The sequence below is a fragment of the Pongo pygmaeus genome, chromosome 19 (assembly GCF_028885625.2).
Source record: "Pongo pygmaeus isolate AG05252 chromosome 19, NHGRI_mPonPyg2-v2.0_pri, whole genome shotgun sequence".
Classification (NCBI taxonomy): Eukaryota; Metazoa; Chordata; class Mammalia; order Primates; family Hominidae; genus Pongo; species Pongo pygmaeus.
In genome coordinates this window covers 50,670,253-50,742,151 of record NC_072392.2, presented here as the reverse complement: position 1 = coordinate 50,742,151, position 71,899 = coordinate 50,670,253, and the positions used below count along the sequence as shown (strand labels likewise).

Sequence of the window (71,899 nt, the reverse complement as noted above, 5' to 3'; positions counted from 1 at the left end):
TTGCCACCCCTCTGAGTTCCTTCTCCTCAAAAAATGGCCCCACTGTCCAGCCAGTAGCCCCACAAGAAACCCAGGGGTCAGTTCTTCTGCTCAGTCTCCAGCATGCATGGCTACCAAGTCTTGTTGACTTGATTTCCTCCCCTCCTCTGTCCCTGCTAAGGCCACCAATCCCACCAGTGTTAGCCCCTCTAGCCTTGCTTCTCAGATGCACATCTGAGTCTATCACTTTCTCCTTTAAAATCCTTCTTCCCTATGTCTCCCTATGTTCCTCTAGGTCAAGTCCAGACCCTTTTAATGCAGGCTTATGTGTTTGTTCCACTCTGCAGCCTGGGCTTTCAAGACCCTGCCCCTCCTGACTCCTGACTCCAGCCCTTCCAAATGAGCTGCCTGCATTCTCAGGGATTTGCTGTCCACCTCCCCACTGCTGGACCTTAGCGTGTGCTATTCTCTACGTCTTACCTGGCTTACTTCTATTCAAACCTCAGGCAGGCCTCTGATTTCTGGAAGGTTTCTCTGGCTTCCTGAAGACCCCTACCCTCAAGGTTCTCCTTCTGTACAGTGATACAACACTACGTTCTTATGATGATCTCATCACATCTTAGGTCACCAGCATTTACTGTAATGTGTTGCTATGCCCCGTGTGTCTACCCCAACAAACTGTAGCTTCCTTGAAGGGACTGTGGCTGGTTCCTGTTTGTGTCCTCAGTGTCTAGCACAGATCCAGACACAGGTAGGTGGGAAGTAGCAGGGAACAGCAGTTAGGAATTCAGCTTCATCTCAGCATCCTCCAGTCCAGCAGCCATGTGCCACATGCAGCCATTGAGCAGATATTCTGTGAGTGTAAAATATTCACTGGATTTTAAAAATCTGAGACAGGGTCTTGCTGTGGTGCCCAGAATGAAGTGCAGTGGCCCAATCACAGCTCACGGCAGCCTCGAACTCCTGGGCTCAAGCAATCCTCCCACACCAGCCTCCCAAGTAACTGGGACCACAGGTGCCTGGCACCATGCTGGCCTAATTTTTGTATTTTCTGTAGAGACCAGGTTTCTCCATGTTGCCTAGGCTGATCTCAAACTCCTAGGCTCAAGTGATCCTCCTGCCTCAGCCTCTCAAAGTGCTGGGATTATAGGCATGAGCCACCATCACACCTGACATACACTAGACTTTGAAAGCTTAGTGTGGAAGCAAGAAAGTAAAAAATCTCATTAATACTTTTAAAAATGTTGATTATATGTTGAAATGAAAATATTTTGAATATATTGGGTTAAACAAAATATCTTATTGAAATTATTCTTATTTACTTTTACTTTTTAGAATGGGGTTGCTAGAAAATCTAGAATTACACATGTGGCTCACTCACACTTTACTTCCATTGGAGGGCACTGCCCTTGAGCTAGACTCTAGATTCAAATCCCTGCTCCATGAAGCATTAACTGTAGAGCCTTGGGTAAGTTGCTTAGATGCCTCAGTTTTCCCATCTGTAAAATGAGGATAGTGTTAGAATCCTTCTTACAGAGTTTTTATAAGTATTAAATGGGTTAACATGTGCTTTGCAGATAGTAAGCCGAATACAAATGTTAACCATCATTCTGATTAGTTATTCAATATTTGTTGAATAAAGCATTGAATTCCTGAATCTTAACCTCCTTATCCCCAGACCATCCTTGCATCTACCACTTATCTGTCATTCAACATTTATTCAGCAAATATTTATTGAGAATCTACAATGAGCCAGGCACTATGATTGACACTGCAGGCAGAGAGGAGCATTTAATCAATCAATCAATTAATTCAGTGACTCTCTGTTGAGCGTATCTTTTGTGCCAGGGGCTGACTGGACTCTGGGATACACACAGGCCCAATGCTGCTCTCTGGGATTCTTGGGCACATGGAAGAGACAGATCTCAGTAAGGTCATGGCACTGTGGGCTGTGTGCTGGGATGGTGGGCAAAAATGCTGGACAGAAACCAGGTGGGAAGAGGAGGACAGTGTCAGGAAATGCCCCCTGGAGGGGCTATGAAGCATGGGGAGAGTCTGGCCAGTCAGAGAAAGGCCACTCCCAGGAGAGGAAAGACATTTCCTCTATCATCCATCATACACTGAGCAGAGAGAGGCAGGGTCACGAAACTTAACCTGAAACGCACAGCCACATCAATATCAGTCGAGGCGGCTGTTTGTTTCTAAGTGGACAAGCCAGCTGGTTGATTGAATTTTTCACTCATCATTAGGGTGTTGAACAGAATCTGGAAAACAGCCCTCCAGCCAGGAGCCTCAGCATCCCTGGGCTTGGGCTTGGGGCCCCAGACAGTAGTGCCCCTCCGGCTAACCCCCCTCCAACTCCCCTCCCAAACCCTAAAGCCAGGCTCCTCCGACATTTAGTGCACAGCTGGTAAGTTAAAAGCAGTTTAGCGATAATTCCACCTCCGCACTGAAGACTTCCAGGGACTGTTAATGAATTTAAATGCTGGGGATTCTCTCAGATGCCTCATTACATATGTTCCTCACATTGAGATGCTAATGAGAGATCTGCTGGACGGGGTTGCTGGAGCCGGACCAGGGACGGTGGGGATAGGGTCACCGGCTGGTCCGGGCTTTTCTAATTTCTTATCAGCACGTGATCAGTGAACTCTCCCAACAGGTTAACCAGCCTCAGTCTCTGTGGAGATTGGAGATTCAGTCAGCTGGGCCTGGGCCACGCTGGCTTGTAGCAGCCTTCTCCTCAAACCCAAAGGCTGTTGGGTACAGGCCTTATCAAGGAGGCAGGAGAATCGCTGCAGGACTCGAAGGCCTGGGACCCCTTCAAGAAGCCATGCCTTACTCAGGGACCCAGATGGACTGTGCCAAGGCTTGGGACCCAAGTCCGTGCTCTCGGGAGGTTCCAATTTTGAAGGGAAGCACCGATTCTCGTGGGGCAGAAGAAGTGGCTGAAAGAGGGCAGGGCAGGTAGAAGATGGAGGTATTTACCAGGAATGGAGTGGCTCGGGCATTTGGAGGCTGGGGAACGGTCAGGATGACACTTGGGTCTGCCCTTAGGAAGAGCATGAGAGATAGTTGACCTAGCATCCCCATGGGGGTGGGAAGATGGGTCTCCTTTTGATAGAAGCCAAAAGCAAAAGAGAGAGGCAAGAGACTAAGGGTGTAGAAGGGTACAGAGGTTGAGAATGGTTGCCCTGGCTTGGATCCTGCCCCTGCCATTTATGAGCTGTGTGACCTTGGGCAATGAGTTACCTAGCCTTTCTGTGCCTCAGTTTTCCCATCTGTAAACAGTGACAATAACAGTACCTGCCTCATTCCTGATGATGAATTCATATATGTTCAGCATTGGCACACTGGAAGTGCTTACTCCGCATCTATAATTATTTCTGTCAGTGGCTGTTGTGGCTGAAGTCCTCCCAGACCAATTTTCAGGTTCTGTTTTTAGGGAAGAGACTGACAGAGGAGACATGTGGAGAAGCAGGGTCCCTGCCAGGAGGTGCTGGGGAAGGGGTTCTGAGGCATGAAGCCTCCCCATCCCTGCCCGCTCCCACACGGCAAGGCAAATCCCCCAGGCAGGACAGCAGCTGCCAGCTTCGGTTGAAGCCACTTCCCTCGGCTTCCTGCAAATCCACTGACAATTTTGTAAATTTGCTTAAGGATTAAATTAATAAGCTGCTCTTCCTTGGCTCCCACAGTGGTACAGACCTGCGCTCCTGTGCTCCAGAAAGCGCCTTCTGAGGCTGAGTTTGGAGGAAGTGAAGCCACCTCAGAACTGAACCCCTCCTCAGGGGAGCCCCCAAGGGTGACCCCAGCGCTTCCTTCTGCAGCCTGTGGCTTATGCATGAGTGTGACAGAAGGTCAGGGGACCTTCTCACTGGTGGGCATTTTCAAGTCCATCTTTGTGTGTTGTCTTCCTCTCTCAGACTGGAGTTCTTGAACTCAGAAATCATACTGGCAGATCTGCCAGGATAGGGTCTGTGTCTCCCCCATCAGACTGTACTTTCCCAGGGACTGTGTCTGCTCTCAGAGGGGAGCATTTCATACCTCCCAACATGTAGGTTTAGAGCCTGGAACCCCCTTTCCATGCCCATGTGCCCCTGAATGGGGAGGAATGTCTGAGGACAGAGGAAGGGGGACTGGCAGGACCCTGCTCTGGATATCTCCGTATATGGCAACAGTCCCAGTTCAATTCTGGAGGTGGGACAGATGCTGGGGGTTGATTGCAGGGAAATTGTTCCATCCATGCTGCCTTTTCTGGGCTCCTTAGGGCTGGTTGGTCCCAGAGGGAACACAGGGTGATGAGATTGGGTGGAAAGGGGGATAGCAGGAGTGCCCAGGGTTGACAGAGGCCTCCCCACAGTCTTCAGATGCCCCGTGTGCTGCTGGCAGCCTTTGAAATGAGAAGGCTGTGTGTGGGGAGCAGCATCTTTCAGGATTCTGTGGTCCGCTTTCCTGACACCAGAAGGGCCTGGACTGTCCCAAGGTCCCCAGCCTCTCCCCTCCCTCCCCTCAGCATAGGCCTTTCCAGGTGGCTGGAGCTCTGTGGGCCTGGGCCGGGCTGGAAGCTGCCCCAGCCCTGGGCTGAGGCCGCCCCAGCCCTGGGCTGAGGCCATGGCTGCGGTCTCCCCCAGGACTGTTCCATCTTCACTCTCTCCGTCTTCAGCTCCTTCTGCTTCTTGACACCAGATGAACTTCTTGCTGAGTAATTGGAGATGGAGAAATGGTGCATCCATCCAGCCGCTGTGCTTGGAGACTTTGATTAAGGGTCAGCAGGTTAATGTGTCGCCATTCAGCATGCAGGCGGGGTGGGGGCACCTCCTGATCCCTCCCCTCCCCCAGCCAGTAGCTTTGCCAGGAGAGCAGCAAATGAGAAGCCTGGAGGCTCTGGGAGGGCAGGGAAGGGAGAAGGCAGGGCCCAGAGCTCTTCCATTAGTCACAAACTCTCTCCTGGCTCAACTTTGCCTATGTCCATCAGGGTACCCCAGCCAAGGCACTCAGCCCCTCCCAGAGATCCCTGGAACCTTAGGGTCCAAGAGACTGCAGAGGTACCAGATCTAACCTTTCTACAGAAGTACTTGCTGGAGGGCATTGAGCCTGTGCTTACATGTGTCTGGGGATGGGGAGCTCCCCACCTCTCCATATGGCTCATTCCCAGAGTGGGATGATTCTGCCTGTTAAAAAGCTCTTTCTTGTACCAAACTGAAATCTGTCTTCTGATCACATCCACTTCCTGGCATGGTCCTGGCCTTTGGAGGTACACACCATAAGGCTCAACTCTCTTTTTCTTACTGGCTTTCAAGGACTTTAAGGCAGAGCCATTTGTCCCCTTCTAGAGAGTGTCCTCTCTTCTGTCTGCTGTGCAACACTTCACCTTGTTTGCTAGCTTCCTCTAGACACTCCTGTGGACTTTGGAGTCAAGAGGCCTGGGTCCCTGCTCTGCCACGTAGTGGCTTTATGTTCTTGGGGTTAGCACTTTCAGAACTGGAAAATGGGTACAGGTTGAATGAGAAGGGGTATAAAGTGCTTAGCATAGATCCTGACATGGAGTAGGTTTTTAAGACTCAATGTTCCCTTCCTCTCCCTTATCCATGAAAGAATCCCATCCCTGATTATCAGCCTCACTCAGACACAGAACACAACTAGATGGGCACATCTAACCTGTACCATGGCTCTGTCTAAACCAGGCCTCCCTCCGTCTGTCCTTACCATCCATGGGCAAAGGGGACAGCCCTTGCCATGGTCTAAAAATGAGCCCTGGTGATAAGAGAAGTTCTCCCCGACGTTGAACTCCCTCCTGCTGCTGCAGTTGGGCGTCCACTGAGTTCTCCCAGGATTGCAGGTCCTGACCACCTTCTCCTTCCCCACCCTCAGCTCCTCCTTCTGTCCTGAGGAGTCCCTGGCCACCACCCTGGGTTTGGCAGAAGCAGAGCACACCACTGTAGCACTATTTCAAGACTTCCTGTTCCAAGGAGAGATTTTAATTATCCCTGGAGACATGTCTGAATTACAAACCCCCACGGTCCCATGGCACACACTGTTTATGTTCTTCTGTAAGTAATTGTGTCTTGGTGAATTATGCAGTCTTGTGGAAAAACACAAGTTCAGCAGTGGAACTAGAGATGCTAAGAGGGTCTCGCCTTCCTCCCAGCCTGTGTGTCCAGGAGCTGCACATCCTGGTCAGCACCAGCAACTTGGGCCGTGCCTCTGTTTCCATAGTGCATTCACACATCCACATCTTCCCCTCTGTCATGCCTCCAGACATTGCCTCCCTCTGTCAGGCAAGACATGCCATTGCTTGATTCGGCTGATGTCTTAATTTGGGGTTATCTCTCCCCACAGCAGACCCCAAGTGGCAGATTGTTTAATGATCATACATTCCTCCCAACCCGCATGCACATGCCTTTGCTGCAACTCCCATCCTGAGACAAGATCTGTTTCTCTACCCGCCATGAACCCGGGCTGGTCTTGTGTCTTGCCTTGACCTATAGAATGTAACAGGAGGGGATGTTGTTTGTGATCTGGGGCGTGGGCTCAAGAGGCTTGCTGCTTTCTCATTTGCCATCTTGGGGCACTGTTGTGAGGCTGCCATGCAGGTCCAGCTACTGCAGAGTGAGAAGCCTCGAGGAGGAGGAGGGCAGAGCCTTCCCCGGCCAACAGCCTGCACCACCTGCCGAACAGTGGGTGAGGCCATCTTTGATCTTCCAGCTTAGGGGAGCTGGAAGATCCCCTACTCCAGCTGTGTTGGACCCAGTGAAACCTCAGAGGAACCGCCTAGCCAACAGCCGAATCAGGGGAAATCAGAAATCCTTGCTGTTTCAAGTGATTCTAGGGTGGTTTGTTGTGTAACAATAGTGCCTGAAACACACTGACACAAGAATCTGAGTGCAAGGAGTATATTTGGGAGGTGATCCCAGGAAGTGCTCTAAGGGAGTGGGGAAATGAGACAGGAAGGAAGGAGAGCCAGGTATGGGGTGTTCACGAGGGTTATCTCTGTGGGTCTGTGGGAAGCTGAGGCTCTCAGGATCATGGCGGATTCTCTGGAATACTACCCACTGTGCCTCATTTTGGTCCCATGGAGGGGCGAGGAAGTTGGGGAATTTATCGCCCAACCCCAGCCCTCCTTGGCAGAGGGTTCTCTGTGGGCTGTTAGCTCCCTGGCACTTTTGGTCTGATCAGTACATGGATTGGCACACTCCCAGGGCTGGAGGACACCCATCTGTCACCATTGGCAGGTCTTTCTGCAGGCAACCTCCAGGGCTGGCTGAGGGGATATGCATGGGGTATGATCCCATGTGTTACAGCCGATCAGAATTTCTTGAGTACCTGTCATGTACAAGTTCATCTGTCCTCTGGTAGCTCATAGGCAGGTGAAAGACACAAACTAGAAGAGAAATTCTCCATGAGGGCAGTGCCATCGTGGAGGGACAGTTTTGTAAATAAGCGGGGGGACATTTTCGATGTTCACAATCACTATAGGGGATGCTACTGGCATTTAGTGGGAGTGGCCAAGGATGTCAAACGCTCGTCGAAGCAGGGATGATCTTGCTCAGTGAAGCATCACTCCACATCCCACACGACTTGCAAATATCCTGGTCGACATTCAAGTAGGCAAGAAACCTGTTTATAATTATTTGAGCCTGGAACCTATGTTATACATATAAACATAAAGTATTTGTGTCATGAATTTAATATACACTGATTTTTCTGGGAATACAACTACCGTGTAAATTGAAGGAAGATTGTTCCGTTGGAAACATTACCAAGAGTTATTCATCATTTCTGGAAAATCACATTTCCAATGGCAAAGCTCTTTGTGGCAGTGGAGTCCCAGACACAACCTCCTGAGTGTCAGGCTGCATTTGAGGCTCTGGCCCTCAGGGTGAGCTAATGTGTAGACACAAGCCTCTGACAACTTCATTATGTCTTCTAGTGCCATCAAACCTGAGCATTTACATATTGAGATACATATTTTATTATAAATTATCTTTATTCTACTTTTTTATCTTACAGTTAGGGCATTATGTTGATTTATTTTCCAGTGATGTGTCTAGGTAGGTTATACTGTATATGAATTTCATTTCAGGATTGTAAAGGAACCATTACAAACTATTTGTTATAAAAGGGACAGAGTCTGATAGGGCTGAGAACTTATCAAGCATTTCAAGCCAATAGCATGGTTCACTACCACATAGGTGTGAACAAGGGGCTTTTGGAACCTGGAAAAGGAGAGACTTATTTGCCTCAGTGATGGTGGGTGGCTGAGGAAGGCAAGGATCAGGGAGTGCTTCACAGGGGAGGTGACATTTGAGCAAGTCTTAAAGGATGAATCCATGGACCTCCTGTAATCCCCAAAATGGTTCTAAAGAGTGGACAGGACAGGAACTCAGTGAGATCTTGGTAACTGTCGGTTTCATTAATGAATATTTATGCTATTTTACAAATAAGCAAATTGCAAATAGAAGCTCAGGAAAGTTAAGTGACTCACCAAGCTCACACAGCTATTAAGTCATAGGGCTTGGCACATATTCCCCAGCAAACAGTTTTAGACCACTTACCCCATGTGAAACATTATTGTAAGCACTGACAGTCAGCATATATGGATTAAGCATCTACAGGGTGTCAATATTGTGGATATGAGGGCGAACAAAACAGACCTTCTCATGGAGGAGAAAAAAAAATAAAAAGTAAACCAAGATTTCTTACTATCAACACTGTTGACATTTTGGGCCAGATACCTTTGTTGTAGGGCTTCCCTTTGGAAGCTTAGCAATATCCTGGCCTCTACTCGCTAGATGTAGTAGCACTCCCCCTGCCCAGTTGTGACAACCAAAAGTGTCTCCAGATATTGCCAAGTGTTCCCTGGGAAGCAAAAGCCACCGTTGGTTAAGAACCACTGATGTAAACAAACAAATAAGACAGTATCAGATACTGTTAAGTGTCATGAAGAAGATAAACCAGGGTTGGAAGGTGAACAGTGATTGGGAGTGTGCTGCCTGGCTTGGGTCAGGGAGAGATTCTCTGAGGAGGTGGCATTTGAGAAAATGCTTGAATGTTGAGAAGTGGTAGCCATGCAGTGATTTAAGAGAAGGGTGTTTCATTCTCCATCACCATCACCATCATCAACACCATCATCATCATCACCATCACCATCATCATTACCATCATTATTATCAACATCATCCTCACCATCATCATCATCATCACCATCATTACCATCACCATTATCATCTTAACCATTATTATCATCATCACTGTCATCACCATCGTTATCATCATCACCATCACTATCATCATCACTATCATTATTATTGCTTCTGATTATATAACACCTTCCAGGCCAAGCACTGCTCTTTACATGTATTGACTCATTTAATCCTCTTAACTACCCTATGAAGCAGATGTATGATTTTTCTCCATTTTACACATAAGAAGGATGAGACACAGAAGAATCAATAAGAGCAGAGTTCTTGAGCTTGTTTTGGAGGCCAAATGAAGGTCACTGTGGCTGGAGCATAGTAAATGTGGGGGAGGGCTGGGCTTGGTGGCTCACGGCTGTAATCCCGGCACTTTGGGAGGCAGGTGGATCACCTGAGGTCAGGAGTCCGAGACCAGCGTGGCTAATGTGGTGAAAACCCGTCCCTACTAAAAATACAAAAATTAGCTGGGCGTGGTGGCGGGAGCCTGTAATCCCAGATACTCAGCAGGCTGAGTCAGAAGAATCGCCTGAACCTGGGAGGCAGAGGTTGCAGTGAGCTGAATCATGCCATTGCACTCCAGCCGGGGCAACAAGAGCAAGACTCCGTCTTAAAAAAACAAAAAACAAAACAAAACAAAACAAAACAGGTGGTGGTGGGAGATGCATTGGTGAGAGAGTCAGATCATGCCAAGTCTTGTATGTCTTGTCTAGTAGATGCTGTGGTGGGTTGCCCTCCTCCTCGAGCAGCTGAAAGCACTCATCTGAGTTCTCTCTAGGAATTGCTGTCAGCTGAAGAGGGCTAACTGGTCCAATTGAGATCACATGCTATTCCTGGGTGAAGGCAGCCCATATCTATGATAGGTTGATGCAGGAGTGTAAGGCTTGACCTCCTATTCTGGGACAACTCTGAAAGGTCATCCCTGCTCTAGAGCTTCTATGGGATTGGCTGAGGCCTCTGTTGCTTCTGCATTGTAGCTCAACATTTCCCCTACCAGTTCTGCTTTCTTCCTTTCCCACAGGTGTAATCCTGAGAACACATCCCAATTAACTTCCTACATACCATTTTCCAGTCTTTCCAGGGAAACTGAGCTGTGACAGCACATTACAATATTTGGTTTTATTCTGGTTGTGATGAGAAGCCATTGGAGAGTGTAAGCAGGGGCATGGTGCTCTGGCTGCTATATAAAGCAGCTGTATAAGCAGCTGGCAGTGGAAGGCCAGCAGGGAACAGATGTGATGGTGCAGGTGAGAGGGTAGTGTGGGACCACAGCATGGGGTTGGTGATAAATGCTCAGACTCGGGATATGTTTAGGAGGTGGAGCCAATAGAGCTCACTGTACAGTGTGTAAAGAGGAAGCAAGGGTCACTCTGGATATGTGGGCCACTGGTGGATGGAGGTGCTACTTCCTGAGATGCGGAAGGCTTGTAGGGAGTGGGAGGAGTGGCTTTGTAGGTGAAATCAAAGGCTCTTTTTGGACTTAATGAGTTTCAGATGCCTCTGATATTGAAAGGGTAGTTGGATAAATGAGTCTGCAGGCCAAAGGCATGGCCAGAGCTGGAGATATAAATGTAGAGGTGATCAGCACACAGATGATATAGAAAGCAGTATGAATAAGCGAGGTCCCCTGGAGAGACAGGGTTCATTCAGAGGATAAGGGAGCTGGGACACCCCAAAATTCAGGCAAAGGAGAAGTCTTAGAAAGGAGATGGAGAAGTGGCCCTGAAGGAGGAAGAAAACTAGACGAACATGTTACCAAGGAAGCAAGAGAAGCAATCGTTTCAAGAGGGTGGGAGTGGCGACCATGCCGGACATTCCCAAGAGACTAAACAAGGGAAGGAGAGAGCAGAGACAGCTGACTTTTACTAAGTGTTGGTTCTTGGTGACCTTGATAGAAGTTGTTTCAGTGGGAAGGTGGTGAGGAAGGGGGTCTGGCTTGGACTGTTGCTGCTCTACCTACGTTCTCCTGTGTTCCTAACCCAGCCATGGTCTCGCTCCGCACCTCCCTCCCTCACCTCTCAATTAAGGGCTGAAAAGCCTGGGATCCTCTTCAACTGTTGGAATCCTGGGGCTCAGTCTCTTCGGTTTTAAGATGGAAGAGAAATGGGAGGGATTGTTTGGGAGCAGGTCTCTGGGTGCCAGGGGTCCAGAGTCAGGCCTGCTGGGGTTACCTTCTGCCCAGGCCTCAACCTACCTCCTATGTCACTAATCCCCAGGGCTGGGCTCAGTTCGACGGACTCTCTTTCCCTCCTGCATAGACAGGCCAGATGCAGATGGCTTGAGTTGCATATGATGGTGATGGGGGTCAGGGGCTCCAGCCTTCCACTTCTCAGATGGTCAGTTCCTCTCTGACCTCAAGCTCTCTCCTTATTTCATGGTGGAGGGTGAAGGCGTAGGTCATCCAGGGGGCGTGATGTGTGCCACAAGACACAGCTTCTTCCCTGGATTTGGAATTAGGGGCTGCTCTGTGCTCCAACCCTGCTTCCTGCTCAGTGGAGGAGGAGCAGGTGAGAGGAGGGGACACAGAGTCCTGGCCTGGGTTTGAGCCTTTCCTGCTGCCAGCCCCATCCACATCACCCTCACCTGATGGGACAGCAGTCAGATGAGGGTGACATAAATGCATGTCACCAGTATGTATTGTTTAATACTTCACTCCAGCTCCAGAGGCAAGCTTTATCGTGCCAATTTCATAACTGAGCAAACTGAGGCTCAGAGGGGTGACCTGACTTTCTTAGGGCCACGTACGTAATAAGTGTAAGAGGTGTGTTTGGAAATAAGCTCTCATGACACCAGGCTCAATGCTCTCGCTGCTGAATGGGGCCTTAATCCCCCCATCTGGACAGTGGAGGAGTCTGAACTGTTCATCTGGAAATTTCCTTCCAGCTCTGTGGTTTCAGGTATCTCCGGGAGAGTGGGCATGTTCAGGAGCAGAGATTTGTCACGGGGGAAGGGAGGTGGGGAGCCGGAAGGGACAGGAGAAGCTTTCAGCCTGGGTGCCGCAGTCTCAGGTTCAACTCTTGACATTATCTTCAAATGAGGTAATTTCTCATGTCTCAGTGCTGCCCAGCTGGGTAAAAGAAACGGTTCATCCTATAATGTTAAACTTGGTCCTATTAACAGACCTCACCATCTGTAGCATATTATGAATTAATTAAAAATAAACCTGCAATTATCTTGTTAACAGAGCAATTATATTACATTGTAATTTTTTTGTTAAAGCATTAAATTGTTAATATTCAAGACGTAATATATAGCACAATTTTTTGTAAGCTGATTTTGGCAAAATCTTCATTGTTTTAACATACTGGCAGCCTTGCACAGCAGAAGCGGCCTCTGAGGGACCCCGTGGTCGCAGGATCTTTCCTCGAGCCTGGTCAGAATGTTGGGCTGGAGAAGGAAGCAGAGTCCGCATTTATTTCCCAGGGTTCTGTTCAATTATTTTTTTCCTTGCAAAGAGCTGCCCTTTGCCTGAGCCTGAAAGTCCATGGGCAATCAAAGAACCTGCAAAATCAAAGCAGAAGGAAATTGGAAAAGAGGACAGAGCTCTGACTCTGCAGATTCTCCTGCAGGCCTTGGACCAGGGTCAGAGGCCGGCCTGGTGGGAACGTGTGGTCAGTCAGTGGAGGACATGGGCTTGCACGGTGGAGGTGCCTGTGTGTATGTGTGTGCGCACATGCACACACACTTGTGAGGGCAGAACCCGGACAGGAGAGGGCTGAGATGGGAGGAAGGGGAGAACATGCATTCAGACAGTCAGTACTGGGAACAATCACGAGGGCTTCCTGGAGAAGGTGGCATTTCTACCTCAAGTTGATGCACAGTTTGCATGAAGACATTAAAGCCCTTCCTTTATCCTGTACTCTGCAGCCACAGCACACCCATCTCCAGTCTTGTCTCCCTCTAGAGGATGCTCTACCCCAGGAAGAATTGAGTTAGCCTGCTCCCACCCTCTCCCAACTTCTATCCCTAAAGAAAGAGATAACCTAGTGGAAAACAGCTTCATTTGAATGCTAGAACCCTAGGCTGGTGGAGCTGGAAGAGAACCAAACCACCCCCTCCCCATAGTCACCCTGCTTTTCATTTTCAGGTGAGGAAACTGAGGGTGAGTACATCCATGACTTTAACTGGTGTCTCTCCTATGCTCATCCTCTTGGTACCTTTGGGAGTTGGTGGGGTGGGTACAAGCTGAATGGGGTGGAAACAGCATTTTCCTTTTCTTGGATTCTGGGTCTCCAGAAGCAAAACTTGTGGAGGGCTGGCTGTTGTACCATACCCCCACCCCAAATCTGTTTCCTGTATTCCACTGTGCTAAGGGCTAGCTCTCAGGTAAAGTGAAATAGTGCAGTGACATGGGACATGACCTTAGAGAGCATCTTCACACCACTCTTCACTGTCCCTACCTCTTTGCCTCACTTTATTTCCAAAGGAGAAAACCGGGACCAGAGAAGGGTAGTGACTTGTGCAAGGTAACACAGCAGGTTTCCTGAAATCCAGGCTTAGTCTGCTCTGAAGAAACTTCTGTTTGCCTCCACTCACCACTTTATCAGCACAGGCTACCGAGTTCTGATGGCACCTCCTGTCCAGCTGCCTCCCGAGTCTCTGCTTCTCTTGTCTCATACACCCAACTTGGCTTCCCATCCACCTGCATCAACTCCTCTCCTGTCTTTTGAATTAAAAAAAAAATGCCTCCCAAAGTGCCACCCAAGCCCCAGGGACAGCAGTAAGATCCACTATACTGTACATGGCAGTTTATGGGGGTACCCCACAGCCATATTCCCGATGAGCTTTCCCTAAAGACACCGTGTGGCAAGTACTGTCATTATCGCCATTCAACAAACCAGAAAATTTAGGGTCAGTGATAAGATGTCCTCTCAGAGTAATTTTGGGATTGGGGATATTTAGGCCACTAGCTCTGGAGTGGAAGTGGAACTGCCTGGATCTGAGTCCAGGCTCTGCCCTATCCTGGCCGTGTGACCCTGGGCCAGTCACTTACCTTCCTGGAGACCTACCTGTAAAAGGGGACATACTGAGTGTTGTTACCAAGGAGTTAGATGAGTTGATTTGCTTCAAGTGCACAGGAGGGCCTGGCAAAGAGAAAGCCTCAATGATGTTGACTGTCATCGTGATGATTGTTTTGGCGACCTCTCTGCTTGCCCTGCTGCCTGGACGGCATTTTCCATTCATGGAAGGGGATTTATTATTAGGTTAATTTGCATTTGTTCTCCCCTCCAAGTCCCACGTTGAACAAATGTGGGAAGGGCATTGGGAGGTGACCAATCAGCAGTTTGTGCCTCATGTTGGATGAGATTCTTCACCCACTGTGTGAAGTTGGGAACGTTAGTTCATGAGTCTAGGTTTCTTTATCTGTGAAATGGGAAGAGACCTCCTGGTGCTTTTGTGAAGACCAAGTGAGAGAATGTGTATACAATGTCAGTACCAATAATATTTATGGGCTGATTACTGACTGGCAGGTGAGTGATTTGTCTGAAATGGAAGGAGTGGTCCCAATAGGAGGGCTTCCTGGGGGCAGCCAACCTGAGCTCCCAGGCCCCACACAGGCTCTGACACCATGGAGGCATGCTCAGAGGCAGCTTCACCTACTCACTGTCCCCCTGGGCCTGGACCACACTGAAGAAGCGCTGGCTCCAAGGGGTCCCTGGCTTGGTTGAGGTCACAGCCCTGGGAGTGGCCTCCATCCTTGCCCAAAACCAACAGGGCTGGAGGGGAACCTGGTGTAGTGGGGCTTAAATCACAGCAGTGCTGACTAGGTTTTAAGTAAGATTTCCTTCTAAGTAAGTAATTCTGTTTCTTAGAAGGAGGAGGGACGCCAGAGCCATGCAAGCAGCTCATCGTGTTTAAGCCTTCCATCCCTTCTCCTCCATCCCTCCTCGCGCTAAGGCCCTGCAGCTGTGGAAACTGTGGCTCAGCCCAGGCTGTGTCAGCTTTGGGACTGGGTTTGGAGGAGATGGAAGAAAGGCTTCTGAAGCCAAGTCCTTCTCCAGGAGCACTCTGGAAGCTGCTGTGCCTCTCTCTCTTCCCTCCCTCCCTTCCCTTCTGCTTTTACTCATTTATTCATTTGTTCATTCATTCACAGAGCCTCCTCTGACTCGTCTCCTCACTCAGTCACTTGTCCATCCATCCTCCCATCATGCCCTCAGCATTCACTGACCACTTACCAGGTGTCAGCTGACTTCTAGCTCCTGGGGTGGCATCAATGAATCAGTGAGTGCACTTGCGGTTCACAATGTGCTGTCCTGCTCGTGGTCCCCTGTGCCCTGCACATCAGCTCTTAGAGGCAGGCAGTCCAGGTTTGAGTCAATCCTGATTCCCAAGTATAAGCTCTTTCCACCACACCACACTGTTCTCTGATGAGTCTGCCTCTGTGGTGTCATTGGATTCATCTTGCTGTTCCCTTCCCCATGCCCTGTTCTGGCCTACTTCTGCCTTTACTGCCTTTCCTGATAGCCTCCTCCTAACTGCCCTTGCCCTTCCCTAATCTGTCTTACATGTGGCTGCCAGACTATTGTTCCAGTCTGACTATGACATTGTCCTGCTCAAAAACCTTTAATGGCTCCCCATTGCTTGCCAAATAAAGCCCAAACTTTTAATCTTGGCATCCAAGGCCCTCAACTTGTTGTCTTTAATTGATTTCTCTGGTCGTTTGTTTGTCTTTTCCCATTTATGCACACTACCCTTCAGAAAAATGTGATCATTTTCTCCTGCTAACAAAGTCATTGGATTTCCTACCAAAACACCTGAGGTGTTTGCTTATGCATTTTCCTCTGCTTGTGATGTTCACCCTGCCATGGCCACACCGTGTCCACAGGTCCAAATCCTGCCCATACGAAAGGTCATGTTTAAGTGCCACTTGCTCCTGCCTATCCCCCAGTTGGAGCCATCTCTCTGTCTTCTCGGTTCCCAAAGTACTTGAGCCTCACAGCGTGGCTATTTATGGACATGCCTTGTTCCCTCTTCTAGACTGGGAGTTCCCTTGGTGTAGGCTCCCTGGCCTGGTCATTTTCTGCATCCTTGAGCCCATGGACAAAGCTGTGCATGCAGCAGGTATTTGATTATTTCTGTGCTCTTAGTCTTCCACTGCCCAGAGATACTCCTCTCCCAGAAAGGCAGCTGCGGAGGCAGTGCAGGTGGGTAGCTAGTGGCCTCAACTCTGGGCAGATAGACCTAGGCTGACTCCATGACTCGCTGTGACCTTGGGTAATTTACTTAACTGCTCCAACCTCAGTTGTCCCATCTGTATAAAGGCAGATATTGATATTGGTGCTTTCATCATCTTATTGAGAGGATGGTGTGGGAGAATGCGTATCCCCTAAACATGGCACCTGCCACTCTCAATAAACATTAGCACTTGTTATCTGTTCTAATCCCACCATTAGCAGCTCTGCAGCCTTGGCAAATAAATTCACTTTCTTGAGACTTGACTTTCTCATCTGTAAAATGGGAATAATAATCTCTGCTGGCCCAGCTTGAGATGTCATTGAGAAGATGAAATGAGATGATAGATATTGTGTGAGTCAAAGGCTGTGAATGGCAGAGTCCCAGCTCGATTATGTTTAATGAAGAAACAGGAAATTCATAGGCTCATATCACTTGATCATAGGAGGGCTGAAGCCAGCGGAGCTAGGCACCTGCTTTTTGTCTCTCATCTCTGTCTCTTTGTGCATGACTTCATCTTTGCCATGAGAAAGGCTGGAGGCATGCTCACAGGCAGCTCCACCTACCCGCTATCCTCATGTCTGAACAGGAAAGAAGCCTCCTCACCAGTCTCAGGAAGAAAAATCCTAGAGAAGGCTCTGATTAGACCAACATGGTCAGATGGCCACCTGTGTAGCAGGAGAGAAAAAGAACACACTGTACGAGAGAGGAGAAGCAGTTCCCTAAGCAGAAGGGAGCTGTTTGTTACTAGATGAAGGAGACAGAGCATTGGGCAGACAAGTGGAACAGATGTCCCCTCCAGGTATGAAAGCACTTCTTTCATCCATCCCTATGCATCTAACACTGTGGTGGGCACTGAAAAAATAAAGATGAATAAACCACTATCATTGCCTGGATAGTGCATGGCTTTGTGCGTGGGCTATATGGATGTAGACATGGCACCCCATAGCTTAGAGAGAGAGTTCTAAACTATGGGAGAGTTTGAAATTTGCTTTACAGATATAAGGTGACATTACTGCTATTCATATCATTTCACAACATGCAATCGTTTATGGGAACCTCTGGGAGTCAGGGGAGATGAGAAAAAAGAAGTGGAGATCAGAACAGATCACAGAGCGAGATCACTGAACGGTTAGCAACAGGCTATTTTGCATACTTTCTCATGTCATCTTTGCAAGAACCTTTCAAAGTAGGAATTACAGTCTGCATTTTCAAGATGAGGAAGGAGACACTTGGAGAGGTGAAGTGGCTCCCTAGAGGTCACGTGGCTAGAAAGGGCAACTCTGGGATTTGAACCCAGGTCTGCCCCACCTGGGTCTCGTGCTTTTTGCCCAGTCCCATGGAGTGGCAGGGAATGACAGGCCCACCCCTGACTTGGAAGCATGTCTTTTGTGTCTCTTTAGAAGAAACCAGAGCTTACTCAGGCAGAGGTTAGGGTCTGGCAGCTGGGAGAATCAAGTGTGGAATGAATAAGTGGCCAACAGAGAAAATAATTCAGGAGGCAGGATTGAAAGGAAGAGACCCTTGTAGGGGTGTGTGTGGGGATCCTACACCCCAGTCCTCGTCTCCCTCCCCTACCTCTCCCTTTCTCCTCTTCAACTCAACTCCAAGTGGCAGATTTATTAGTTTTAATTAACAGCCCAAATGCTGGGAAAACGTCCAAATTCCAGCTCTCGGCATCACTGGGTTTCCACGGGAAGGGGTGTGAGGGGGATGATGCCAGGAATAGTAATGAGTGGGGGTGAGACAGCAGGAGAAACCATCCTCCCCGCCTGGACCTGGACTGGGCACCTCCCACCCATCCTCTGGCCCAACCTGACCTAACCTTGTGGGAGCTAGAGCTGGGCTGGCCTTGTGGGTGGGGGAGGCCCAATCCCATGTAAGGTCATGGGGTTTGGGAGCATTTGGCTGTGGTCAGAGATCTGCTGCTGTGTGACCTTGGCCAAGCTGCTTGACTTCTCTGGGGTTATGGTGAAATTCATCTGCAAAGTGAAGGGGATGATTTCAAGCCCTCTGAGAGTCCTGGCAGCTCTAAATTGTGATTCAGCTTTTTTCCCAAATCTGCTAACTGCCCTGCTTTTCTGACTCTTCCTTTTCCAGGAAAACACCTTGAATTTCTTCCTTGGACTCTGCTCCTCTCCTAGAGCTTCCTTCCAGTTTGGAAAAAGTTCTCCACTCCCAGTTTGGGTGTAAGGCCTTCACTTACACCCAAGTGTAAGTGTGTAAGGCAATTGCCTTACAGGGTGTAAGGCAATCCTGTTTGAGGTCTGTCAATCTGAGCTTGACCTTGGCTCTATGAGCCCTTACTGGGTGGGGGCCTCAGGCAAGTCTGTGCTACGCCTGTTTCCTCATTGCACATGGGGATGACAATGCCTGTTTCCTGGGTATGTGTGTGTTGGGTGGGGGGGGTGGTAGGTGTGGGGAGGTGGTGGAGATTCAGTGAGATAATTCTAGTGCAATGCCTGCCTGGTACGACGATCAACGTGGGACCTACCCATGACCACGTGAGGCTGCGAGCCACCCCGAGCCCTTTTCCTTTTGGGGACCCACTAAGAACCATGCACAGAGGGAGAGACTGCTGTCATTAGTGGTAACCAGCAACAGTTGGTTGGAAATTCCAGTCACTGGCCAAGGTCAGATTGAAGGGAGCTCTTTAGATTCCAGTTCTACCCCTTTTCCCTCACTATAAGCCCCGTGTCCTCGGCTGTACTCTTTCTTCATGCTGTGCTGAGATCATGCAAAATTATTCAACTAAAATCATTCAGCAGGAAAGGCAACATGAGCAATCATGGTTTGCTGCTGAGAAGCCATGGCCTTCACTGAGGCTGGGCAGCAGGAGCTCAGTGTGGCTGGGAGGCTGGCTTGTTTCAGTGTTTTTCAGAGACAGAAAATGCAGGCCCCTGCTGTCTCCTTTCCTCCAGCACAGCCTCGAGCCCTAAATGCTAAGTGGTCAGGTAGTCTGGTCTCACTTTGGCAGCAGGTCTTGCTGGGGGTCTTCAACCAGGATGCCAGCACTCTCTGAGCCCCAGGTTCACCAGGCCGAAGTTGCTGGTATGAGCAAAGGAGTTTGGAGCTCACTTCCATGGTTCCTGGTCTCTGAGAATCATGTTCCCCTCTGGGTTCTGGAGGGCAATGAGGAAGGGAGAGAGAGGGGGAAATAAGGGTTGAGGGTGGGAGGGCAGGCAGGGGGAGAAGGAGGAGGACTGGGGGAGGAGATCCAGGAATGGAGATCCACAAGACCCCAGTTAAGCATCTCTGGGTGATGTGACTTGCTTGTAGGGTACTTCCTCCAAATGTATGTTTCTCTCTCCACCTGGAATGCAAGGAAAAACCTAGAGTCCCTTGGTCATAAATATGTTGACTTCTTGACCCCTCCCTCTTCCAACGAACCTTCCACCTACCCATCTGCCCGTCCAACGTGAATAGGGCCTCTGAGGCAGGCTCTTAGCAAGGGATAAAGAAGTGAATAAGATGTTGAAAGTCTTCAAATCAAGTCCTGGCACCCCCTGCCCCACACCCGCCACCCAAAACCTGCTCTTTTCTTTTCTTTTTATGATACAGGGTGTTCTTCTGTCATCCAGGCTGGAATGCAGTGACACAAACATGGCCCACTGCAACCTTGATCTCCCAGGCTCAAGCGATCCTCTCATCTCAGCCTCCCAAGTAACTGGGACCACAGGTGTGCGTCACCACACCTGGCTAATTTTTGTATTTTTTGTAGAGACAAGGTCTCACCATATTGCACTTCTGGGCTCAAGCAATCCTCCCACCTTGGCCTCTCAAAGTGCTGGGTGGTGTGAGCCTCCATGCCTGGCCTAACCTGCTTTTCTCTGTCTTGGGGTTTGGTTCCACTATTTCCCTAGTCCTCCTAGCTGGAAACTGCTCTGTTCTCTGAACTCTCGCCTGCCTCACCCCACCCCAACTCTCATTCTTCCTTCCAATTCATTTCGCCTTCATCATCACTGACTTCCTGTGCTAATTTAACCAGCCCCTTCATTCATCAGCACCATGGTGCTCTCAGCCGCGGAAGGAGGGAGTGAGGCCTCGGGACTCGCTTGACTTCCTCTCTTGATTCTGTGCCAGGGCTGGGTGTGGAGTGAAAATGAAGAGCTCTGGAGTCAGAGGGGCTTGTTTCTAAGCCTGCCTCTGCCTTTTCCTAGAGGTGCCACTTTGGGCAAGATGCTTAAACTCAGCCTCAGTGTCCTCCTTTGGAAGACGAAGATGTTAGTATTTCTTCCACATGAGGAGGCTGACGAAACCAGATCATGCACGCCAAGTGCCTCTGCGGTGCTTGGCACACAGTAGGGGCTCAGGGAATGCTGGCCCAACCTGCCCTCCCCTCCCTTCCCCCTTCTTCTTTCTCCTCTTCCTCCCACAGGCATATATTTCCCAGCACCCAGGCTGCAGAGCCCTATGCAGCTGGCTCAGCCCTCCCAGGAGAGGTGCAGGCGGGCAGGGGTCCCAAAGTCACATCAGAGTTCTTGATGGGAAGCAGGAAGGATGAACTCTGCTTGGCTTCTGGGGAATTACTCAAAACTAGACACCAGGCTCCCTGGTGGGGGTGGGGGATGAGCCCAAAGAACTGAGTAGCTCCCAGGCTCCCCACAGATCTCCAAGCAGAAAACCCCAAAACTCCATCTCCATGGCAGGCAGAAAGAGGCTTCTCCTAGTCGCAGCCTCTGCGTGTGGTGAGAGAACACCACCTCCTCCCAGGGATGAGGAGGAAGGAAGCACATTCTATGAAGGGGTATCCAGGCACCCTCTGATCCCCACCCATCACCCCAGCCGAATTGTCTTCTTGCTGGTTATTCTATGAAGGGGTATCCAGGCACCTTCTGATCCCCACCCATCACCCCAGCCGAATTGTCTTCTTGCTGGTTATTCTATGAAGGGGTATCCAGGCACCCTCTGATCACACCCATCATCCCAGTCAAATTGTCTTCTTGCTGGTTTAGGATTCTAGACTGGGCTGGAGAGGTCCGATTCTTCACTTTACAGAAGAGGAAACTGAGGCCCCGAGAGGAGGTGGACCTGGAAGCCGTGACTCTTGCCTTCCTAATCAGTGCTCTCAATTCTCCTGAATTCCAGGAGCCTGGGCTTACCGTAGGAGCTTCCCATGAAGGCTGGGATGTTGTTCCCTGAGCAGGGAGGGAGGAACTGGCCTTGGGACAGGGTACATGGTGGCTCTGGCACACTGGCAAAGTCCTGTTTCCTGGGACCTGGGAGGTGGTTTCCTGGGTGTTCACTTTGTATAACTTATTAAGCTGTACATTTATGGGTTATTCAATTTTTGGTATTTGTGTTATATTTCACAATGAAAAGGGTTTAAAAACCCTAATAAATCTCACTGAAATCAATTACACATACAAAAAAAAGAGAGAGAAAGTTAAAGAGGCCTCAGGTGTGAAGGTGGCCCCATCCACGTTTTAGTCTTGGCAACAGTTTGAATTGTAGTTACTCCCTCTGCAAAATGGGTACAGCAATCCTCACCTTTCTGCTGTTCAGGGAAGTGAGCATGGTGGTGGGGGCAGACATTTTTCAAGCATCCAGCACACCCTGCTATAGGAGGGTGACAGGCACCATGGCTCCTGGGTCAGGGTTGGGTGAGAACACCCTGAGGACATGGCCATAAATGCAATCCCTGACCTCCCTTTCAAGGCCGTGTAAAGTCTGCCAGCCTGCTGCACCACTGACCTTTCAGGGCACAGTTATTGGGGTTCTGGTGGGCAGGGTTGCCTCCAGGTTCTGCTTTGCCTTTCTGTAACATGGGAGGATTGAGGGGCGTGCCCCCAGAAACACCTGGATTCTGTTCGTTAAGGGAAAGCATGCTGCCCAAAGGTCCAGAGGGGTCATTTGACTGTCTCAAAGTCACACAATGTTGAGTGCAGGTCTGAATTGAGGATCCTGTTCCCAGGACCTCTCAGGGAGCCCCCGCCTTCCTCCACACCTTGCCCTCGGCCTGGACCCCATGGGGCATGAATGCCGGAGCAGCCTGCATTCCTCTCTGCTGTCCCTGGTGATGCAGGGCTGGCCCTGAGCATTTGTGACTTTTAAGTTTCCTGAGATTTAAGGCCAGGCTGGCTGGTGGCCTCCACCTCCCCAGGCTGTGGGTGGAAGGAGGGGGGTATGATTCATCTCTCCTCTCCTGGTGCTTAATAAGAACACGGCTATAAATGTAACTGGGCCGTTTACGAGCCCTGCTGGCTGGCTGCCTCTCCATGTCAGCCTCGCAGTTGGCTCCTGCCCCTCAGGGTTGGCCTGGCCCTGCCTGCTGCGCCTCTCCCTGGGGCAGGCAAAGGGGGTTATCTCCTTAGGTCTCCACTCCTACCCTGAAAGCCAGGAGGCCTCATGGAGTAGGAGTAGGAGAGAGTGGGCAGCTGTGGTCGGATCCATCCTCTATTATTAATTAATAATAATTAATGCAGTCAGTGTTTGCTAAGCGCCTCCTATGGCCCGTCAGGCTCAGCACTGGGGGGTGGGACACACTGATGGGTAATTTCCAGCCCAGGCCATAGGAGCTTGCAGGGTCTGGTGGAGACTCACGGGAGAGCAGATAATTGCTATTCCACATGATATGCAGTCTGATGGCTGTCAGCGTGGGGCTCTGAGAGCAAAGTGCAGGGCCCTCCACTGCTATGGGCCAGGTGGCCTGGAAAGAGTTCCCAAAGAAAAAGGCTGCGAGGATAGGGGTGTGGGTGAGGGGGTGTCTGGCTTAGATGGGGAGGGGTATCCAGGCAGAACGAGCTGGCTTAGAGGAGAGAGTGGGTCGGGGGTCAGTGAGCCTGGAGTTGTGGCTGGTGCTTGGGAAGGGGTGACTGACAGGACATGGGGGCAGGGCCATACCAGGCATGAGCACAATGAGGAACCTCTAAGGGGTTTTAGAAAAGGGCCAGGGGTGAGGAGTGGAGATGCTGAAATGAGTGTCCTAGAAAGATCACCTGTCGGGCATATGGTCACCTTTGCATCCTTATCATCAGATAATAAGGCTGGGTGCAGTGGCTCATGCCTGTTATCCCAGCACTTTGGGAGGCTGAGGCAGGTAGATCATAAGGTCAGGTGTTCAAGACCAGCCTGGCCAACATGACAAAACCCTGTCTCCACTAAAGATACAAAAATTAGCCAGGCATGGTGGCCAGTGCCTGTAATCCCAGCTACTTGGGAGGCTGAGGCAGGAGAATCACTTGAACCTGGGAGGTGGAGGTTGCAGTGAGTGGAAATTGTACCACTGCACTCCAGCTTGGGCAACAGAGCAAGACTCTGTCTTAAAAAAAAAAAAGATAATGTCACCCAGAATCTTCCAAGGCAAATACTTTTGCTTAAAATAAACCCTACATCCTCATGTAGCCCAAAAGGCATGGGCAGTGCGGCCCTGCTGACGCTCTGACTTGGTTTTCCACTCACTCGTTCTTCTCAGCCATGTGTCCTGTCGTTGCTCCGCCCAGCTGGGCTGGGACCCACCTCCGAGCCTTGTCCTGCCGGTCCTGCGTCCCTTCATTCAGCTCTCTGGGTAGGTGTCATCTTCTCAAGAGGGCCTCCCTCACCATCCCTGTCGAACCCCCAACTCTGCTTTATTTTTCTCCGAGCACTTCTCTTCTCCACATGAGATTTTGCTACAGACCGTGCATTTATTAAACTGCAGTCTGTTTCTGTACCTCAAATGTAAGCTCCACAGATGCAGAAATGCTGTCTGTTCTTTGGTCCCAGAACCCAGAACAATGCCTGGTCCCTGATCTGCCTTCAAATATTTGTGGGTTGAGTGAATGGATGGTGGGTGGAGTGAAGGTGGTCAGGCCAAGGCCAGGGCCAGGGCCAGGAAGCCTCCTTGGTGACCCCTGAGGTTGTCAGAATCTTTTTGAGGGGATGCCAGGGGCCAGAAAGCTGCTCCTCCCTGATGGGCTATGGTGGTGCTGATTTCTGCAATAATATCTCACACACATGCACACACACACACTTTACAAACTGCTTTCTTGTTCTTACCTCTTTGATAATCACAACAACCCTCAATTTGATGGATGTCAAATAAGGATAATACTCTTCCTAGGGCTGTCTTGAGGATTAAATGAGTAATATGGGGAAAGTGCTTAGATTAGTGCCAGGAAGATGGTAAGCACTCAAATAGCAGCTTTTTGTGATTTTTAAGGCTCAGAAAAGTGGTGACTCATCCAAGGTCACACAGCTAAGAGGTGTGTGAATGGCAGGGGCTTAAATTTCGGTGACCTTCCCATTTCACCTTGTTGCTGCTTCCCGCAGAGGCCCCCCTCCCCGTCTCCCTCTTCTACTCCTGCTAGCAATCAGATGTAGCTAAAGGCTTGGCCAATCCACAGAGAACCATTCCTAACAAAGGGTTCTAGGCATGCTGAGTTCTAAGCCCCATGTAATCACAAAGGGCTCCTCCAGTCCACAGAGACTGTTCTAGCTGTGAGTTCTTGAAGTCGACCTAAAGATGGGCTCCTGTAATGTCCAGCAACTGGATGACTCCACCAAGAGGAAAGGGGCGGGGCTGGAGAGAAAACAAATTGGACCACCCATTTGCTGCTGTGAAGACCATGACTGACTGATGCTGGGAACATGCCCACTCAGCAAGCACATCTGCATGCCAACGTGCTCCTTTGTCCCTCCCCACTGGGCCCTCTCCACCTCTGCCAGCTCCTCTACTCACCATGTCCCCTTTCCCCCTTCACTGTCACCATGCCTTTTGCTTTTGACCTTTCTCTAATGATCTCAGGGTTTCCTCATCTGGGGGAATAACCCCCATTACATTGCTGGTCTGAGTGCCACTCCACTTTACAGAGTGGCAGCCTGGAGTCTAGAGAGAACCACTTACTGAGAGCCACCTGGTAAACTGGCCAGTCATAAAACATGAGTCTGGTGGGGAAGCAGGGGACCCACACCTGGCTCTGCTGTTTTCTGGCCATGCAACCTTGAACAGGTTTCTGAATCTCTCACCATTTTCTTCATCTGCAAAATAGGACAAATAATGCCCACCACATTGGCTTGTTTCGTTTTTGGAAGATAGAATGAAGCAATTGGCATAAGTCACCCACATAGTGCCTGGCATTAATAGCTGCTCCATATGTGTTAGTTCCCTTCCTCCCTACCTTTTCCACAAAAATAGAGGAGGTAGTTGAGGTGGGGGTGGAGTGGAAACCTAAATACAACAGAAAACCCAGCAAATACCCAGACTCCAGGAGCTGACCAATCAATGCAACCACAGAACCAGACACATACTATCATTGCTTAACCAATTTTGCAAGGGGGAAAAAATCAAAGGATAGCTACAAACGAAAAACTAACAGAGCAAAACCAATACTCATTTATCTAGAACTAGTTTGCTGTCAGGAGGGGCCAGTCCCTCTGCCTGAGGACCTGTCGATTCCAACTGCTCAGAGAGATGACAGGCAAGAGATGCATTCTCTTCCTCAGCCTTGGATGATGAGGGAGAAGCAGAGAAGGAGGGGTTCAGCCAAAGAAGCAAGAGGAGAACTGCAGCTAGCCAAGATGACAGAGAAGTCAGGCAGCTCCTGTTGAACACTATGTTAGCGTCCCTCATCTGGCTAGAAGTACCCCACTCAGTTTGCAAAGACTTTTCTAGCTCTGCTCAAAGGCCCAAGGAGGTCCAGAGAAGCAGAGCCATTCACTGGCTAAGGCATGGACCCCAGAGTAGGGCTGGCATAAACTGTTGGGCATGTTGTACACTGCACAAAGCCTTCTAGCCAAGAGGGGAAACAGGAGCTGAAATCTAACCTATACTTCACTGCAAAGCATGCATCCTGGTATAGGGTCCTGTTTTCCCAAAGAAAGGGATATATTTTTCTAGCTTGCACAAAGGTTTCATAAGAGTTAATGTGCTCTTGTCCCTGGAAGAGGCTGAGAAGCTGTCTCTAAGAAATAAGTGTGCTTAGACTCAGGTTAGTGAAGAGGGAGGGGGGCAGGAGCTTCTTCAAATCAGCCCAGGGGCCTAGATGTTTTAAGAACTTGTCAAATGACATTCTTACTTATCTGTTATTAGGACTGTGAGCTCCTCCGGGGCAAGGCAGTATGCTCATCTTTTGAAATTGTTCATACTTATCCCAGTCCTGGGCACATGGCACTTGGTGACTGTGGAAGGAAGGATTAAATGAAACTGACATGAAGGAGACGGAAGGAGTAGGATGAGAGGAGGAGAGTGAAGGAACAGGAAGTGTTGGGAAAGAAGGAAGAAGAGAGAAAAGATGGGGAAAAGGCATTGAGGAATAAGGGAGGAGATGCAAAATATGAATGAAAAGATCTAGCAGGAGGGCAGAGGCTGGACCAGAGAGAGGGAGAGTGAGGCTGAGATAATTCAGAGGGAGGAAAAGGGTGGTGGTAGATAGCTGAGGACCCTGGAGGCCTGGCAGGCTCAGGGTGGGAGGGCTTTGGAGCTTAGAATCTGCTGTGGTCTGAATGTTTGTACCCCCCAAATTTATGTATTGAAACCTAAACCCCAAGGTGATGGTATTTGGAGGTGTGGCCCTTTGTGGAGGTGATTAGTTCATATGGGCTCTGCTCTTATGAATGGGACTAATGGGACTAGGACTGCTATGGTTTAAATGTGTCCTCCAAAGTTCATGTGTTAGAAACTTAATTCCCAGTGCAACAGTGTTGATAGGCGGGACCATTAAGGTGATTAGGCAATGAGGGCTCCATCCTCATGAATGGATTAATGCTGTTATCATGGGAGATTGGCCTCCTTTCTCTCTATGTCTCTCATACTCAGTTACCTTTCTGCCTTCTACCTTGTGATGATGAAGCACGAAGGACCTTGCCAGATGCTGGCACCATGCTCTTGAACTTCCCAGCCTCAAGAACCGTGAGAAATGAATGTTTCTTTATAAATTCTGTGGCATTCTGTTGTAGCCACACTAAAGGAGACTAAGACAGTGTCCTTATAAGAGAGGCCCCAGAGAGCTGCCTTCTCCCCTCCACTTTGAGAGGATGCAGTGAGAAGACACTGTCTGTGAACCGGGAAACAGGCTGTCCCCAGACACTGAATCTGCTGGCACCTTGATCTTGGTGCCAGCCACTGGAACTGTGAGAAATAAATTTATGTTGTTTATAAGCTACCTTGTTTATGGTAATTTGTTATAGCAGTGCAGATGGACTAAGATAGGGTCCCTGCCTCTGATCCTGAGGTCACTGCCTGAGCTCCTGGTGGCCTACATCCATGAGCAAGCCTAAAATTTGCTCCACAACCCTGACCTGAAGGGCAAGGCCATGAGTGCTCAGTGATGCTTGCTTTCATTTGTCATTGATGAGGGAATAGGTGATAAGAGGTACCCTACAGCCTGGGGCACCATTCCCAGGCCTATACCTCTGCTGTTTCCTACTTCAAAGCAGCAGAAAACTTGGTAGCTGAAGCCCTACAGGCTTGACCTGGAGTACCCTCTTGTCTTTGGGTAACAAGGCTTTTTATAACCAGCTCTAGACTCTTCTGTGAGCCCAGCCCATGGGGCTGCCTACTGAGCTATGTTAGAACTGAGGGATCTTTTAGGGAGTAGTTATGCTCCTGACTTTGGCCTCAGATTGCCTGGGGGAGATCCTGGCTCTCACTTACTGTTATTCACTTACTGTTATTCACTTACTGTGTGACCTTGAAGTTGGTTAACGATTCTGAGCCTAAGTCTCCTTATAAGGTCAATATTACCTCCCTCAGAGATGTTGTGAGGGAAAAACAACATTATATATGTTAAGTGCTCACAACAGGGCATGGAACACAGTATATGGCAGTAGGGATTTATAACTGATCCTCTGCCAGGGTCTTTCTCTATTACCTGCTTTCCATCCTCATTATGTCCCTTGATTCATCCCAGCTTAACATCCAAATGCTGTCTAACTTACTGGATTCTCAAATGTTAGAATTCATACTTTCCTCTGAAAAGGACTGTTTTGTCCCACCTGACAAGACATAGGAAGGGTTTGTGCCCTCATTTGGGCCAAAGGGCTAAACAGTTAAGGGGCAGGTTCTAGTTCCAGATAAGATCGAGCAAGCACATTTTACCCTCCCTCTTTCACTGAATGTAGTGAAAAAAATCTAGATAGAATGCCTGGTGCTGCTACTTGAGGACTCTGAAAATTAAATAATAGCAGGCAGATTAAAGAGGATCAGAATTTGAAGTACTTCTGGGCTTGTGGTGAGTTTCTTGTTTTATTTTTTTCTCTCGTATGCCCTAGGCTTGACTTAAGATAGCCTGAAATCCAGAAATGGGCACAGGGTGCAGACCAGGAGAAGCCTGAGGAAAGGGAAAGGGGACTCCTGATACTCATAGAAAGTGGGGGAAAATCCCTCCATTGTCTTTTCCCCTGTTTTCTCCCTTTGCTTATGCCCTAGCCCAGGTAATCCTGTGACAGTAGGATGGAAGCAGCAATAGCAGTAGTAGTAGGGACCTGCAATCATGTAAATCTCTGTGGGAGGAAAACTTTCCCTTATGATGAGAGGATCTGTGGTTCCAACTGGCCCCAGATGCAGACATACTCATGGTAAATAAATGGCAGATTAGGGTAACTAAAATCTCAGCTCTCTGGTTGGAGGACTGAAAAGGAGAGTCACAGAAAACTAGGAAGTACTAGGGTAATTTGGAAAGGGAGGAGCTTGGGAAAAATACCGTGTAAAGTTATTTATGAACACTAATGGGTCCAGTCCTAAGCAGTGTATTGAAGACTTTGAGAAATGAACCAAAGAACAGACTAACTCACAGGTCCCAGACTTGCCAGTGGGTGGTGCACACACAGGATGAATCTAAATAGCACTGCAGAGGCTTTGAAAACTGAATGGCTGTTAGAACCACAATCCACAGGAGGCTGGTTGAAACTTACCTGAACCCAGTTGGGTTGGTTGTACTAAAACATAAACATCAACATTCTCTATAGAATTTAAATAAGACTCTGAGTCATAATATAGTATTCAAAATGTCCAGGATAACAACCAAAATGACTTGGACTATGAAGAACAAGGAAAATGTCAACACTCATGAGAAAAGACAATCAACAGTTGCTAACACCAAGAAAACACAGATGGTGGAGTTATTAGGCAAAGATTTTAAGACAATTGTTACAAAAATGCATCAAGAATCAGGGCAAAGAGTCTTGAAATAAATGAAAAGATAGAAAGTCTCAACAAATAAATAGAAAATATAAAGAAGAACCAAATGGAAATTTTAGAACTGAAAAATCTGACAAATAAAATAAAAACACCTCTCTAGATGGTCTGAAGAGCAGACTTGAAATGACAGATGAGTCAGTGAAGTTGAAGATGGGTCAACAGAAATGAATCAATCTGAACAACAGAGAAAAAAATTGTTTTAATATAAATAAACAGAACCTCAAGACCTATGGGACAATACTAAAAGGCCAAATACTTGTGCCAATAGGATCCCAGAAAAAGAGGAGCAAGAGTGCAGTGCAGAAAAGGTATTTGAAGAAACAATAGCTGAAAACTCCCTAAATCTGGCAGATAAATAAACATACAGATCCAAGACTCACTGAGCCATGAGAAGATTCACCCCCAAAATACTCATTTAGAAATATAAATATCAAACTGATGAAAACTAAAGGCAAAGACAAGTTTTGAAGCAGCTGGAGAAAAATGGGACGTTACTTACTGGGGAACAGTGATTTGAATTACAGACAATTTCTTGTTGAATACCACAAAGGTCAGAAGGAAGTAGCACAACATTTTTTAAGTGCTGAAAGAAAAGAACTGTCAACTCAGAATTCTATATTCTGTGAAAATATCCTTCAGGAATGAAGATTAAAGAAAGACATTCTCAGATGAAGAAAACTCAAGAGAATTTATTGTCATCAGATCTGCTCTAAAAGAATGGCTAAAGAAAGTTTTTCAGGCAAAAGAGAAATTCTACCGGAGGGTAACTTAGAGTAGCATGAATAAAGAAAGAGCAACAGAAATGGCCAATATCTGGGCAAGTATAGTAGACTATTCTCCTCTTGGGTTCTTTAAATATGCTAAAGAGTTGCCTGATTAGGTTATCAACACATATATGTAGATATAATATATGAGACAAGAATAACATAAATGAGTGAGGATTAAAGGAACTTCTATAGTGGCAAGATTCCATATTACACTTGGAAGTGGTAACATAATAATTCTAAGTAGACTGTAAAAAGTTATATATATCATAATCCCTGGAGCAACCACTTAAAAACAGCTATACAGAGAGATACAGTAAAGAATACAATAGATAAAATAAATACAAACATGTTCATCTAACCTAAAACAAGCCAGGAAAGGAGGAAACAGAGGAACAAACAAAAGTGAATAGAGAAAATAAATAAGGAACTGATAAAATGGGAGACCTAAATCCAAACATATCAACACTTACATTAAATGTAAATGGTCTAATACTAATTTCAGTGTAGACATCATCAGAATGGATTAAAGAAAGAAGCTGCCTATAAGACATTCACATTAAATATAATGATATAGGTAGGTTAAAAGTCAAAATATAGAAGGATATATACCATGCAAACACTAACCAAAAGAAAACTGAGTGGCTATATTAATATCAGACAAAGTAGACTTCAGAGCAAGGAAAATCACCAGGGATAAAATGTGTTGTTACATAATGATGGAACAGTAAATTCACAAAGAATACATAAAAATCTAAATGTAGATGCACTTAACAACAGAGCTCTAAAATACTTGAACCAAAAACCGACAGACCTGAAAGGAGAAATAAACAAATCGATAATTATAATTGGAAACGTCAATACTCTTTTCTCAGTTGCTGATAGACCTAGCACACAGAAAATAAATAGAATTGAACAGCACCATCAACTCAACTGGATCTAACAGACATTTGCAGAACATTCAACCCAATAAAAGTACAATACACATTCTTTCCAAGTGCACATGGAACATTCACTGATAGGTGATATAATGGGTCATAAAACAAATCTTAATAAATTTGAATTAAAATCATATGAAGTATGTTCTCTGACCAGAATGAAATTAAACCAAATATTAATAATTGAAAGATAACAGAAAAATCTCCCAGATACTTTTTTTTTTTTGAGACGGGGTCTTGCTCTGTTGCCCAGGCTGGAGTGCAGCATTATGATCATGGCTCACTACAGCTTTGACCACCTGGGCTCAAGCGATGCTCCCACCTTAGCCCCCTCTTGATTAGCTGGGACCAGAGGTGCGCACCACTATGCGCAGCTGATTTTTGTATTATTTGTAGAAACAAAGTCTCACTATGTTGCCCAGGCTGGTCATGAACTCCTGGGCTTGAGCAGTTCTCCTGCCTTGGCCTCCCAAAGTGCTGGGTGCATGAGGCACCATGCCTGGCAGCTCCCAGGTGCATTGAATTCAACAACATACTTTTAACTCACCCATGAGAAAAAGAGGAAGCCTCAAGGGAAATTAGAAAATATTTTGGAACTGAATGAAAATGAAAGCAACATATAAAAATTTGTGAAATGCAGCTAAAGGAGTAGTTAGAGGAAAATTATAGCATTAAATACTTGCATTAGAACAGAAGAAAGGTTTCAATAATATTAGATTCCATCTTAAGAAACTAGAAAGGGAAGAGTAAAATAAGTCCAAAGCGAGAAGAAAAATGGAGCACAGAAATCAATGATATTGGAAACAGAAAAACAATAAAGAAAATCAATGAAATCAAAAGCTGATTTTTTTGCAACGTCAAGAAAATTGGTCAAACTCTAGCAAGACTGATAAAGAAAAGAGGAGCAGGGGAGAGAGAAGACAAATTATCAATATCAGCAATGAAAGAGGGGATATCATTACAAACATTAAAATGATAATAAGGGAATAATACAAACAACTCCAGGAACATAAATTTGACAACAGATAAAATGGACCAATTCCTCAAAAACCATTGTTATGCACTGAATGTTTGTGTCTTCCCCAAATTTGCATGTTGAAATCCTAACCCCCACTGTAATGGTATTAGATGGGGCCTTTGGGAGGTAATTAGGTCATCAGAGTGAAGCCCTCATGATTGGGATTAGTGATCTTATTAAGAAGAAACACAGGAGAGGTGATTTCTCTCTGCCATGTGAGGATACAAGGAGAAGATGGCCATTTGAAAACCAAGGGTGTCCTCACCAGACTCCAGGTCTGCGGGCACCCTGATCTTGGACATTCCAGCCTTCAAAACTGTGAGAAATACATGTTTGTTGTTTAAGCTACACAGTCTTTGGTATTATTATACCAGCCCAAACTAAGACAACCACAAACAACCAAAACTCATTCATGATAAAGTAGATAACCTAAACAGTCCTATGATTATTAAATAATTTGAATTTGTAGATACAATTCTTTTTTAAAAGCCCCTTAGTTTCTCTGGCAAATTCTTCCAAATATTTAAAGAAGAATAATGCAATTCTACACAATCTCTTCCAGAAAATAGAAGAGGAGAAAAGTCTTCCAAGATCATTTTATGAGGCCAGCAAAACTAGACACAGAAAACACATGACAAAGAAAACTATAGATCAATTTTCCTTATGAACATAGACACAAGATTTCCTAACAAAGTATCAGCAAATTGATACCAGAAACATATAGAAAGAACAACTCACCATGACTAAGTGGGGTTTATCACAAGAATGCCAAGCTGGTTGAATATTTGAAAATTAATCAATGTAAGCCACTATATTAACAATCTACAGTAGAAAAACCACACAATCATATCAATGAATGCAGAAAACGCACCTAACAAAATGCAACATTGATTGGTAATAATAACTCTCAGAACAAACTGGAAATGGAAGGGAACTACCTTGACCTGATAAAGGATATCTATAAAAAACCTACAACTAACATCATACTTAATGTGAAACACAGAGTTTTTTTCCTCCTAAGATTGGGACAAGTCAAGGATTTTCACTCACCACTGGCAGTTCCAGCTAGTACAATCAGGAAATAAATAAATAAAAGCATACAGACTGAACATAAGAAATCCAACTGTTTCCATTCACAGACCAAACGTTTGTCTACACAGAAAATTTCAAAAAATCTACAAATAGAAAAACTACAACCAAGTTGTAGTTTACCAAGGTTGCAGGATACAAAATCAACACAAAAACATCCATCATATTTCTATATACTAGTAATGAATAATTGGACACCAACATTTAGAAACAGTATCATTTGCAATAGCTCCAGAAATATGAAATACTTAGGTATAAATTTAACAAAACATGTAGCAGTGCTATATCCTGCAACTACAAAATACTGGTGAAAGAAATAAAAGAAGACTTAATAAATGGAGAGACATATAATGTGCATTCATTAGCAGATTTAACACAATAAAAATGTCTATTTTCTCTGTATATCTATAGATTTAAGGCAGTTTCAATAAAAATCCAGCAGGATTTTTTTGTAGATATAGACAAGCTAATTCTAAACTTTATGAAAAAGCAAAGGAACTAGAATAGCCAAACCAATTTTGCAAAAGAAGAATAAGGCTGGAGAACTCACCATACCCAACTTTAAGACTTACTATAAAGCTACAAAAATTATCGGGGATCTAGAACTAGAAATACCATTTGGCCCAGCCATCCCATTACTGGGTATATACCCAAAGGATTATAAATCATGCTGCTATAAAGACACATGCACACGTATGTTTATTGCGGCACTATTCACAATAGCAAAGACTTGGAACCAACCCAAATGTCCAACAATGATAGACTAGATTAAGAAAATGTGGCACATATTCACCATGGAATACTATGCAGCCATTAAAAATGATGAGTTCATGTCCTTTGTAGGGACATGGATGAAGCTGGAAACCATCATTCTCAGCAAACTATCGCAAGGACAAAAAAACAAACACCGCATGTTCTCACTCATAGGTGGGAATTGAACAATGAGAACACATGGACACAGGAAGGGAACATCACACACCGGGGACGGTTGTGGGGTGGGGGGAGGGGGGAGGGATAACATTAGGAGATATACCTAATGCTAAATGACGAGTTAATGGGTGCAGCACACCAACATGGCACATGTATACATATGTAACAAACCTGCACGTTGTGCACATGTACCCTAAAACTTAAAGTGTAATAATAATAAAATTTAAAAAAAGCTACAGTAATTAAGGCAGTGTGGTATTGGCAAAAATAAAGACACATATACAAAGAGAAAAATGATAGCTCAATGGAACATAATAGAAAGATCAGAAACAGCCAACTATAAAAAAGATCATTTAATTTTTGACAAAGTTGCAAAGGCAATTCAATGGAGAAAGGACAGTTTTTCTTTTCAATAAATGATATTCAAGTGGATGGGCATTCATATACACAAAAGCGAACCTTACCCTAAGCGTTGTACCTTATGTAGAAATTCACTTGAAATGGATCATCGACTTAAATTTAAAACATAAAACTTTTTGAAGAAATAATAGAAGAAAACCTTAGTGATTTGGGGCTAGATGAAGAATTCTTAGATATGACATCAAAAACATTACCCATAAAACAAAAATTTCATAAACTGGACTTCATCAAAATGAAAAACTCTTGCTAAATGAAACACATTTATTATTATTATTATTTTTTTGCTTTTGAGACAGTGTCTCGCTCTGTCACCCAGGCTGGAAGGCTGGAGTGCAGTGGTACATTCACAGCTCACTGCAAACTCTGCCTCCCAGGTTCAAGCAATTCTCATGCTTCAGCCACCCAAGCACCTGGGATTACAGGTGTGTGCCACCACACCCAGATAATTTTTGTATTTCTAGTAGAGACTGGGTTTTGTCATGTTGGTCAGGCTGGTCTTGAACTCCCGGCCTCGAGTGATCTGCCTACCTCGGCCTCCCAAGGGAGGGATTACAGGCGTGAGCCGCTACACCCGGCTGTGAAAGACACTTCTAAGAGAATAGGAAGACAAGTTGTACACTGGCGGAAAATATTTGCAAATCAGACATCTGACAAAAGGACTTGTATCCAGAATATATAAAGAACTCTTAAATCTCAGTAATGAGAAAATAACTCAATTAAAAATGGGCAAAAGACTTGAACAAGCACTTCACCAAAGAGAATATATGGATGCCATGAAAAGATGTTCAACATTATTAGGTACTAGGGAAATACAAATTAAGACCACAATACAGCTGGGCATGGTGACACCCACCTGTAGTCCCAGCTACCTTGGAGACTGAGGCAGGAAGATTGCTTGAGCCCAGGCGTTCAAGGCTGCAGTGAGCTATGATCATACTACTGCATTCCAGCCTGGGTGACAGAGTGAGACCCAATCTCAAAATAAATAAATAATAACAAAACTACAAATATTAATAAGTACCATTATACACCTATTGGAATGGCTGAAACCAAAAAGTTGACAATAGTAGCTGCTGATGAAGATGTGTAGAAACTGAAACTCATACTTTGCTGGTGGGAATGCAACTGGTACAGATACTCTAGAAAACAGTTTGGCAGTTTCTTATTAAACATACACATCGTACAACACAGCAATCATATTCTTAGGTATTTATTGCAGAGAAATAAAATCTCATGTTCACACAAAAAACCTGTAGGTGAATATTCATAGCAGCTCTATTCATAATCACCAAAACCTGGAAACAACCCTTTTGCCTTTCAGTGAGTGAGTGAACATGGTATATCCATGTAATGAAATACTCAGCAATAAAAAGGAATGATTTATACACATAACATTTTAGATGAGTCTCAAACACATTGAGCTGAGTGGAAGAAGGCCAATATCCCAAGGTCACATACTGCATGATTCCACTTATATAGCATCCTGGAAAAGGCAAAACAATAGTAATGCAGCACAGATTAGTGACTGCTGTGGTTAGGAGGGGTGGAGGGTTTCACGACAAAGTGGCAGCTTGAGAGAGTTTTCTGGGATGATAGAACTATTTCGTAGCAGTGGGGAATATGAATCTATACATGTTAAAGCTTATAGAACCATATACCAAAAAAAAGTCAATTTTATACTATGTTAACAAATAAGAAAAAGGAAAGAAAAAAAGAGTTAAAAGAGCAGCAGTGCCCTAGCAGGCCAGCATGGTGGAGAACCCAGGGATGGAAGGAATAGAGTTGTAGAGGGAGGTGACATCACAGGTCCAGCCCCGCTCCTCACCTGGAGGAGGTCTCCTCCAGAGCCATGTCCTGCAGGTGCTAGGTCTTACTGCCAGGAGGCATTTGATCATCAATTCCCATTATCACCGTCTCAGCTGACTCAGCTTGAGTGCCCTGGGAAGCCTAGCTTTATCTGACTTCATGCATTTAAAGCCTCCTTAAACCCCTCACAGACCTCTTCTCCAGCTGCTCCAGCAAATTGCCCATGTGGGAAACCAGGCAGCAGCATTTTTTTTTTTTTTTTTTGAGATGGAGTCTTGCTCTGTTGCCCAGGCTGGAGGGCAGTGGCACGATATTGGCTCACTGCAACCTCTGCCTCCCAGGTTCAGCAATTCTCCTGCCTCAGCCTCCTGAGTAGCTGGGATTACAGGTGTGCACCACCACACCCGGCTAATTTTTGTATTTTTAGTAGAGACGGGGTTTCACCATGTTGGTCTCAAACTCCTGACCTCATGATCCGCCCACCTCAGCCTCCCAAAGTGCTGGGATTACAGGCGTGAGCCACCATGCAGCAGCATTTTGATGCTTTATTCCCCACCCTGCCTGCCCCGGTCAGTTGGCTACAATTTCCTCAGCATATCTTGAATCTCCCTTGCCACCTTCCCAAACCCAAGTCACAGCCTGGACCTCCCGCTCCCTACTCTGGACCTCTGTAACAGCCTCTTGCTGATTACCCAGCGCAGTCCTGCTGGGCTCCATCCCTTCTCCACAGGCGGCTGGGATGCTCTTGCTAAAGTGCAGACCTCGCTTCCCTGCTTGAAGCTGTAATTGCTCCTGGGGGCAGGGTAAGGGAGCACAGCTTCCCTAGCCTGGCCATGTAGGACCTGGCTCCCTCTAAACTCTGTTGCATTTTTGGGCTCTCTAGCCAATGCCTCCTTCTAGAAATTTGAGCCCCATCCATTCTTCCCCTTGAAAGTTCTCTCCCCTATCCCTTTGCCCAAATCGCCTTCCATCCCCTTCACTTGGCTAATTCCTATTCTTTTCAGCCTCATCTTGGACATCTCCCCCGCGAAATTTTCCTTGACCTCATCCCACCAAGGATAGCTTAGGTATTCCCTTCTGGAGTTCCCATGGCCTCTGTGCCTGTGTCCTTTACAGCACTTTTTGAGGGTATTGAGATGGCTCATTAACTTTTGAAAATGATTTTGAAGTGAGGTCTGGGAATAATAATAATAAGTCCTTCATTATTTCTCAAGCAGGTGCCTGTGGTGGGCACTCAGTAACTGTTGCTAAATGAATAACGTCAGGCCCCTTTCTACCACCTTAATACTGAGGAAGCTTTCACAGTATCACGTGGGTCTCAGCATATACACACACATAGACACGCCCTTGCAGAATTCGCCGGTGTCTAATAACTCAGACTCTGCTTTGGTAGAGGGGAGAAGACATCCAGCCCCTTCTCCACTACAGCTGTGCCCTGCCATTTAATGTAGCTTTGTGTAGGAGGAGGATCCCAGCCTGAGTCAGGGGCTCGACTGTGAGTCCTGGCTTTGTTCCCACTGTGACCTGGGAGAAGACACTGCCTGTCTCTGGACCCAAGTTTCCCATCTGTCCAATGGGACAAATGAAACCTGTCCAGTCTGCCTCAGATGCTTTGAGGTGACAGATCTGAGGGCTGGGGGAGAAGTGTCAGCCTTGGACCAGTGGGAGGACCTAGAGGGCAGGTTCTGAGTGGAGAGCTCACAGTGGTTCACAGAGTCACTCACACCCACTCCTGAAACACTCAGCCAAAGCTGGGAGAGATGAAGGAATGTTTGTAGGGTGGCCCCCCTTTTCTCTCACCCCCTTCTTAATTGCAGGGTGGGCAGCTGCCATCTCCCCCCTCCCTTACCACATTTTGTTCAAACCCCTAATTTGTCAGTCAAGGAAGCGGCAAAGCATTAGTAATGGGTGGAATATGCCAGGCAAAAAAGTGGCGTTCATTCAGCCCGAGGCCTCCGTGGGGAGGGGTGGTGAGCTGTTTCCCTGCCTTGGGATTGGGGTTGGGGGTGGTGCCTTTCCCCTCTCACCCTTTCATTTTTGTACCCAGAGAGCATGCTTCTGCACGGAGGCAGGCGGCTGGTATGCAGTGGGCTCTTTGCTTTCCTCTGATAGTTGTCATTAATAAAACATTACATTAAATCAGAGCTCAGAGGGGATAATTGGAGCCATTTATCACGTCTGCAGCCAAAGGGAGGGTTGGCTCATTGGCACAGAGGCTGGTGACCAGGCATTGAGGGGTAACCCAAGAACCCACGGGGGCTGGGAGAGCTGTGGGAGGATTGGTTTCCTGAGAAGAGGCAGGGTGGTCCAGATTAGAGGCCTCTGACCCTTCTGCCCCTTCACCCCTCAGCATTTTAAGGGATTTTAAGGGAACCTCCCTTTGGCCTGAACAGAGGCCATGAAGCCAGGCTTTGCTGCCACATAGGAGAGGTTAGAGCCCTGGCCCCACTGCATACTAGTTGGGTGGTTTCTAACCTTTCTGAGGCTCAGTTTCCTTATCTGTCAAATGGGAATGATACTAATAACTACATTCAGGGCTTTTGTAAAGATGGCCCAAGTGAATGCATTTGAAGTGCTTAGCACATTATCTTGCACACAGCAGGAGCTCAGGAAACATTAGCTGTTATTATTATTAGTTTGGCTGGCTGAGAGGAGGACGGGGCATAGGATCTGTGCCACCCACTTTCAGGGTAAAAAGTCACAATTACAAAGTGGAAAAAGCATGAGCTTCATTCTCAGGTAGACCACCTGGACTTGCAACCCCAGCCACTCAGCTGTTCCTCACCATAAGACTTCCAACAAGTTACACAAGCCCTCTGATCCTATTTCCTATCTGTGAAATGGGGATGTTCACGGGCACCTCACAGAGCCACTCGAAGATTCAAGTGTGAGAATGGATGAACAGCTTCTAGCACATTGCTCATCACATAGGGGAATCAATATGAATTAGGGCTCTTCTTTTAGACGAGAATTGCCTCTGTGGTTAAACAAAATGCAGAGTCTGTTAAGGTATGAGCAGGGTAAGATCAGGGAAGGAGATCAACCGGACTCAAGTGGTGAAGCTGACTCCGGTTCAGCTAGATCCAGGGCTCAAATAAGACCACCTGTTGTAGATTGCATTCCTGGCCCCAAGCCTTAAGCCTTCTTTGTACCAATGCCTTTGGTAATGGCACATTTCAGTTCCTTCTGCTAGGGAGCAGAGTGGATTTCAGTTCCCTTTGACTCTGGGCTGAGCCATGTGACTTGCTTTGGCCCATGGGATGGAGCAGAAATGGCAGATCTGAGTCCTGGCCTTGAGAGACTTTAGGTGTTTCTGCTTGCTCTCTTGTCCCTCTGCCATTTTTATGAGAACTAGCTAGCCTGCTGGCCCAAGGTAGGTAATACCATGTGGAGCAGAGCCACCATAACCAGCCCAGCCTGAAGCAGACTGCCTGGCTGAGCCTGACCTAGTTCAACTGAACTGCAGCCGACCTGCACATCCATGAGAATAAAAGCTTATTGTGGTATGCAGCTGATGTATCGTGGTCAGTTATTACCCACAAAAGCTAACTGACACTCCAAGACCACTTCTTCCCATCTCTCAGCCTTCCTTCTCAAATAGTCACTGCCCTTACGGTGGTAAGTTGGCCATCAACATGTCCACCCAACCTTTAACAGCTAAGACGCCCTGCACAAATCCCAACAGATCCTACACAAGTCCAGGATCTGACTCTAATTGGCGTAGATTAGGTCAAATGCCCACCACCAAATCAATTACTATGGTCAGGGATGTAGACCACCTTGATTGGCTGAATCTAGGTCATATGCTTACCCATGCAGCTGGGCTATGGGGTCAACCTAGAGCACCCCATCAATCCACATGGACAGAGAGTTGGGGAGAGCCATTCTCCAAAGGACATCAGGGTGCCCTTATCAGAAGAAGGAGGAATGAATGCTAGGCCGGCAAGAGCCACAGATGTTCACTACAGGAAAGGAGGGAATGCATAATTCTATACTTAGGAAGGAGAATATGCAGGCATTAATGATTGATTCGGTAAGAGAAACATGACCCCAAATGTCCAACTGGTGGAGGAGCAGGTGAGGCCATTTCAGCAGAGAGAAGAGACCTAGGCATGAACAGAGGAGAGGGAAGGTTTCAGGACACAGAAATCCCCACGGCTTACTCAGAGGGAAAATTAATAAGCCAGTCTGACTAAATAGGAGGATTTCTTCATTTATGTTTAGTTTTAGGCTCCAGAAAGGTCCCAACAGAAATGGAGCGTTTCACATTCAACAGGCCTCCCTATGGCTACATGTTTTTAGGATTAATGAGGAGTAATCCAGGAGACTTATCCTCTGTAGCAGGGAGGGAGCAAAGCATGCTTTGACAGAGAACTTCTTACCTGGAGAAGGGGCATGTAGGTCCACCTCCCATGCATCAGAGTAGTTGAAGGATAGGCCAGGATGTCAAAGATCATTCCTGAGGCCTAGAGAGAAATCCTTATGGCCCTGGGAGTCAGTGAGAGTGGTCAGGGGCTGAAATGAATTCCAATGCCAGCCTGAGATTTTGCCTCTGAAATGTGAGCTATATACGTGTCTACCATGTTGTTTCAACTATAAATGACTGAATTTAATCTTTTGGAATCTCAGAGAAGGAAGCTGCTATGGGTTGAATATTTGCCTTTTCCAAAACTCATATTTAAATTTAATCCCCAATGTGGCAGTACTGAGAGATGGGCCTTTAAGAGTAATTGGATCAGCAAAGACATGAAATCAACCCAAATGCCCATCAATGAGAGACTGAATAAAGAAAATGTGGTACATATACGCCATGGAATACTATGCAGCCATGAAAAGGAACAAGATCACGTCCTTTGCAGGGACATGGGTGGAGCTGGAAGCCATTAGTCTCAGCAAACTAACAAGGAACAGAAAACCAAATACTGCATGTTCTCACTTATAAGTGGGAGCTGAACAACGAGAACACATGAACACAGGGAGGGGAACAACACACACTGGGGCCTGCCTGTGGGGCAAGGGGAGGGAGAGCATCAGGATAAATAGCTAATGCATACGGGGCTTAATACCTAGGTGATGGGTTGACAGGTGCAGCAAACCACCGTGGCACATGTTTACCTATGTAACAAACCTGCACATTCTGCACATGTATCCTGGAACCTAAAATAAAAGAAAATAAATGTGTTTAGTATATACATACATATAAATGTATGCATTTGTAATTGTTTCTGTTATATTGCTTCCAATTTATCCTGAAAAGAAAGGAAAGAATGTCTTTCCTTTATCCAAATAATAAATGCAAGCATGTATATGTTAAAAGAAAAGAAGTGATTGGGTCATGAGGGTTATGCCCTTATGAATGGCTTAATCCATTCATGGATTAATGGATTAATGAGTTAATGGACTAATGGGTTATCATGGGAGTAGGATTGGTGACTTTATAAGAAGAAGAAAAGGGACTTGAGGTAGCATGTTCAGCCTCCTAGCCATGTGACGCCCCGTGCTGCCTCAGGATTCTGCAAGTCCCTACCAGCAAGAAGGCTCCCACTAGATGTGCTCCCTCAACCTTGGACATCCCCCTTTGGGAAATGTAAGAAACAAATTTTTTTTAAAAATAAATTTTCCCAGTTTTAGGTATTCTGTTATAAGCAACAGAAAATGGACTAAAACAGAAGCCTTTTAAAGTGCTAAGAGACTTTCATGTCTGGCCAAGAATTCTGATTGGAGCCTTACTTCCATAACTTCCTAGCAGGAAGTCTTCATCCAGAATTCTCTGAAGTTAAAAAAAAATCTAACACTAGAAAGGATTTTCAAGTCTATCTAGAACAACAATATGAATAAGGAAGAGATTAATCCACTGTTTAGAGCAAATAATGTAAAGAAATACAAGCGAATCAGGTTCTCATCTCTAATTTTGCCTCTGACTTCAGTTTCTTCCTAGGGAATGGTCTCAGGTAGAACAGTAAGGTCTAACAGAGACCTGGATTTGGGGTTCAGAAGCCCGAGGGGAGCATCTCGATGCTGCTGACTGAAGGCCTCCAGACCCAGGGACGCTCAGCCCAGGGAAAGCCCTTGCCGTTGCCATGAGCAGCTGTTGTTGGCAGCCTCTGAGCAGCATGAGGAAGAGGCACTATGGCTGAGTTGTGCCCCCTGAAATTCATATGTTGAAGCCCCGACCACCAATGTGACTGTATTTGGAGACAGGGCCTTAGGAGGTAATTAAGGCTACCTGATGTCATAAGGGCGGCACCCTAATCTGATAGGATTAGTATCCTTATAAGAAGAGACACCAGAGAACGCCCTCTCCCTCTTCTCCCCCTCCCTCATCTCCCTCCCCCTTCCCACCTCCCTTTCTCCCTCCTCCCCTTCTCCCTCTCCTCCTCTCCCTCTCCTTCTCCCTGACTCTCTTCTTCCTCTCCTGCTTTTCCTCCTCTCCCTCCTCTCCCTCTCCCTCCTTTCCCTCTCCTTCTTCCTCCTGTCCCTCTCCCTGTTCCTCCTTTCCCTCTCCCTCATCTCCCTCTCCCTCCTCACCCTCCTCCTCCTCTCCCTCCTCACCTTCTCCATGAGTATGCACAGCCTTGTAAGCACACAGTGAGAAGGCGGCCTCTGCAAGCCAGGAAGAGAGTCCTCACCACAACCCCACCATGTCGGCATGCTGATTTTGGACTTCCAGCCTCCATAACTGTAAAAGATAAATTTCTGTTGTTTGAGACACCTGGTCTGTGGTATTTTATTATGACAGCCTGAGCAGACTAATACAGAGTGGGAGGGTGGCAGTAATTGAGTTACCTGGACCAGGTGCTTCCCAAGTATCATCTCATGTGATCCTAAGCACCCATCTGAAGGAAGGCTTGCCATTCTTACTTTATAGAGAAGAAACTGAGTCTTGTTTCCTGTAGCAGGATGGGTACTGTGTCCTGTACCCACTGGTATAACATATCCAAGGTCTGGTCTGACTCTCCCTCACATACTCCAGACCTAAGCCATTGATGGCTTGTGATTCTGACTGAGGGCAACCTCTGTGATCCTGGAGAGATTATGAGGTACCACAGGACCGTCCTCATCCACTTAGTACTCCAAATAATTCTGCAAGGTATGTAGTAGTACCTATTTCACAGTGCAAGAAACTGAAGCTCAGAGGAGTTCTACATCTTACCTACAGTTGTATAGTATATGGCAGATGCACCTGACAGCAGTAACTTAAGCATACCCTGAGAATAACCTGTATGGCAGATGCATCTACTCTGTGTTCCGAGCTAAGGAACCCAGGAGTGGCCAACTTAGAGTTTCATTTCTTATCTATGAGGAACATCTGAACCTCCAGCCTGTCCTTTGAAATGTGTTTTGTATGGGGGATCAAGGTGCTTTGTTTTGGGTTAAATGTAGGTTACCTGATGGAGATTGCTGGGAGGAGAATGCTAAATGAAAATGCTGTATAAACTGCATGCTTCTTGTAAGTGGCTATAGTTCTCCTGCCCAGCCTGCCACCACTGGGCTGTTCTGTATGTAAGTTTCCTGCTAATAAAACCGTGTATTGGCTGGGCGCGGTGGCTCATGCCTGTAATCCCAGCACTTTGGGAGGCCGAGGTGGGCAGATCACGAGGTCAGGAGATAGAGACCATCCTGGCTAACACGGTGAAACACTATCTGTACTAAAAATACAAAAAATTAGCTAGGCATGGTGGCAGGCGCCTGTAGTCCCAGCTACTCAGGAGGCTGAGTCAGGAGAATGGTGTGAACCTGGGAGGCGGAGCTTGCGGTGAGCTGAGATTGCACCACTGCACTCCAGCCTGGGCGACAGAGCAAGACTCCATCTCAAAAAACAACAACAACAGCAACAACAACAACAAAAAAAACAAAAACCAACAACAACAACAAAAACACAACTGTGTCTTGTTTGCTGGCTCTGGGTCTTTTCTTTGGCCTCTTGAACCTGGTGCCATCTCTATTGAAGTTAAGAGGGGTCCAGCATGAAATATAGTTAATTAGTAAGAATTTAAACCCAGGACTCTATGACTGCAGAACCTGCATTTTGGATGACAGACCCAGAGCCCCTGCCTGCCCCTATACAGTGCGCCCCCAGCAGATGGGAGCCAGTTCCCTTCAGACCTATTTTACTGTGTCAATGTCTTAAGGAAAATGGCAACTGAAACATAGTAGTTGCTTAATAAATGTCTCGTGAATGGAACCAATGTCTTGCCCTTTCTAGTAGACAGCAACCCCTTTAGGTAGGGACCAAACAGTCCTCACAGTAACACACACAGTGTCACATCTGTGGCCACGTTGGTGGCCATAGCATCATGAGAGAAGACCTCAAGGTGAAGAGGGGTTGCAGAGTAAGTGGCCCCTCACCCTTTCTCCCCTGGATTTCATCTTGCTTTTGAGTGTTCTCCAACTTTGGCTAGTCCCTGCCCTCTTTGTAATATAATTACTGCTCTGAAGAGAACAAATCCAGCCTCTGCCATGATCTCCCTGGCCCACTGGGCCGAAGCTCCTCTTACCTTCTTTCCTTTTCCAGGCCTTTGCCATTGCTGTGCCCTCTGCCTGGGTGTTCTGCTCCTACTCAGACCTTCACAGAACCAACTCCTTCTCCTTCTTGACATCTCGGCTCACATATCGTCTCCTCCCCGTGGCCTTCCCTGATCAGGCCATCTAAATCCCCACCCTCTCCCTTCACTCTTCTCGTCCCTTTATTGTATTCATCACACTGTTGATACAGGCATCATCTTGTTCAATTACTTGTTTGCCTGTCCTCCATTGTTGCATCCCCAGCACCCACAACAGGGCTTGGCACTTAGGTGTAGGCGCTCACTAATTTTTTTTTTTTTTGAGATGGATTCTCACTCTGATGCCCAGGCTGGAGTGCAGTGGCACTATCTCGGCTCACGGCAACCTCCGCCACCTGGCTCAAGTGATTCTCCTGCCTTAGCCTCTCAAGTAGCTGGGACTACAGGTGCAAGCCACCATGCCTGGCTAATTTTTGTATTTTTAGTAGAGATGGTGTCTCACTATGTTGGCCAGGCTGGTCTCAAAATCCTGACCTCAAATGATCCACCTGCCTTGGCCTCCCAAAGTGCTGGGATTACAGGCATAAGCCACCATGCCTGGTCACTAAATATTAGTTGAAAGAACAAATGAACGAAGGAACTTTTAAGGAGGGGGCAGCAGGAAGTGCGGAGGGGTGGGACAATTTCTTCTCTTAGGGAACTTTATTCCTTGAGGATGTCTTGTGCAGTTGAGGCTGTTTCCCTTTAGAGGGGATCAGCACGGAACAAATGAGCTGATGTGGACACAGCCACGAGGAATGTGATTGGAACAGGGAAGCCCAGCCCTCAAGTACCAAGGAGATCCCAGCAGGCGCTGTTGGCTTTGCAGGAAACCAGACTATGAGGCTCCCCCTGTCACAGCCTCCCAGGGCCCCTCCTCGGCTCCTGGGCTGAGCAGGGCTGGACTGAGCTGGCTGATTTCCACTTTATTATGTGTGATGACTTCCCCCCTCCCTGGAATGATTAGGCCTTAATAAATAACATTTCTCTCTGATATTGTGCCATCATTAATTCTGCTTAGCTCTCCTCGGAGAAAATTTTGTGGAAACATTCTCAGTGCTGCTATTTAAAGCTAAATTAATTCGGCTGATTATTTCTGTCCAAGTAGATTTGTGCCCAGGAGACCAGGGCCAGCACCAAGGAGAAGCAGGGTGAGTGCTCATCCCCGTCCTTGAGGCCTTGGCCACAGTTTCTGCCTGCACCTTACTCTGCACATCTCAAGTCTGAGTCCTCTCTGGTAGGTTGAGGGAGGAAAGGGGACCTGAACTCTGATTTTGGCAGCTCAGATTCTTCCAGCGTCACCTAAAGTGAGGGTGGCACGAAGAGGATCCATCTGCTGTTCTTCCCCATTGCTGGCCCCACAGAGGCTTGTACAAGTTCGAGCTTCTTAGAAAAGACACCACCATGCATATAATCCCAGCACTGTGGGAGGCCGAGGCGGGCAGATCACCTGAGGTTAGGAGTTCGAGATCAGCCTGGCCAACATGGCGAGACTCCGTCTCTACTAAAAGTACAAAAATTAGCCAGGTGTGGTGGCGGGCACCTGTAATCCCAGCTACTCAGGAGGCTGAGGCAGGAGAATTGCTTGAACCCTGGAGGTGGAGGTTGCATTGAGCTGAGATCACACCGCAGCACTCCAGCCTGGACAACAAGAGCAAGACTCCAATGTGATACTGGGTGCTATTCTTGTTCATGTACTGGGACGAAGCTGTACAAAACAAGTGTAACCCCTTAGGTTTCTATGTATCAGTTCTGTAGATCTACATAAAAATTAGGAGTCTGAATGCTTAGGGGGTTCTGTGTAGGTAAGGCAGTTTCTTTAGAGCAATGAGGTTGTCAAGCTGCAGTCAGGCCAACAGCAGGATCCCAAGCCCCAGTGAAGGGGTTTAAGTAAACAATGCTGGCTTAACGATGCTGAGTTCTCTTTAATGGGCCAGGGCTACCATAGCACACCAGGTTTCTCTGTACAAAGCTGGATTCTGTGAATTCAGATTTCTGTAAAATCACCAAGGGTTTGGCACAATGAAGCACAGTTCTGAAGAAAAAGGCAGGATTCTGTGTAGCCGGGTAAATTTCTGTGTAACAAATCAGGGTTATGTAGAATAAAGATGATCTCTGGATATCAATATTGGAGTCTGTTGAAAAAGCCTGGAGCAGAGTGGAGTTCTGGAGAACCAGTGGAGTTCTGCCTGGAAAGCAGGCAGGTGTGTCCACAAAGAGTGTTCTGGGTCAAGTGCAGGGTTTTGTATAACAATGGCATGGTTCTGTATTTGGGGATAAAAAAGCAGATTTCCAGAAGACAAAGAGGGGCTCTGTGTACTGAATGAGATCTGGATACAGTAGGGGCCTACATAACAAAGCAGATTTTTCTAAGAGCATGAAGAGATTACAATACTCAGTGACAAAGCAATCGTGCACATGGATTCTGTATAATACGGCAGGGTCCTGTGTGACAAAATGAGGCACAGCACACCTTGTGTGATCTGGCCCAGGTCAGGTGCCTCTCCTAGCTGCAAGGGAGGCTGGAAAGTGATCAACTGGTACTCTTCATCTGGACGATGGGAAGCTAGCCCTGACACAAGAGTGGGGATTCCTTTAACATGGGAAGGGGATTCAGATGTTGGACAGCCAAAAAGAATGACACCTCCAGCCCCCAAGTCTCTCTGCACCTGGGACATCTCTATCTGGAGGCCATGCACACACCCAACTCTATGTGTCCCATACTGAGCTTGTCATCTTTCCCCACCAGATTGTCTTATCTCTCCAGTGATGACATCGACTAGGTATAGCACCATCCTTTTCATTTCCCAAATGAGATACTTTGGAGTCCTTACAGACTTGTGTTTTCATTGCCCTCATCCAATCAGTAACTAACCCAGTCTCTTCTTCCTTGATGTCCCATCAGTCCATTCTTACCCTCCTCACCCTCAGTCATACCCCTTCAGAATTACTGGAGCAGCTCACAGGTGCATGTCACTTTATTATGTGCAAACATCTTGCATCTTGTGTTCTTTTTCACTCCTCACTATTGAGCTGCAGTGGCAGGCTGTGGAGACCCAGGCCAAATAGTGTTATCATGTCTAGATCCCAGATTGCTGTAACTGGGATACAGGGTCAGCTGTAACACAGACCTAAAGTAACAGTCACTTAAACAAGATCAGAAGTTATTTCTTTCCCAGGTTGACAGGCTGGCCGTAAGCAGTCCAACCGAATAGGGTGGTCCCTGGGTCCATTCCTTAGGGTGCTACCCTCCTTGGCATGGTCAAGAAGAGTCACCACGGTGTCCACTGGGTCTGTCCTCTAGCTGAGGGGAGAGAGAAAACGGAGCTGTGGGGCTGCAGGGCCAGCCAGGCCACCTTCTCCAAGAGCACAACCCAGAGGTACCCATGTCACTTCTCACGTCACTGGCCAAGTTTAGTGGCAAAGGAGTCTAGGAAATGTAGTTGATTCTGGAGAGCCAGGTGCCCAGTTAAAACCTAGAGGTTCATTACTCAGGAAAGCAGGGACAGCTGACAGTCTCCGCCGCTCAGATTTAAACAATTAAAATAACGTAGAACCTAAAAACAAGCATTTATGGAGCTCCTAAAAGGCAGGCAGTCTCATTTGATCACCACACCAACGTGGCAAGGCAGGAATTGTCATTCCTCTTTATGAAGAAGGAAACTGGGGTGAGGAGGCGTATTAAATGACTTGTGGAAGATCACAAAATTTAAACGTGACAAGATGGGGCCCAAAGCCACCATGCTGATGCCAGAGACCAGATTTTCCATCACATCACCCAGAATGGAATTTCCAAGGAAGAGGGACATTGTCAGTTTTCTTCACAGCTCTATTCCCAGCACCGAGAACACTAGGGGATGAATCATTGATATTTCTGGAATGAATGAATTTTTGTTCCCTTCTTCCTGTTGGCTCCTCAACCTGAGAGAAGGGACTTCTACACTTTCTTGCCATGTGGGAATGTGCTAGTGTCTTCTCCCCCCTTCTTTATTCCTTTCCAGTTGGGCCACCTACCACTGCAATGTCACTCTTCCGTGTGTGTGTGTGTGCGCATGTGTGTGTGCGGGTGTGTGCGTGTGTGTGTGTGGGCATGTGTGTGTGCGGGCATATGCGTGTGTGTGTGTGGGCATGTGTGTGTGTGTGTATGGAGGGACAACACATTCCACAGTGAGGTCTGGTTTTCAAGGGTGACAACTCAGCTAAAAGAATTCTTGCTGTGGTGTCCTGAACCTCCAATCATCTCTCCTTCTCATTCTTTATTTATTTTGGAGAGGGAAGTCTCACTTTGTTGCCCAGTCCGGAGTGCAGTGGAGCAATCATAGCTCACTGCCACCCCAAACTCCTGGGCTCAAGGGAACCTTCCTGCCTCAGTCTCCCAAGTAGCTGGGACTTCAAGCACCTGCCACTGCACCTGGCTAATTAATTAATTTATTTTTTTTTTCTGTAGAGATAGGGTCTCACTATGTTGGTCAGGCTGGTCTTGCACTCCTGGGCTCAAGCAATCCTCCTGCCTCCACCTCCCAAAGCTCTGTGATTATAGGCATGAGCCACTACGCCCAGCCCCCTCAGTCTTTATACAGCCTGGGAGTTAAGAGGCTGAGGAACCTGGAGAGGCACTGAGCATCTAACATAAAAGTTTCCTTCTGCATATGACATGAATAGCTGACATCTGTCAGTCCCTTACTATGTGCTGGCTCTGTTCTAAACTCTTTAATGTGCTTCATTTACTTCTCGCAACAATGCTATGAGTTGGGTACCCTTCATAGTCCTTTTTTACAGATCAAGAAATGGAGGCACAGAGAGGTTAAGTAACATGTCCAAGCTCACACTGCCAGTAAGGAAGCCAGGATAAAGCTCAAGGCTGCACCTATAAATGCTACTCTACAGCTGTATAACAACACACTTATTAGATAGTCAAACGCTCTACATTTTACAGGCCTCGGTGCAGCTGTGTTTATTTTGATTCACAATAAAGCTCATTTTTCAGATAGGAAGACTGAGGCTTAGAGAGGCTAAGTCTCTGCCCCAATGATCCAGTTTACTGCTGGCCTGTTCACAGCTCCCTGTAGTCTCCTGTCAGCGGAGGCCTGTGGAAGTGCTCTATCCCTGAGCTCTCTCTGGCTCTGAAGGCGGTCTAGGGCACGTCTGTTGCTCACTTTCCTCCAGGGGTGTCTCCCTTGCTTTCCTTGGGGATCCAAAGCCCTTGCAGGCCGCCCTCCCTCCCAGCTGTTGCAGCTGTGCGTGCATGTCAGGGTAGTGCCGGTGCATGGTGGGTACTGAGTGGGGGAAGAGGGCTGTTTATTTACAAGATGACAATTTTGATGTATTTGCTAGGGGGAAAAACACCCCAGCACCACACAATTAAATTAAAAGAGCGGCAGTTGTGGGCGAAGCTCGTCTACAGCTGACTTAGAATCAAATGGATCTGAGAAAAACAGCATAAATTGCTGTGGCTTCAGCTACTTAGCTGGCAAGTCCCCTTGCTGCAGCCCTTAGATGCTGCTCTGGGGTTGACCTCAGCTTGCCCAGGTGTGCACCCTGCCCAGGACCTGCGTAGGATGGAGTGATGAGGGGCTGGGGCATAGCTCTGGTGTTTATTGGCTTTTGTGCCATGACGGGCCTTCCTGGGGCGTCACAGAACAGAAAGCCTTCCTGATCTCCATGGATGGCTTCATTCGTCTCTGCTGTCCAGGCCAGAAGTGTGGCCATGATGTGAACTTCTCCTGCCTCCCTCCTCGCCTCAGCCTCTTAGTCATCAGGTCCTGGGGGGCCTAGGATTTTTGTACCTGTCTGGCTCTTTTGCTCCTCTCTCCCCTCCTCTCTGATCATTGGAACGCTCATTCTGTGTTTCATCTGAAAAGTGGTGATAGCCTCTTCCCTGCCTCCAGTTTTACCCAGTTAGATACACTCAACATTCAGGCTGGGTGCGGTGGCTCACGCCTGTAATCCCAGCACTTTGGGAGGCTGAAGCGGGTGGGTCACTTGAGGCTAGGAGTTTGAGATCAGCCTGGCCAACATGGCAAAACTCTGCCTCAACTAAAAATACAAAAATTAGCCAAGCGTGTTGGCACGCATCTGTAATCCCAGCTACTTGGTAGGCTGAGGCACAAGAATTGCTTGAAGCTGGGAGGCGGAGGTTGCAGTGAGCTAAGATTGCGTCACTGAACTCCAGCCTGGGTGAAAGAGCGAGACTCTGTCTCAAAAAATAAACAAAGAAAGAAAGAAAGAAAGAAAGAAAGAAATAAAAAAGATCTACTCTGCATTTAGCAATTATACTCCTAAATTTCTTAGCATGCCATTCAAAGCTCTTGAATCCATCAGGCTTCTGCTATGGTGCTGTACAACAAACACTCCCTAAATCTCAGTGGCTAACGACTACAAACACTAATGTTTCTCATGCATGGGCCTTCAGGTGGGCTGGGGCAGCTCTGTTTCAAGTGGTAGGCTGGGTTCAGGGCTGTGCCATGTGGCTTTCATTCTGGGACCAGCATCTCGCCAAAGCATGCACTTCCCAAGGCAGAATGGCAGATCACAAGAGGCCTAGCTAAACTATGCAAGCACTTTTAAAGTCTCTGGTCATGTTGAGTCCTCCAGTCCTTCACTGGCCAAAGCAAGCCACGTGGCTGAGCTCAGTGGGGCAGGAAATTATACTTCACCTCCTCCAATAGCAAGAGACAAGTCACATGGCAAAAGGAGCTGATGTGTAATACTATTACAAGGAGGAACAGAATAATTGGGAATAATACAACAATTTTCCATGATCCTTTACAACCATGATTCTCAAAGGTGTTGTCTGTGGACTGCTAAGTAGCACCAACATCATCTTGGCCCTACCCCAGGCCAACTGAATCAGAAGCTCTGACGGTGGGGTCTGGCAGTGTTTGTTCTAACAAGTCCTTCCGGTGATGCAGGCTAGAGTTTGAGAACCACTGCTGGGCAACCTGGCTGCCCCTTTCCTGACCCCCAAGTCTCACTCGTTCTGGCTGCAGTGGAAATATATCCCTTCCCGAGCTGTTCTTTCTCCCTGCCAGAATGCTCGTTCCTCGCCAGCCCGGCAACTTCCTGCTCAGTTTTCAAGGCTTGGATCAAATGTCCCCTCCTCTGGGGTAGAAATCTGTGCACCCCACCCCTAGCTCAAAGAGAATTAATCACTCCCTCCTTTGTGCTTTCATGGGACTCCAACAGGGACAGGGGATACAGCAGGACTCAGAGGGTATGTCAACTTTGGGCTCGGGACATGGACTCCTCCACAGTCAAGACTGTGTCTTATTGGCTATTCCATCCCCAGCACATCACCTATGCCTGCCACATGGTAAATGCTCAATAGCTGTTCCCTGATTTTGTTGCTGACTTTCAGGTGCTGTTGCCAGGGTGAGGGTGCATTACTATTTCTGCCCCAAGAACCAGGCTTCCCAGGATGTGTAGTTGGGAATATTGATGGAGGGGGAATAACGGGTGAGGTGATCAGGGCAGCTCAGCCTGGGCCCTGCTTAGACTGTAAGAGTGAATGGGGAAAAGGTTCTGAATCCTTGGGTATGGCCAGGAAACAGATGAGGAGAGCATCTGGTGCCCAGATGCCTGGAAGTTCTCCTTGTTTATGGCAAATCTGGTAAAGGCTCATCCAGGGACACTGCAGGGCTGGGGGAGCTCTGCTTTTTTATTAGATATTGGGAAAGCTAACTGACCATCAGACAGGGGGGTTTTGGGCAGAGCTACCTCCCCCATCAGACTAGGATCTCATCTGAGGCAGGGCTCAGATTTCCATTTCAAGGGAAATCTCTATCAAAGTGGAGGCTCCTGGGCAGCATGAATTGTTTCTGTCCCCTCAAACAAGGGCAGCCCTCCTTACCCAGTTGAGCTGTCTTCCCCTGTGTGGGAAATGAGTTCTTCCCCTAAGACTTGGGCATCCCTGGGATGGGGAAGGGGCTGACAGATAAATCCTTAGACAGATGCCCCATTGTTCTCCAAAAAAAAAAGACAACAGCATCCCCCCTTCACCTTTAATAGTTGACATCCTTATATAGACATTCCGTCCATCTCTCTGCCTTCAACCTGAACACCTTTCCCTTTCCAAAACACCCGTAGAATGAGCAGTCAACCTAAGGATGAAGAGGGATGAGGGAGCTGTGGGATTGGGTGCTGGGTGGAGGGGAAGATGCAGTAGGCCAAGAAAAGCCTCTACCTTCCAATCTTTTCCATCTGGGCTGACAGGTACGTTTCAAGGAAAATTGAATCTGCACATTTCAGCTTCATTTGCACTTAACACATCTGGCTGGCAGTGGGCAGGAGGCTTTTGATGTCTGCATCTCGGTGCCCAAGCCTTTTTAAGCCTCTTTTCTTTGAAGCCAGGGAGACTTGTGTTTCTGCCAAGGAGTAAACAGACTTGTACACCCTCCAGCAACTTAGTCTTTGGAGACCTGGCTCCCAAAGGCCCTGGGGGCTGGAGGCCCCGCTTCTTCATTTGTTCAGCCTACAAACACTTATTCAAGACTTACTGTGCAAAAGCTTCCCCAAAACTGCCTTCCATAGGAAGGGTATAGAGAGAAACTCTGGCAGATTTCACAATCAAACTCACCAATCTCATTTGTCTAAGAAGCAAGGGAAGGGAGTCTATGTCCCACCAATATTTTCTAGAGAGACTTTAGCTCCCCCATAATTTTATCAGCCTCCCTACCTTCCCACCCACCTCTAAAGTCATCCCTTGCTGTTCTTATTTGTAATGTGGGCAAATTGATGATTTCTCAATGTCATGTGAAGTGTGAATAAAGCACTTGAGAAAGTGTGGCTGTTTTTATTGATCTGAAGTAATCTATACAATGACAGCATTGTGTGCAAAGGCAGGCTGTGCTGCCCAGCCTCTTGTTGGAACAGACTGGTGCCTCAACACCCCTTCTTAGAGAACTCTTGCAAAATACACAGGAAGACACCTTGGCCCCTTCTTTCCAGTTCACTGACTTTGTCCTGCCCCACAACCCCAATCTGATCCCGTACCCTTCCCTACTCCTCTTGGGCCTTCAGAGGGAGAAGTCCCGCTTTTGGTCCTGACTGCAGGAAGGCAGGCTGTGGGGGAGCTGAGAGCCAGCAGGTGCACCACTCCTCTGACTGGAGAGATTCATGGCTGGGCGGGAGGGGCAGTCGCAGGCCTCCTTCTCTGCTCGCCCAGCCTGGCCTAAGGACCGTGGGTTCTAGGTGGCTCTTCTGAGGACTAGATGGCTTTCAGAGCTTGGGCAGGTTGGGGCATCTCTATGCCCCCTCCCCACTCTTCATGTGCCCAGCTCAAACACCTCCATGAGGGGTAGGTGAGGGGTTTGGCTCTAAGAGGCTTCACCCCAGCCTGGTGCTCTGAGATCTATGGAGGAGGCCTAGTGAATAAGGAGTTTTAGGGGGTCTGAGAATAGAGGAGAAGCAGCACTGCTGTGGGAAACGGGGCCCTTATGTGTGATTGGAGACCCAGCCATTCTGATGGGGAAGGCACAGCTCTTAATGGAGGAGGAGGGGGACATTCTTTACCACAGCACAGCGTCACAGGAATGAACAGCTACAGACCTTGGTCCTGAGAGCAGAGAGCAGAGCAGATGAAATTATTCCCCCTCTTCATGTTTCACGGTGTGACTGAAGTGACCAAGGGGCTGCGTGGCTCTACTGGGGTTTAATCAACAAAATGAGAGTGATTTGCAGAGTTTCTCCTCTTTGAACTGTAAACTGACAGAGCTTTCTTCCTCTGGCCCAGGGGTGGGCAATGACTACCCAGAGCTGGGACTGGACCTTGGGTCCCTTGACTCTTAGCCTAGTGTGTGTGCCCTTTCTATTCTAGGTGGAACTTAAGAAAGAGCTCCCTGCCTCTGACAGTTGACACAGACATGGTGGAGTCTGAGTGGTCTGAGAGTTCTCCAGGGAGCTCCCCAGCCAAGGGCAGCCTGGGAGTCCCAGGGGTGATTCAGAGAGGCTGAGCCCTTGATGGCCCACAAGTGTACTCCCTGGGCCTGAGCAAAAGTTCCCTGCGACTTGGCATGGCGCTTGTGGGAAGCAGGCCTCTCGGAAGAACCCAGGTCACTGTAGGAGGGAGCACCTGGCACCAGCCTTCGGCTTAAGAATAGACATAGAGTCATTATCCAGTAAATCACCATCATCATCCTGGAAGACGCACGGTTCCCCTTGGGTGCCTTCAATCACTATCCCTGAATGGGAGCGGAAACTTGAAGCAGGCATCACACCCACGCAGATGGGAAGCTGACAGCTCCATCTCCCAGCCTGCTCCAGCTCAGCCTGTTTCCCGGCTCCGAGGCACCTGGTGTGCTGGGGTGGGAGTGGGGGTGTTGCGCTCAAGTCCTCACCAACTCTGGCCGACAGGCAGAAGAGGAGGGAGATCCACTGGTTCACTGATACAGGAAACCTGGATCCTGGCTGTGCTGCTCAGTGTCATCATTGATACGATGACAGTGTGACCACACTGATCTCTCATTTAATAGAGGATTGCCTGAGATGGTGTTGGAATACCTGGCACACACTAAGCTCTTTATCACAGTAATCAAACTACAATGTCCCTAGAACTACATCCTTTCTAGATGCTGTGCCGTCTAACTCCTGCTCAAACCTTGAGACACAAGTGCCCACTGGACCAAGGAAGCACTAATTCAGTTATTCCTTCACCCATAGAGCCACCAGTTGGCACTAGCTCAAGTGCCCAAGCCTGTTCAATGGACCTGGGCTTGTGTGGGCCAGGAGCTCCCACAAGAAAGGTTGCAGGGAGTTAGTGCCTGCCAGTGTGTCTTTGCCTCCCATGGGCTCCTGGACTTGGCTAGGTCCCTGCTCTTCTCTGCACCTCAGTTTCCCCATCTGCCAAACACAGAGAGGATTGGTTGAGAGCATTTCATGGTCTTCTGGGTGCAGACTTCCAGGTTCTTTGAGTTTTCCAGGGCTCTGTGGTCCCTGGAGTGACAGGGAGAATGATCCCCAGGACCCAGAATCTGTCAGACCCCTGAGCAAGGAGGGGTTCAGAAAGTGGCAGGGGTTTGACTGCTGCTGGGGGCCACTTCCATGGGCCCATTTTGCTGATAATTTGCCAGGAGGCTATGTCCCCCTCCCCAGAGAGGGCAGAGAGACACATTGGCTGCTGGCACAGCCAACAAAGGGACATTTGCCCTCAGGCAGTGTGATGCTGCAGAAAAAATGCAGGCTTGGGGCCAGACACCCTGGGTTCCAAGCCTGATTCTGCTACTTCCAGGCTTAGTTTGCATTCTATAAAATGGGGACAAAAGTGCTCTCCTCGCAGGACTATTTGAGGATTAAATGCAGCCCTGGCTGTGAAGGGACACACAAGGGGCTTGGCACCTACTTATTTCTCAGAAGGCATGAAGTTCCTCTCCTCCCACTGGCTGGCCTCACTGAGGGACCTGCATCCTAATCTCAGGGTGGCAGGAGGATGAGGCGGCTACTTGGGAGTCACACTGTCCCCTTCTCCCTGGACCTTTGCCTTCCCAGCCTGTCTTCCTAATGTAGTGCCCCAGCCTCTTGTTGACATGCAGACACTGTGCCCTTTAGAAGCAAGCCCTAAAGGTCAGATTTGGAGAAAGTCACTTGAAGAATTCCTATTTCCTTGTAGACATTTATTCTCAAACACCAAATGAGGCACTGACTCAGGGCCCCGTTGCCGGAACCAGGCTGAAATGAAAGCTTAAACTGCAGAGCTGAGAAAGGATTCCATACCCAGGAGCTGCTCCATGGGGGTCTGGTTGCCAGAGCTAGGTGTTCTCTCCCCTGAAGCTCCCCTGCATCAGAGGGTGGCAAGGTGAGGAGGAATAAGTACAGGCTTCAGGGCCAGGCTGCCGTGAGTATGAATCTCGACCCTGCCGCTCATGAGCTATGTGACTTTGGGAAGTGAAGTTAACCTCTCTGAACTTCAGACCCTCTTCTGCCAGATGGGGCCAACCACAATTCTCTGAGCATGTTGAAGTGTAGATTAAATGAGGCAAAATATGAGAATTATCCTAGAAGAAAGCTTGGTTCATAATATGTGCTTAATTAATATTTCTTTTTTCCAATATGACGTATTTATTGAACTTAGAGAGAATGCAGTTCATTGTGTCTGATGCTGAGGACGCAGCCATGAATAAGCCCCAATTCCTACCCTTCAGGACCTCATGGTCTAGTGGGAGGAGCCCTCCCTCATTTTCCTCCCTCCCCTCCTGCTTTATTCTCAGTTGCAGGTGGGACAGGGGAAGACTCATGGAGGCTCAGGAGGGCTCCAGCTGGCTGGTGCTTAAAGGAGGATGCTCAAAGGCCAAGGGGTTATAAGTGGGTGCTCCCTGTGTTCCTAATCCCCAGTGTTTGTCTTCTCTTAGCTTCCCAGTTGAGTGATGATCCTTTCTAGGGCTTTGTTCGGAACCCCTTCTATTTTGAGTCCAGCTGAAAACGTAAAAATCCTGGGGCCCGTGGGGAACCAGAAAGGGCTGAGTCTTGCTCTGAGCCCTGAGTTTCATCCCCGTCCCTCCTGCCATTCAGAACCCTCACTTTATTTCCTCAAACCAAGCTGAGCTCAAGGTCAGGTTAAAAGAAAAAAGATTACAACAAAAAAGAAAAGGAAAGAACAGGAGCAGGTCTGGCTCTTCAGGCTGCCTCAGGTTCAGGCTGGAGCTGAGATTCCGTGGTGGCATCGGCCTCAGACACAGCCTGCTTTGTTCTTTAGAAGGATAGAAGAGGAGGCTGGCAGGTGACCTGGTCCAGGAGCTGCAAACCTCCACTTGCTTATGACTCATTGTGCCAGTCACTCCTCACTGATCCTCTGTTTCCTTGTCTGTAGAACTAGGGGTGGAGGGTGTCACTGGGCTCCCGCTTGCAGAAACTTTGCCACCCCCGTTTCCTGCTCGCAGCAGCTCCAGTGTGCCAAGGAGCTTAGAGCACTCTTGGCCTCCAAAGGAAGGGCCTGGGGAAAATGAGGTGACTCTCTCCTAGGTGGGTTGCAGCATCTCTAAGGGCCAGATAGTGAGGTCTCCAAGTCCTCTTCCACCTCTGAGCCTCTGACACCAAATCCAAGGTGTAACTATGCAGCCCTGTGCCTGGATTTTCTATGGAACAAATAGATTGGATGCGGCACATCTCACTGAGCGTTCCCAGTGCACCTACGTTCTCTTGGGAGACACAACGCTGATTCCAGTGATCCTTAGTTGCTCAGACTGTCTGGGAGGTCTCCTTTGGGACTGGCTATTAGAGTCACTGGGAGACTCATGAGGAAATGACAAAGGTGTTGCTTCAGCCTCTGGACTTGGCTGTTTCTTCAAATCATGCCCGGCACCCATGGGATGAGTGGGGGGTGAATCAGCAAGGCCATGAGCACAAGGTTTCCCTTTGGCCTCTGCCTGGCCCAGTGCCCTCCTGCTGCTCTATTTGCCTCTGCCTTTGCCCCCTCTGGATGTCCTCCTGTCCCTCCCCTGCTTAAGACTCCCTAGAGCTCTCTGCATCCTCAGGCTGATGGCATTCATTTCATGGCCATTCACAGTCTGTCCGGTGCCTGCCTCTCCAGCCTAGCGCTCTCCACTTTCCATTTCCCAGTCTCCACTGTAGCTGACCATGCTCCTTGCCATTCCCCCAGACAATCTCACTGGTCATGCTGACCTTGGTGCCTTCGCATATACTGTTCCCTGCCAGGAGTGCCTTTCTCTCCCAGGCCAGGTTCTTACTCAAACTTGAGCTCAGATGTTGCTGCCTCAGGACAACCTTCCCTGCCCCCTTGCCCCTCACTCTGTTCTTTGGCCGTCCCAGCACGGGTCACACAGTGTCACTATCATCCCTCCATGGGCTGAAGGCCATAGAACCCCGCTAGACTGCGAGTCCCACAAGGGAAGACTTATTCGTTTTATTCCATCTTTGTATCCTCAGGGCCTAGAACAAAGCTTGGCGGAGTGTCAGTGCTTACCAAATAATTTCTGATGGATCAGTTGAGGGTGCAGGCTGTCTGGGACCTGCTAGGATGAGGAAGAATAACTAATGATCACACACGCTTATTGAGTGTTTGCTATGTGCCAGGCATTTTAGTCGCAATAGCTGAAATATCTGAGAGTTTTCACCCTGCAAGTCGAATTATATTTATTTTGTAAAATCATCAGGAGAGGTAGGTACTTCTATTATTCCTGCTCACACTGTCGAGGGAACTAAGGCACAGGGGAAGTCCAGCACTCGTAACAGGACTGATTTGTAGACAGAGGCTTTCTGCTCCAGAGCCCAGACTCCTACCCTAGCTCTGGGCCTATCCTTCTCCAGCCAGTGCACCAACTGCTAGGCCCAGAAAGGGTCCTAAGGAATCAGTCACCTGCTGTTGCCTCTTCACAGAGTGCGGAAACTGAGGCCAGGGCTGGGGAGAGACTTGTTAGGCCTCTCTGCCTCCACCGATGATGGGTGGTATCTTTGCCTGGTTTCCCTTCTGTTTGCCTCCTCCTCAAAAACAGGGGAGAGGGCTTCTCTCTGGTCAGACCCTGCTCATCCTCAGCCCTGTTTCCCGGCAACCTGTTTCCTGGGCAGCACCCCCTGGTACAGCTGTGTTGCCATGGCAACTGCAGTGGGTACAGGTGCAACTCCAAGATGGTAAGAGACACAGCTCCAGTTCCTAATTGGCCCTCAGTCCCCCTCCAAGAGAGACTCAGGGTACACAAACTCACCAGGCTCATGCCGGGGGAGAACAGGGTTAGACCTCTGGGAGCTTGGATGGGACAGGGGTCAGAGACTGGAGTGGATATGAGGGAGGGAACAGGGCCCAGAGCCTGGTTCATGTGAGGGCAAAAAAAATCCCCTCAAAATTTCTGGCTTCAAAGTGTCCGTGGCACCTAAAAATGGACATCTAACCTCTGGCAGTATCTTCCTTGGAGCAGTAAAAGGGGAGGATATTTCATATTCTTCAGGGGAGGAGTCATGTTTTTATTTTCCTTTTAAATTAGAAAACTATATAAAAAATACCGACTGCAAAGTAAAAATCACCCCCAATCCCACTAAACTAAATTACACAAAAATAAATTAAAATTTCCCTCCTCACCACTAAGTCCTATTTTCAGAGGTTAAAAACTGTTAATAGTTTGCAAAATCTACTTGCTGATTTTTCTATGATTATACAGATTTCTCTTTATATATACATATATATGTATATGCACATACATCCATGTAAAAATATGTTGTATTGAATTGGAATTATATTCTACAAACTGGTTTGCATCTTATTTTCTTTCCTCTCTTTAATGTAAAGTTATTTTTAATTGACAAATCATAATTATATACAATTATGGGGTAAAATGTGATGCTTTGATATATGTATACAATGTGGAATGATTAAATTATGCTAATTAATGATAAATTGGCATAATTTATTAGATTATGCTAACATATCCATCACTTCACTTATTTTTCTTGGTGAGTCATTTAAAATCTACTGTCTTGGTTATTTTGAAATGCATCTTGCTTTTTTATTTTTAACTTTACAATATGTCTTGGAGATTTTCCACATCGGTAAGTACTAATATACCTTCTATTGCTGAGGAAGGTATTAAGAGCAGAGGAAGGGGAGGCCTCAGTGTGGCCAATCCTGGGGGCTCCCCAGAGGAGGGGCAACTGACTACCTGAGTGAAACAGGGAGATGGTTACAAACAAGGAAGAAAAATAGCACTTGCCATATAACTGCAGTGTGCCAGGTACAGTATTACACTCCCATTATCTCATTTACTTCTCAAAACAATCCACAAAGGAGGTCTGACCCCTCCCATGTTTACAGATGTGGAAGGTGAGGCTCAAGCTCACCAAGCCAGGAAGCGGGGAGAGACCAGGACTTGTTCCCAGCCTGGTGCCCTCCATTCCTGTAGGTCTTCCCCCACCCTGCACAGGTGAGCTGTCTAGCCCCTGGCCTGTGGGGATCTGGGGGGAGGCCCCTACTGTCTTTCTAGCCCCCTCCATTCTCCACTGCAATTGGAGCTAGGTGGAGCTCTGTATTCCACAGAGCACTTTGGAATTCACAAAATGGAAATTTATTGAACAAGCCTTTGGAGAAGGGAGGTAATGAAAACCGCTATATAAATTATGAGGCCATTGGTATTACACAGCTGGAGCTAATGCTGTTAGTCCCCAGAAAGGTACAGAGAGCCTCCCTCGATTCCACCCTTCTTGGCCGAGACACCTGCTCCTGGGAGCCTGAGGGAGAACTTCAGGGACGGGGAGGTTTGTGGGTCCACTAGGACAGACAGACCTACACCTGAGTTTAGATGGGAAACCGTGGGAGGTTTCCCCTTGCTACAGCGGAGGTCATAGCAACACCTGCACACTCTGTGGGCTTTGTCAATGGACAAGTCCCCTACATGTGTTGGGCTGTGCATCTGTTAGTGTTATGATCACTGCACTATTTCCTCAATTTGAAGACCCCCATTATTTTTCTTTCCAACATTTAAATTCTGGGATCATGATGCATCTTACATGTAATGTAATATAGCTCCCTTTTTGCCCCTGATAAGCTGTTAACTTGACTTTAACTTAAAATCAATGGCATCTTTGAATTGAAGAAGCATTATGTTAGTATTGTTGCTCTTTACTGTCATTTGCATTTTGCAGGCCTGGACATCACTACCTATTCCTTACCATAAAAAGAAAAAAATCCCCCCCTGGGGTGGGAGGGGACAGGAGGCCCACAGGACGCATGCGTTGTGACCCTGATCATGCTTCTCGTTGTCCTGAGTGGCCTCCAGTCTGGTTTGTCTGAAACTGATGATTTTCAGGGACTCAGGAACTTCAGTGGTAAAAACAGAAAAGTCCCAGGTGACTCTGAGAGCAGGTTGGCCATCCGACTGTTGTCTCTGAGCCCTGATTTGTTTCCTCCATCCAGTGGGGATAACAGCTGCAAAGAAGGTGTAATGGATTTGTCAAAAACGAGTGGCTTCCCTGCAGTCAAGGGCCCCTCTGAGGAGGATCCTTCTGGCACAGCCATGAGCTCTTATGAGCAAGCCAAGTGCTTGTGCCTCTGAGCACAAATCCCAAAGTTTTGGGGGTGGATGGACATCTTAACTGGTGACTCATTCCCAACACTGTCGCAGGAACTGGCTAGAGTCACTCCTTGCATTTGTTGTATTCTCTTTCTTTTCTTTTCTTTTCCTTTCTCTCTCTCTTTCTTGCTTCTTTCTTTCTTTCTTCCTTTCTTCCTTTCTTTCTCTTTCTTTCTCTTTCTTTCTTTCTTTCTCTTTCTTCCTTTCCTTTCCTTTCTTTCTTTCTTTTTTGATGGAGTCTTGCTCTGTTGCCCAGGCTGGAGTGCAGTGGCACGATCTTGGCTCACTGCAACCTCCACCTCCTGGGTTCAAGCAATTCTCATGCCTCAGCCTCCCAAATAGCAGGGATTACAAGTGTGTGCCACCATGCCCAGCTAATTTTTGTATTTTTTAGTAGAGATGCGGTTTTGCCATGTTGGCCAGGCTGGTCTCAAACTCCTGACCTGAAGTGATCCACCCGCCTCAGCCTCCCAAAGTGCTGGGATGACAGGCGTGAGCCACCGTGCCCGGCCCCTGTTGTGTTTTCATTCTCGGTTGGTTCTTGGCTCCCCTACAGAAGGCAGAAAGGGCACATCTCAGAGACCCAAGTAACAGATGGAAGAAAGGAGACTTAGACAAGGCAAAGACCTTTCCACAAGGCACATCCAGGCCAGGCCCAGAAGGGAAGTGGTGTGGGGTCATCAGATCACTTCTTTCCCACAGGATGCCCTGCCTGAGCTTTCCATGTTTGGTTACTTGGAGGGAAGTGGGGGCCGGGGGTGAGGGTAGGGGTAGTGCCAGAAAAGCTCTGGGGCCTGGCTGCTCTCTGCTGATGGACCTCCGGGCAAAAAGTGAATTGGGGCTTAGGTCCTACTTTGGGCTGTTCCTGTGTGACCTTGGACTATCACATATCCCCTCTGGGCCTTGGTTTTTCTATCTGTGTAATGAAAGATTTGGATTAATAAAGTGGTTTCCAAACCTATCAGCAAATCTGAACCACTAAGGGAGGTTGTTAAAATACAGCTCTCTGGGCCCACGGGAAGCATGGAATCTCTGGAAGAGGGTTCAGGAATCTGTGTTTAACCAACTTCCCAGGTGATTCAGATGCATTTAATCTCTGAGTTGATATCTGGGCAGGCAGGGCTGGGTGGTCAGAAAGGAGGTGGGTGGGAGAAGCCAGACTTGGTGGTGGTGGGATGTGGGGGACGCTTTGCAGGGGAGCAGGGGAAGCATAGTCCTTGCCTTTAAGAAAGGCTGGGGTGTTGTCTCTTAACTAGGTGACCTTGGACAAGTTACTTAACCTCTCAGTTTTTGTTTCCTCATCTATAAAAAGTGGGGGTAATAATTCTTTGAAAGGGCTGTTGAGAGGATTAAATTTCATGATCGATACAATAGATTCTGGTTTCCCTCTCCAACCACGTGTCTCAAATGTCAGGCGGGCCCAGTCTTGGCCCAGGCCTGCCCTGAAGTCCTGACGGAGTCTGGCCAACATTTCTGTACCCTAGAATCTCGGGGATCAGACGGTGAGTGATGGGGCCAGGGCAGGCTGGGGAGGGCCTTGGCAGAGGGAAGAAGGAGAGGAACATTAGAGAGGGAAGGGATGGAGGTGGAGGAGGGCAGAGGGTTGTCTAGGAGCTGAAATATGGCTCCTTCTTTCCGGAATGTGCCTCTTAATCAACTTAATGGGCCTCTGGCGGAGCAGGGTCCTAGGAAGGTAGGAGAAATGGAGGTGGAAGCTGAGGTTGCTGTTGCTGGGGTGTGGGTAGGAGGTGGGCTGGGCTGGGCTCAGCTGGCTGAGGGTGCTAGTGGAAGTCTGGAGGCTGTGTTGGTGGTTGGGACCTTCACTCTTTTCCCTCCTAAACATCTACCCAGCCAAAGACGTGGCCTCTCCTGGATTTGGCAGGGGAAAGAAGAATTCCTGTGGGGAACTGGAGCATCTGGCCCCTGACTTCTGATTTCTCCCAAATCTTCCTTAGGGAGGCTGTGGGAGCTTGGGCAGTGCTGGGGCTGGGCAGGAGGGAAAGGGGAGAAGCCCAGCCTCTGGGGCAGGTCAGGGATCATGTCCACAGTGGTGGCACCCTGTGGTGGCTCTCTTTCAGATGCCATCAACTGATGGGGCTCTGGAAATCTGGCAGGTGGCAGCTTTGATTCTCTGCCTGGAGTATTAGTGCCAGCTCCATGAGCGGAGAAGCCTTCTGCCTCAGGGGTGCAAAAGTTGAAAAGTGGCCGACCCAGTTCCCCCTACCCATTCTCCTTTCTCTGCCCTGGACTGACTCAGGAGCTCATGGGAAGGTAGCCTGGCGGAGTGGGTCTCCTGGGGCCGATTCACTCTTCCAGCAGTTGACATCTCACAAGTTGCTTCATTCTAAGCCTCAACCTCCCCGTCTGTAAAATGGGGATCCTGACACCTTCACAGCAGTGAGGGAGAAATGTGATTGAATGGGTGGCAGGCCCAGTGCAAGGCAGGTGTACATGGAAGTGGACCCTGACCCTCAGTCCTCCAGAGATGATGACGGAGTCTCAGAGCAGCCAAGGCAGAGTGGGCAGGTGCCTGGGTGGGGGCAGGATGAAAAAGGGGTGGAAGCAAGGAGACTGAGCTTTTCTCAGGATCCCAAAGAAAGCTGGGTGAGGGGAGCTGAGGGGTGCAGTTGCCTCTGTGGCTGGGCAGTGTCTCTGCTCTCAGGGGCTACACAGGGATGGCTCCAAGGGCCTTACCCATGTGTAGGAGCTCAGGAATGCCACAGAGAGGGTGATTTGCATATGTTTTACATATGTTTTGCATATGACAATCAGCCTCAAAGTCTGTTTTCAGGCAGCCTTGAAACAAGCAGAAATCTCACTCTGCCTGATCTGTTTGTCACGGCTTGAAGGGTGCCTGGGCCAGCCCTGTTGGAGTACAAAGGCCAAAGGGGTGGGGGAATTTTCCCCAAAGCCACACAGTGGATGAAGAGTGGGATGAAAATAAAAATTGCGTCTCTGGTTCCTGGTCCTATAGGCATTTTCTGTCACATAATAATAATAATAACCATGATAATGACTACAATGGTGATAGTGATGATAAAAATAGTAATACTAGTCAGTACTTACCAGGCATTTACAATATGCTGAACACAGCTGTAACACAACTCACTCAATCCTCACACTAACCCTATGGGGTAGGTGTTGCTATTATTCTTATTTGACTCAGGAGGCCACCCAAAAACAGAGGTTAGGTGACTTGCGCAAGGGCACAGAGCTGGACATGGCACAGCCAGAATTCAGACCTGGGCAGTGTGGCCCCGAGGCCATGCTCTTTTCCACCACACCTTGCACTGCAAGTTCATAAAGGAGCAAATCAAGGGTCACTGCCTGCCACAGAGTCTGGCCCTAGCCCTCCACTCTCCAAGGCCCCTCTCCTCTAGATCCTTTAGCACTGACCTCTGAGTGGGGATGGGAGGGACAGGGTCCCTCGTCTGGGGTTTCTGTCCAGAGATGATTAAAAGTTGATTGCCTTGAGAGCATTTTTTGTCTCCAGGGTGTCAAGCCCAGAACAGCCAAGGAGACAATTGCTGCAGGAGTTGCATTTGTTAATCTCGTATTTGTTCATTTATTTTATTTTCCATTCTCAGAATTAGGATTAGCCTCTTGAACTCAATATGCAAATATATGCAAAGTGAGATGAACAGGCATCTTTAAAACCTTGGCCTGTCTTTTCCCTCCTTGCATTAGAGAAATTGCAGCTCTCCCTGGCCAGTGGGTGGAGGGTGGGGGTGTGGGCAGATGTAGGGGAGGGGTCCTTTGTCACCTGCCATCCACCAGCTCTTCCATCCCTCCCAGGGATCCTCTGGAGTGGATGGTGTTACTATCATCTCCATTTTACTTACTAGGCCAGTGAAGCTCAGATGAGTGGAGTGACATGCTCAAGATCACATAGGAAGGTGAAAGTGGAGCTCAGACATGGGTCCTTTTCACTCCAAATCCTGCTTTCCTCACCCTGCCCTGCATGCATGCCTTCTTCCTGCCCACAGCCTCACCACTGATTTCCCTCTCTGGCTCTTGTGCCATGGGGGAACTGCAGTGTAGGTGGCCTGGCAGGGGCTGAACTGAGCCTGTGGATGGATGGGCTTTTGAGTTATCTATCCCCACACTGGTCTCCACCCACCCTCACCTCAGCAGCCCCTTCCTGTGGGTTGGCCCCAGCCCTGTGGCCAGGTGATGGAGAGGAACCCTGAGTACACCTCTCTTGCTCCTCCTGTCCTCCCTACAGGGCCCAGTGGACTGAGTTATTGTTTGCCAGGTGTTTAGAGCTCTCTTGGATTAGAGGCCTTGGCCTAATTGCTAGAAAAGCCTCCCTTGGCTCCCTAGGAAGCAAAACCTGACAGATTTCCCAGCATCAGTCATGCTGCTAGAGAGGGAAATGGAGATAAAGAGAGAGAGTGGGGTTAGGAGCAGGACTTAGGTCTCTAGAAAAAAGGATTCCTCTTCCTTCTTCACCTCTCTGCCTCTCCTCCTGCCCATCTTCTCCATCTCTTAGTCTACTGGGAACACCTGATTGAAAGCTAATATGCTGAAGAATGAGAAAAGAGCAGCAGAAAGGCCTTAGGAAGTGGAGTGGAGCAGGTTGGGTTGGGGTGAGATCTGAGAGCTGGATGGGGTGGAGTGGGCATGAAAATGTGTGTGAGGATGGAGTAGGATGCCCTGGGAAGAGTGAGAAGAGACAGAGCATCAGAGAGTCTGAAGAGGAGCCTATGGAACAAAAAATGAATATTATCGTTATTGAGACAGAGTCTCACTCTGTCACCCAGGCTGGAGTGCAGTGGAACAATCTCTGCTCACTGCAACCTCCACCTCCTGGGTTCAAGCGATCTTCCCACCTCAGCCTCCCGAGTAGCTGGAACTACAGGAATAGGACACCATGCCTGGCTAATTTTTGTATTTTTGTAGGGGCAGGGTTTCGCCATGTTGCCCAGGCTGGTCTGGAACTCCTAGGCTCAAGAGATTCCCCTGCTTCAGCCTCCCAGAGTGCTGAGATTACAGGCATGGGCCACCGACCCTGGCCAGGAATACTATTTTTGAAAAAGGTTGTAAGGGGCAATGCTAAGGACATGTTTCTGTAATCTCTAGATCCATCCCAATAGGTTTTTGCAGGATCTGAACTCTGAGATTGGAATATCTTGAAGCCCATGCCCCTGTCTCCTTGTCAGGATGGCCCTCTCCTCTGTACTCAGAGACCAGAGGAGTCGGGAGGACAGAGGACAGGGAGAGGAGTCACACAGAAAGACCACAGCTGCAGCCCTTGAATTTCCCACCTGGTTCCTGAAAGCAGAGTGTGTTCAAGGCTACAGCCTGTTGCTTGGGGAAATATGCTGAGGCGGAAAGCTGGGCTGCAGCCCGGTGTTGGGGGAGAGTTATCCACCATCTGTTCCGTAGAGAAACAGATACCACTGGCACAGCCAAGTCAAACAGCCTAGATGGAAAGAGGTTCCCCTAGAACCCGAGCAGCATCAGCCAGCTTGCCGGCAGGCTTGTCAATGAGCAGTCACGGGCTCCTAAGCAGGGGAACCACAAACAGCCCTCCTCAGGGCAAGTGGGTGCCACCAGGCTACTCCATGACACTTTTCTTTCAGTCTCCTTCCCTTCACCAAATTATTCTCCATCATTAGGTTTTATTGGGAAAGAGTGGGAGGGAATTTGACAAATAAATAAAAATTTTAAAGACAAATAAATAAGGGAGCAGGCCACTCTTTTCCTCTTTAATTTTTTAAAGGAAAAATTAATTTTCCTTTGCCTAAGTACCTGTCACCTTAAATTAATGTCTCTAAGAGCAAAAATGACAGAGAAGTTGGGTCATAAGGCAAATTTTAATTAGAGGCTCAGGTGTCCTTTACTAATAAGATGTTACATCTATTTCATTCTGTTCTTGCCTCCCTACTGCCAGGACATCTTTGCAATGCAACCAGAAGCCCTTGGGGAACCAAGCAGATGGGGGCTTAGAGAGATGGGGTTGGAATGATGAAGGGAATGGTGGATTTTTTTTCTTCTCGTGCAGGTGCTGGGGCAGGGCAAGGGGAGAGAGAGTTGGGAGAGATGTTCCTGTTTTCTCCAGGAAGGAGGTCCACCCTAGGGCCGGAGCCAGCTTCCTCTCTCTGTTCTTGGCATCATTGCTGCATCAGGGGTGAGCTCCCAGATCACCCAAGACCAATGTGTGAGTATGTGAGTGTGTGTATGAGTGTGAGTGTGTGAGCACTCGTGCACAGATATAGCACTATAGCAGAGATAATGGCGGTTAAGAAGTTCTGATGCCAGACTGCTCAAAATTCACATTTGGGCTCTAATTATGTGTCCTTGGACTAGTGACTTAACTTCTCTGTGCCTTGGTTTCCTTACCTGAAAAAATAGGGATAATACATACTTACTTCCTACAGGTGTTAGAAGGGTTCAACCTGATAAATGCAGCCCTATATAACAGGGCTGGTGACAGTGAGCCCTCGGCTAGATGCATGCGTGCCCACTTGCCAGTGAGAGTGTGTGTGGGTATGCGTGTGTGCACTGTGGGCATGCTTCGGTGGAAAGAACACTAGATTTGGAATCAGAAAACATGGATTTGAGCCACACTTCTGCCACTTCCAGCCTGGGTGACATTGACAGGCCACCTTACTCCTCTGGGCCTTTTTAGATCTGCCATCTGCCAGTGGGCTTGGGGATGAGACCCAGGCTTCTGAAGGTCCTCTCTGGGTGGGACTAAGACTCAGATGGGACATGCAGCCCCTCCTGCAAGCACTGGACACAGGTGAGGAGGCCTGCCTGTGCATACCCACCTACTTACCTGGGAAAAAAACATTCATGTCAGGCTTGCAGCTTATGATGTGCCTCCAAGCAGGCAGGTGCATGCACCTGTGTGTGTGAATGTGGTCAGGGAGAGGATCTGAAAGAGGCTTCCTCAATGTCCCACAAGGCCCTCCTCTATGCTCCTCTCAATCAAATCTTTCTCTGGCCTGCAAGTGGACATTATTTACCCCAGGCCCCTACAGGCCACTCTTGTAGACCACAGAGCTCAGTGGCCCCTCCAAGGGCCTGGCGGTCAGAGAAAGTGACAGATATAAGATTTAACATGTTGTCCTCTGTCTCTGCTCCCATCAAATGATGCTCAGGCTAAAGATCAGGACATGATCCAGCAGGAGCGTCTCTTACCCTGTCATGGGAACCCAGGCTTGGGGGACCCCCGGGCCTCTCCTAAAAACATGATTTCCCTGGTTTCTGGCTTTTAATTTCCTTTAGAGTTTGGAGAACACATTTACTGTGAGTCTCATCTTGGATATTTTTGCATCCCCGGCAATGTTTGGAGAAGCAGGTGGAAAGGAGAAAGATGGAAAGGGTCTGTGAATGAGGACAAGAGGGAGAATCATGCATGAAAAGTGCCTACTCTGTTCTAGGCACTGTGCACAGTACTTTAAATGCCCTGACCCACTTCATCCTTTAACGACCCAGAGATACCATCATTAACACTTTTACAGGCAGGAACATTGAGGTTAGGTAATTTACCTAAGGCCACATAGCTAGCAAGCTGATGCTTAAGTCAGCTGTGTCTGAGGTTTAATTCTGTCTTCTGCAGGTAATTGTGTGGGCTGCTGACAGGGCCCTGGAGAGTGTCAGAAAGCTCACAGTCTCTGCAGGAGAGAGCAGCTTTCCCTCTCTGGGCCTCCATCTCCTCCAGTGCAGTGAATCAAATGAGCACCAGCAACATCTCCTGAGATAGGGTTTGGAGGGCTCCCTGGAGAACAGAAATAGTGCAGGGGTTTTGAGGGACTGGTGTGCCAGCCAGGGCCAAGTCAAAGCTGTCACTCACCCTGACTCATTAGCCCTAAGTTCGTCTTTGGGGCACGAGGTACAAGCTGAGGGCAGAGCCATATCCAGGACCATTACTCACCACGGCAACACCTCTGCTGCCTGTTGCCACACACTGGTGCTGGACCCAGCTTCCGTGGAAAGGAATGGAAATTGCACTCATTTTCCAGGAACAAAGGGCCAGCTTGCTGACCTTGCCTGTCTCCTCCCACTCTCGCTCTGTTCCCTGCCTCTGCTTGGTTGCACGAGAACTTTGCTAACCTTCAGAGACCTGGAGGGGACCCAAGAACTCTTGTTATTAACCCCTCCTTCCTCACCCACTCTGGAGGGGAGTTGGGCATATAGATGGGGCAGGAAAAAGTGCTGCACAGGCTGTGGGGGAAAACAAAAGAGCTGGGGAAGGTCAAGAAGGAGCTGCAGATAGACTGCTGTTGAGAGGAATCAGAGTAGGGGAAAAAATTCACTCCTTTGACCATCTGTTACATATGATGCACTTCCACACACGTTATCTCATTAAATCCTCACAATAGCCTATCCTCACCCCCATTTTAAACACTGAGGAAACAGGTCTAGAGAGGTTAAGTGACTTTGCCAAGAACACAGAGCATTTCAGGTGGCAGGGTCAAGATTTGGACACCAGTCATGTCTGATTTCAGAGCCCTTTCTACTTTACCATGGTGCCACTTTCTTGACCACAGTTGGGAGTTCTCAGTTTCAGAGACGAACATCAATGCTAAATTGCTTTGTGAATCCCTCTGAGCCTATATTTATCCATCTGTAAAATGAGAAGATGAAACGAGATGATTTCTAAAGTCCCTTTTAGTACTGGCTTTCCATGCTTAAGACGTGAGTGTTCAACCCCATTAAAAAGCGGCCAAAGGACATGAACAGAGTTCTCAAAAGAAGACATTCATGTGGCCAACAAACATATGAAAAAAAGCTCAATATCACTGATCATCAGAGAAATGCAAATCAAAATCACAATGAGATACCATCTCATACCAGTCAGAATGGCTATTATTAAAAAGTCAAGAAACAACAGATACTGGTGAGGTTGCCAAGCAAAAGGAATGCTTTTACACTGTTAGTGGGAGTGTAAATTAGTACAACCATTGTGGAAGACAGTGTGGTGATTTCTCAAAGATCTAGAAGCAGAAATCCCACTAGACCCAGCAATCCCATTACTGGATATATACCCAAAGGAATATAAATGATTCTATTATAAAGATACATGCACGCACATATTCATTGTAGCACTATCCACAATAGCAAAGACATGGAATCGACCCAAGTGCCCATCAATGATAGACTGGATAAAGAAAATGTGGTACACACACACCATGGAATACTATGCAGTCATAAAAAGGAATGAGATTATTATGTCCTTTGCAGGGACATGGATGGAGCTGGAAGCCATTATCCTCAGCAAACTAACACTGGAACAGAAAACGAAACACCACATGTTCTCATAAGTGGGAGCTGAACAATGAGAACACATGGACACATGGGGGAATACAACACACAGTGGGGCCTGTCAGAGGGTCAAGGGGAGGAAGATCATCAGAAAGAATAGCTAATGGATGCTGGGCTTAATACCTAGGTGATGGGATGATCTGTGCAGCAAACCATGGCACACATCTACCTATGTAACAAACCCGCACATCCTGCACATGTACTTCAGAACTTTAAAGTTGAAGAAAAAAAAGAGTTGAGAGTTTGGAGACTTTCCCAAACCCAAAGGTGAGAAACTTGAATGGCTTGGAAAGATATCAAGGCATTCAGCCTGATCTTTGTTATCAGTGAACTAGGGAGGAGACTTTCTGCCTCTCAAGGCTGTGCCATTGCCACCTTCAGGCACCTTGCATACTTTGGCTATTGGTTCTGGCTCTGCAGACAAGTAACTGCCTTCATGAGGGGAGTAAAGGGACAGTCCAGCCTCAGGATTCCAGCAAGCAAGGAAATCTGAATAATTGTGTCTCTGGGGCACAATAACTTCTGTTTCCTTGCCCCCTCCCTTCAAGCCACAGACTCCAATTAGCAGCTTAGCACCAAAGTTTGAGACACTGAATAATGGAGATGTTTCTGAAGCTGAGATGAGGAGGGTGGGAGGTAGGATGTGAAC

The 71,899-nt window shown here is 47.8% G+C and overlaps 1 long non-coding RNA gene across 1 annotated transcript; it reads right to left on the bottom strand.

The window, feature by feature from the left end:
• Positions 1 to 17,949: 17,949 nt before the first annotated feature.
• LOC129017702 (uncharacterized) lies at positions 17,950 to 24,665 on the bottom strand. The gene is made up of 3 exons (XR_008495115.1): positions 24,321 to 24,665; positions 23,745 to 23,889; positions 17,950 to 19,656 (listed from the first exon to the last, which is right to left on the bottom strand). It is a non-coding gene; the product is annotated as an uncharacterized LOC129017702 (long non-coding RNA).
• Positions 24,666 to 71,899: the final 47,234 nt, after the last annotated feature.